The following is a 69,605-nucleotide window of genomic DNA, read 5'->3' as shown; positions in this document are numbered from 1 at the left end:
TTTTGCTCTCATTTGCTTCGTTTTGAGGTCTCATAAATCCTAAATGAAAATTACAAAGTAAAATAATTTCTATTTTACAAGAACATTTCTCATCATTTTATTTGCTCCAAGTTTGTTAATCGATAGAATTACCGTCGATAAAATTATCGTCTATCGTTATCGTTATTTCGATAATTCTATAGGTGATAATCTTATCGCCGATAACTCATTTTTAAAATCATTCTTAAATTTACTTAATCCATCAATATCATGTTAAATTTTCAATGCGTTCGCTTAGAATTTTTTTTTTGATAATGTACCAAGTTTTGATGTATAAATACAAAATTTTTCTCAAAATACCGTATTTTCTAGAAAATACTTAAATTTTTATAATTCGCAATATGGGTATCACAAAATTCGAAGTTTTGCATGCATTTTAACAGTTTTAGAGTTTTTTTTAATAAAATACTAAAATTTTCACAAAATACCGTATTTTCTCGAATATACTAAAATTTTTATAATTTACAATATGGGTATCAAACAATTCGAAATTTTGCATGCATTTTCACTGTTTTAGAGTTTTTTGAATTAAATACTAAAAAAATCTAAAGTTCCGTTTTTTTTTTCTAAAGTACTCAAATTTTCATAATTTACAGTATGTGTATGTGTGTTTTTCAACTGTTTTAGAGTTTTTTGAATGAAATATTTTTTTTTATAAAAAATTTAGTATTTTTGAGAAAATACGGTATTTTGTGAAAATTTGAGTATTTCATTCAAAAAATTCTAAAACAATGCATGCAAAATTTCAAATCGTTTGGTACCCATATTGCAAATTATTAAAATTTGGTATTTTTTGTAAATTTTACAATTTCATTCAAAAGACTCTAAAAAAGTGAAAATGCATGCAAAATTTCGAATCGTTTGATACCCTATTGCAAATCATAATTTTTTTACTATTTTCGAGAAATTCGGTATTTTGTGGAAATTTGAGTATTTCATTCAAAAAACTCTTAAACAGTGAAAATGCATGCAAAATTTCAAATCGTAATTGTTTTGCCTTTCTTACTATTTTAGTATTTATACTTTGAAAATTAGCATATTATCAAAAAAATGTTTGCTAAAGGAAGCATGAAAATTCAACATAATTTAGTTGGTTTTAATCAATTTTAGAAATATATTAAATATAAGTTATCGTCCGTTATCGTTGATTAAATAATCGCCGATAGAATTATCGTAGAAGGATAGATGAATGCTACTTTCCGTTAGTGTTTGCTTAAAATTTCGTCACAAATGGCAGCACTAATCAGACACAAAATATGGCTAGAAGAAAAAAAGAACTCAGCCGAAAATAGGAGCTTTGGTGTCGGACATTTTTCAGAAAATCCAGTTCCCATAAAAAAATTTGATCTGGACAACTGTGCATTGTTTGCTGATTTGATAGTTTCAGGATTCGGGACCAACTTATCACCTTTCTTTTGCAGCGCGGCGAGCTAAAATTGGTTCAGCCGTTCCAGAGATACGTTTTTTTCGAAATTATTTTTTTTTCTTTCGAAAAACGTAAACAAAATTATTTGGACCACACTATCTTTGATATACTCTAATTGCCAACAAAAACAAATTTGATCTGGTTATTTTGGCGAAGGTACTCTCATGCCAATTTTCCAGAGCACTTTTAATCTGGATCCTGCTGGTTTGACGTGAAATCGTTGATTTACCAATTCCAACTCCATTCTCACAGAAATCTAGAAAAGTCTATCGAGTGTTGATATCATGAGTTTGTTTGCCGTCCCGAGCAGACGGAAATAACTTGGGAATAACGTTTTTTGATATTTGAAAATACTAGGCCAATAACATTTTATGTTATTTATAACAGGATTTGTTATTCGTCGTTATGATCTTTTTGTTATTGGATTGTTATTGTAATAACAGACTAATAACATTTCTATTTATTCTTCGAACAAATCTTTGTTATTATTTTTTGTTATTTTAACAACTTATCCGATCATCCCAATAACAGTTGGAGGTATTCGTCCATAACAAAAAACGTTATTCCAAAGTTGTTTTGGCTTTCAACCAATATCAGACCAATAACAAACATTGTTATGATAACATAAACTGTTATTGAACTCTTATGCAAAAATGGATTTTGCAAGAATTTTCCATAACACTTTCTGTTATTTTAACAGTATTTGTTATTGAATTAGCATGAATTTAGTTATTACCGTCTGTTCGGGGTGGCAATAATATCAAAACTTTTCCCCCCTTACAATTTATTTTGCAGTCATCTGTTGCATCATGCTGCAGTCAATATTTAAACAAAAATATACGCACTACCAACCACAATCGACAGATTAGCTGATTACATGAGCCCGAACCCCCGAACCAAACCGTTCGCCCTCGGGTGCCAAAACAATAAATCACTGCCAGTTTACCACATCCGGAGCCATGTTTTCTTGCTGCTGCCACCACTCACAGGTTGCAATTTTCCTGCAAACTGCAATCAAACAGTTGCACCGGAGCTCATCCTCCTTCTTGATGCTCGAACCAACTTCACAAACAAGCTCGTGAATCTTCGTCTGACGTCTAAACTTGCTCATGGTCCCAAAGGAGATGATCAACATTTAAAACCCTTGTTCAAAGTATTAGAACTTTTCCAACCGAGTGTGTACACATAATTCTCGCTCGGATGCATCCGAACTCTCTGTGTGTGTAACAGTAAGTGTGGCTGGAAGCGGATTTGTCTTGGGAAACTTTTTGCTGGGATGAGGTTAAACTACCTAGTTTGAGTTTAGCAAAATCATTACTTGTAAGGTAAATAAAGTTAAAATATTTCAATAAAATAAAAAAAAATCATTTCAAAATAGTGCTCTTTATTTGAAATTTGATAACTTTGTCTTTTCAAAAATTCTAAAAATAACTTTGTTGTTGATAATCCCACAAATTACCCTTATGCAAAATACTCTCAAAGTGATTCGGATAGAACACGTTCAACAAGCAAAAGCGCAAATAAATTAGTGCAAAAATTGGCATGCATGTTTTCTCTAAAACGAACGTACAGGGCTAGTTCTGTTTGCTGAATTGGTCTCTTCAAGCATAACATGAGAAGGGAGAACGAAAGATTCAAACATTGTCCTTACATTGCTATCTAAAATTGCAACAATATTTAAAAAAAATAAAGAAAACTGTTGGCTGGTTTGTCATTTGAGAGACGAGAGATGAGAGATGAGAGATGAGAAATGAGAGATGAGAGATGAGAGATGAGAGATGAGAGATGAGAGATGAGAGATGAGAGATGAGAGATGAGAGATGAGAGATGAGAGATGAGAGATGAGAGATGAGAGATGAGAGATGAGAGATGAGAGATGAGAGATGAGAGATGAGAGATGAGAGATGAGAGATGAGAGATGAGAGATGAGAGATGAGAGATGAGAGATGAGAGATGAGAGATGAGAGATGAGAGATGAGAGATGAGAGATGAGAGATGAGAGATGAGAGATGAGAGATGAGAGATGAGAGATGAGAGATGAGAGATGAGAGATGAGAGATGAGAGATGAGAGATGAGAGATGAGAGATAAGAGATGAGAGATGAGAGATGAGAGATGAGAGATGAGAGATGAGAGATGAGAGATGAGAAATGAGAGATGAGAGATGAGAGATGAGAGATGAGAGATGAGAGATGAGAGATGAGAGATGAGAGATGAGAGATGAGAGATGAGAGATGAGAGATGAGAGATGAGAGATGAGAGATGAGAGATGAGAGATGAGAGATGAGAGATGAGAGATGAGAGATGAGAGATGAGAGATGAGAGATGAGAGATGAGAGATGAGAGATGAGAGATGAGAGATGAGAGATGAGAGATGAGAGATGAGAGATGAGAGATGAATCTAAATCAAAACAAAACCTTTATTCTGGTAATTTGCTGGATGAAATTTAAAACTAAACTGAACTCACTTTAAATCTCCAGAGCTTACACACTTCACTCCATGGTGACAATGCTCTCCAGACAAATCAACGTGACAAATTTCATCACAAGTCTCCCTAAACGTACACCGGATACCACAGATGCTGTTCGTTCCGGAATCAAGAGCCGTTGGACGAACTACAGTCACAGCGGTTCATGGGTTTGCACCTTCGCCCAACCAGGTGTAAATTTATTCACACCAGGTGTTTGTTGTTCTTCAACCGCAATTGGATGAATGGCCATCAGGATCACTGTTGCCGGCCAAGCAACGCACCGAACCTTCATGGGCCTTATCTCCTCTGAGGCATTCCCCCACACAACCGTTGGGACTGTTTGACTTGTCGGTCAGCCTCAGACTTGGTCAGCTCTAACCTCTAAACGGTGGGGTAGGACTCCATGTGTAAGGATGCGTTGCTACTTGTCTGCTAAACTGATGATGATGATGGTGATGGCTTCTGTGTGGTACCATACCCGAACGGACTCCACAGACTTGCAGGTGATGATGAGGACGATGAAAAGTTTAATTAAAAGGTGAGTTGTTAGCAGTTTATACTTTATAGCTTATCGCACCAGCCCAGGGAGTCCGGAACGTCCCACGGCAGTCAAACTCCGATTATCCGTACCCACCTACGGGCTATTTGACGGAAATGAACAAATTATGGTGCCAACGTTCGACATCCGTTGCTAAACACGATGGACGAAATGTGTTTGACTCCGTCCACGCTGGAGTTTTAGTAACAAAGTTGGACGGTACTTTTCGATTAGTCCCGTTCAAAAAAGTTCCTGTTAAATCTAGAGATATTCCCAAACCTCCCATTTTTCTCTCCCTCAAATTCTTCGCCCAACTATGATTTGATGCATTTTCAGTGTTTCCATTTCCCTCAGGTTTTCATTTTTGTTTTTTTTTCCGAAACCAGTTTCAATTTTGTTGTCACTTCCTTCTATTTTCACATCAACTCAATTGGAAGGACTTTTCATTCCCACCTCTCCAAAAGGGGGCTGCTCTGCAGTCTGGACAAGTCGCCCAATTCATCTCTCCACACATGTGTGATGTGCCCCAATCGTCGTCGTCCTACGGCACTGTTGACATCTGCCATTTAATTAAAAATTTATTTGCCGGAAATGAAATCGGACTGCAGGGAATTGGCACTTTCGGACATGGCCGTCGCGCCGTGGTGATTGTTGGCACACAGCTGGAAAATTAGAGATTGCTTCCCTAACGACATCCGCTATAGGTGGGTGGGTTTCAGGGACAGGGTGAAAATGGGAGTGAGAGTGGGACTGTGCACTGTTTTAAGGTGATGATTTATTGCAGAAAGGATTTTTTTAAAGGTTTAGATTAAAGTGTTTATTTCGATAGCCTTGTTGATTTTGATTACATTCAAATATCCTGATTTTTTTTTTTGGTATCTGGGTAATTCACCGTCCACTCACACGAAATCAGAAAAAGTTGCTCCGACACATTTTCGATTTGCGTGAAACTTTGTCCTAAAAGGAAAGTTTTGGCTCTGATCGCGAATCCGTGCTATTTTTGAACATTCGAAAAAAGACGAGTTTTTTTTATGATTTGCAGGCTGAAATGGTGATGGATTGTAAATTGGGTGTCAAATTGACTTTTATGTAAAATTGGACACCAGATTTAACGGCGTTCTCAAAATTCCGACAAAACTTAGTTTTCATGGAAAGAAATACAAACATAGTTTCAAAACTTCTGCCATTTTTCGTTACTCGACTTTAAAAAATGTTGGGAAATGTATTTTAATGGGAAATTTAATTTACTTTTCGAATCTGCAATAAAGGACCATCCATAAACCACGTGGACACTTTTTTTTGGCGTTTGTCTACGCTCCATACAAAAAAAAGATTTCTTTTGTATGGAAATTGTCCACAATGGGGGGGGGGGTGTTTAATATTTCCAAAAAAGTGTCCACATGGTTTATGGATGGTCCTTAAACCAGAAGGGTATTTTTTCATCCAGAGCAAAATTTTTCAATTTAAAATTTCGTGTTTTTTCTAATATTGCAGGGTTGTTTATTAAAGCAGACAGTTAAAAAAAATGGTTATATAAACATAAGAGCAATTCTCCGCAAAACCCAGAAATAGATTTTGCTTATATTTTTCGATTTGGCTCAAACTTTGTGGGGGCCGTCCCTATGACCAATGAAGTATTTTGTATCATTGGTTCACCCATAACAGTCTCTATACAATTTTGGCAGTGGTTCATACAAAAATGGTTCGTAAATATTAGAAAATCTGTAACTTTCCAAGAATTTTTTGATTGATTTGGAGTCTTCGGCAAAGTTTTAGGTATTGGTAAGGACTATTCAGAACAAAATAGGTGCACGGAAAAAATTGTGATTTTTAATTAACTTTTTTTTCGCACAATTTAAATTTCCCAACATCTATATTATTCTATCTATATTATTGCGGGACAAAAACCCGCATCTTTAAAGCCATTCAGAAGTTTAGACCAAAATGTTGCCGAAAGTTATGATTTTTTTAAATGTGATTTCCGTAAAAAAAAATGTAATTTTTTATGTTAACACAGAAAAATAGCCATTTATTTAAATTAATTGTTTTTATCAGCTAAACTCGATTTCAACCAGCTACAATTTTATTTAAAGCAGTGATTTCTGGAAAAAAACACGCTTTCAAAATCTATACGGTTTTCAAGGGTGAAATAATTCGTTTTAATCCCTTTTGACACATAAATCTTGATTTTAAAAATCTGAAAAGATTGTTTTCGAAAGGTTGTAAAAATTTCATACGAATACGTTCATACGTAATTTTGTCAGCTTCTATTTTATTTATTCAAGGATGGACAAAGGATAGAAAATATTAAAAAAACTAACTTAAACCACCTATGTGGTTGATGCCTTCCTCATTCTTTACCAACAATTGGCGATTCGATGGGATTGGACAAAATGTTTGTCTAGTTTTTCCTAAGAACAGCAATAAAAAAGTGCATAAATATCACTTAAGTGACCAAAACTTAAGGCAGGGTTGCCAGATTCTCAATGTTTTGGACTCGTTGAAGAGGTCTTTCGATTACCTAACCAACGGTGGGTCGGCTGATGGATCCGGACAAAGTTTAAATACATTTAAGGGAGATCCGGCTTAAAAAAAATCATAAATGTTACTTGAGATAAGGCTGCCAGATTCTCAATGTTTTAGATTCGTTGGAAAGGTTTTTCGATTACCTAACCAACGGTGGGTCGGATGATGGATCCGGACATAGTTTAAATACATTTAAAGGAGATCCAGTTTCGAAAAAGTGCATAAATATCACTTAAGTGGCCATAACTTAAGACAGGGTTGCCAGATTCTCAATGTGTTGGACTCGTTGAAGAGGTCTTTCGATTACCTAACCAACGATGTATAACATGATGGTATTTGAGTCGATTTCCGATCACTTATCTAACATCCGGATAAATACAAAAACACATTTTTGTACCTAACTTTTGAACTACTTATCAAAACTTTATAAAAATCAATAGGTACGTATGGTATCGAATGCAACTGGTTTGATCAAAATCGGTTCAGCCAGTGCTGAGAAAACTCAGTGAGAATTTTGGTGACATACACACACACATACACACTCACAGACATTTGTTCAGTTTCAGTCGATAGGTATACATGAAGGTGGGTCTACGAGCTTTCTGAGAAAAGTTCATTTTTAGGGCAGGATTATAGACTTACCTGTGTGTGTGTGTGTTTTTTTTTTTTTTTTTTTTTTACAAGGTCGGAATCTGCTATCAGACACCTGAGAATTCATTTCTCAGGTAGTGTGGGGTTGGGAAAACAAAAAAGAGTTTGCCCGACCCACTAAACCAGTCCTTGAACGCCGTGCCCTTTTCCCCCCGGGACCACCTTTCGGTATAACTTCGGGGGGAGGCGTTGCATTTTCTGCACTAGTCTACTTACAGGATCCATGCCGGGTGCTAGAACCATTTCCTGTTCTACATACATATGAGTCCATGCGAGAAAAATTGAATTTTTTTTTTTTTTTTTGAAATTAAATATGTCTTTATTGGACTTTCTTATAATAATTACATTTCATTTACATTCTAAGTGGTATGGCTAAATGCTCTTCATCTTTTTTGTATTTTTCGTTTTATTATTAACTGTTCACATTCATTTATTTGCTTCAAATTGTTTTACATTTTTGCATTAAATCGAATACATTTGGGTAAAAAAGAAAAAAATCACTTTAACAACTAATCCTAACTTAAAACTAAAAAATGTAAATTCATTGAAATATTCAAAATCATTAGAACGAGTAAACTACGAACTGTATTTTAAGATAAATCCTCCAAGCGTTCTTACTTGTTCTTGGCGAGTTTTGCAACCACGCAGTGTTGTTGTCATCTCGATGAAAATGTTCAGAAGTTCTTGTGGTGAAAACAGGTCACTACTGCCTTCACCCGTTGATGCTGGTTGGTTTTCCCTCGGTTGCTGACTGAAGCCTGGAGGTGTTGTATTCTCTACAACTTTTTGCCGCTGATTCAACGGCAATGGATGCAGATTTGGAACCACTCGAACAGATCCTGCTCCTGGTGACGCCAAAGCAGGAAAATCCACGTCCGTGTATGCTGGTGGTGTTTTGCGACGATTTGGTTGGTGCCTCGTCGTCGCTTGCTGCCGAATTTTTACAAACTCAGCACGTTTTGGGCAGCTTCGATTCTAGGTCGAATGGTCGCCGCCGCAATTGAAGCATTTCGCTTCGATGTTCTCGTTGATTGTTTCGCAATCTTGAGTTTTGTGCTCCCCTCCGCAGGTTGCACAACGACTCTTGATGAAACAGTTCCTTCCACCATGCCCAAACTGCAAGCAGTTCGAACATTGCGTCACGTCACGGTGCACTGGACGATAACGTTCCCAAGTCACGATGATGTTGAAAATTGCCCGAACTGCTTTCAGCTCAGACGGCGTTGTCGATCCTTTCTCGAGATGAACCAGGTACAGTTGATCACGATACTTGATGTCCTTGTTGTGTCTCGTCATCTTGAAGACTTCGATCACGTTTAACTTAAGAGTTTTGAGCTCTTCTTTCAGCACACTCACATCCATGTCATACAGGCCTCGGAGGACCTGTTTCATGGGTCGTTTACCTGGATCGTCATGGCTGTAGTATTCAATCTTTGTGTTGTTCAGGAAATCCCGAACGTAGTTGTAATCCTTTCTGGTAGGTAGCAGAATTTTGAGTCCATCAGCACACAAGCGAATGGAAGCTCGTAAAGCACCAGATTTGATAAATCCGGTCAGCCACTTTCGCACCGAATCCGATGACGATGTTTTCACAAAAATGGGTGGCAACTTTTCCCGTCGTTCAAATTCTTCCTTCTCGCTCACGTCCACAGGGAGGGTAGCGTACTGGTTTCCAGACGAATTTTGAGCGTCCTTGCTCAAACTGCCTGGCTTTGCAGGTAGCGCTTCGGCATTCTTTAGCTTCTTCAAATCTGCCGATCCTGCTGGTGAGGACCGCCTCTTTTTCTTGCCGTGAGGCATTTTTGCACTTTTTAAGCACTTTTTTGGTTTGTGAGGGACGCACGTCTGACTCGCTTCTCTGCTGATCGCAGACTCTGAGTCCATGCGAGGGTTTAACCGCGCCCAAGAATCGCGTTGCTTTTGATCGGTTAGTCATATGCAGCCCTCTCCTTGGACCATCGAGACGTGTACCGATTTGGTAGAGCCGACCATCATAACGTGCTCTCCTTCACAGCCACACTCGTGGGTTTTCGACTAGGCTTCTAGTCGTTCCTCCTCTGGTCGTCTCTCCATTTCCGCTGGAGAGCCGAAGTGATCTGCGTCACCGCTCCGACGACCGCATTCCACTTGGCGATGTCGCTGCACATTCTTCGCACCACATTATCCGGGCTGGTGTCTGCTCCGATAATGGCCAGCATTTCGCTTCGCGCTGCCTCGAAGCGAGGGCAGCTGAACACCACGTGCTCCGGTGTTTCCTCGCAATCGACGCAGTCCGGACAGAGAGGAGACTCTGCATGTCCGAACCTGTGCAGGTACTTCCTGAAGCAGCCATGGCCCGACAGGAACTGTGTGAGGTGGAAGGTGACCTCTCCATGCCTTCTGCTCACCCACGTGGATACGGACGGGATAAGCCGATGCGTCCATCTGCCTTTCTCCGTGGTGTCCCACTCACGTTGCCACCTTGCCAGCGATTCGGCTTTCGCAGCTTCCCGGATACCTCTCGTGCCTCTCCGGGTGTAGCGCACGGTGTCCTCCTCCAGTGTGATGCCGATGGGGATCATTCCGGCTATGACGCCAACTGCTTCCGACGAAATGGTCCTGTACGCGCTTGCAACCCGCATGGCCATCAGTCTCTGCGTTCTGTCGAGCAGCGCTCGATTTCGCTTCGTCCCCAACGCCGTCCACCATACCGGTCCGCCGTACCTAAGTATGGACGTCGCGACACTTGCCAAGAGGCGGCGCCTACTGCTCCTGGGTCCAGCGTTGTTCGGCATAATCCTCGACAGTGCCATGATCGCCTTAGCCGCCTTCTCACAGGCGTAATCGACGTGGCTGTTGAAGTTCAGCCGGTCATCCACCATCACCCCGAGGTACTTGAGCGCTCTCTTCGAGTGCACGACGTGTTCTCCAACGTGTATCTGGGCCTGCTGCACCTTTTTGTGGTTACTAACCAGTATCATCTCCGTCTTGTGGTGAGCGATCCGCAGCTTCACCTCGAGCATCCAGTTCTCGATCATTGCGATTGCCTCCATAGCCAGCACTTCGACCTCCTCGACATTTTCGCCGGTTACCGTCAGCACTATGTCGTCTGCAAAGCCAACAATCTCTACGCCGTTGGGTAGCCCCAGTGTCAACACTCCGTCATACATTCCGTTCCACAGTGCTGAACCCAGAATGGATCCCTGCGGAACTCCCGCGGTAACAACGACGGTTTTTTGTCCATCGGCAGTGTCGTAGACCAGTACGCGGTTCTCGAAGTAGCTCTTCAAGATCATGCACAAATAGTCAGGCACCTTCATTTTGTGCAGCGCTGCTGCTATGGCCGCCCAGCTCGCACTGTTGAACGCGTTCTTGACGTCAATCGTGACTATTGCGCAGCAGCGGTTCCCCCTGCGTTTTTTCCTCCGCGCTTCGTCGGCTTTCTCGACCACTTTCCGGATGGCGTCCACCGTGGATCTCCTTTACGGAAGCCGAACTGCCTCGCTGCTAAGCCATGCTCGCTCTCCGTGTACTTGGTCAGCCGGTTAAGGATGATCCGTTCCAGAAGCTTTCCGAGGGTGTCCAGCAAACATATAGGCCTATACGATGATGGGTCCCCCGGTGGTTTGCCTGGCTTTGGCAGCAACACGAGCTTTTGAACCTTCCACGGGTCGGGGAAGTGTCCTTCGTCCAGGCATTTCTGCAGGACTGTTCGAAACCTGTCCGGGAATGCTTGAACCGCCGATTTCAGGGCGAAATTCGGGATTCCATCCGGGCCGGGAGCTTTCTTCACCTTCAATCTCTTCGCTACTGCCACAAGTTCTTCGTTGGTGATCAGATGACCTTCAACGTTGCTACCCCCTTCGTCGTTGTACGGTGTAGGAGGCCATGCCGTTGGGTCATGTCTTGGGAAGAGCCCTTCCACAATGACCTTCAGCTTGTCGGGACACGTTTCAGCCACCATCGATGGGCCTCTGATCTTCGCCATCGCGACACGATATGCGCTCCCCCAAGGGTTTGCATCAGCGTCTTGGCATAACTCCTTGAAGCAGTTTGTCTTGCTGCATTTGATCGCTTTCTTGAGCGCGGCCTTTGCAGACCGGTACTCCTCTCTGCGCTCCTCTCTAGTTGCTTCGGATCTTGCTCTCTGGACTCGTCTTCTGGCGCTGAGGCAACTTGCCCGAAGGGTACCGAGTTCTTCATTCCACCAGTAAGCTGGACGACGACAGTTCCTTGGCTCCAGTCTCCGCGGCATGGTTGTGTCGCATGCTGTCACCAGTTGTGCTGTTAGCACGTCGGCACTCAAGTCTTGGGGACCATCACACCAATGGAGCGCTTCCACGAAGAGACCCTCGTCGAAGTACTGCAGCTTCCATTTCCTTCCGTAGGACCGGCTGCTCCTATCTGGTACAGGGGCTCGTCTCCCGATGCTGTACCGGATCGCTTGGTGATCGCTATGGGTATAGTCCTCACTCACCCTCCAGTTCATGTCGGCCGCCAGTCGCGGACTACAGAACGTAACGTCGATAATGGACTCACGACCGTCTTTGCGGAAGGTACTGCTGGTTCCGCGATTCGCCAGCCTAACGTCTAGCTTTGCCAGAGCTTTCATTAGGCTATGCCCCCTAGCATTGGTGCATCTGCTACCCCACTCGACCGCCCACGCGTTGAAGTCACCTCCGATAACGATCGGGCTTCGTCCGATCAGTTCGTCGGTCAGACAATCCAGCATCTGCTGAAACTGCTCCAAGGTCCATCTTGGGGGAGCATAGCAGCTACAGAAGAAGGTTCCGTTTACTTTGGCGATCACGAATCCTTCAAACGCCCTCGAGACCACTTCCTGTATGGGGTACCGCCCCATCACGTGTATCGCCGCCATTCTTGCTGTATCCGCGGCCCAGTTTCCGTTGTCGTGTGGAACTCGGTACGGTTCTGCAATAATTGCTACGTCACACCCCGTCTCCGCGGTCGACTGCCACAGCAGTTGCTGTGCAGTGTCGCAGTGATTGAGGTTCACCTGGGACACCTCCATTACTTTTGCCCGAGGCCAGCTTCCTGTACACCGGGCAATTAAAGCCACCCGTCGCATGGCTATTGCCATCGCCTTCTTTACAGAGCACGCACTTCGGCTTATTTTTGCAGTCTCTTGCCATGTGGCCTTCTCTACCACACCTTCTGCAACTGTTGGTTCGATCGGGACCGTCGCAATTTCTCGCCTGGTGGCCGAAACCCATACAGCGGAAACACCTCGTCATCTGCTGGGTCACTCGAGGAACAGGCCTCAGTGGGCACACCGACCACCCTACTTTGACCTTGCCGACTTCCAGCAGCTTAGACGCCGAAGGCGTCGATAGTCGGATCGACGCAATTTGCGTGCCGCCGTAGGCTTTCCTCAACCGGATTGCCATCGGTGTCGTACGGTCATCCAGAAGAACGATCAGCGCATCTTCTAGCTCTTCCTCCGTCGTGATCTCGTCCAGGTTCCTGCACTCAATCGTTGTCTCCGGCGATAGCGCCCTTACCTTCGACTCGCAGCCTACGGCTTTCTCGACGAGGGACTTAAAAGCTGAGCTCTTGACCGCGGGATCATTCTTCAGCTCAAAAAAGCATCGCTCCGGTCTGTGTGCGCCTGGTTTTAACCACGTTCTCGCCAAGCTCCTTGAGTTCCGGATCGGTTCGTACTTTCCGGAGGAGGTCTGCGTACGAAACACCTTCCTTCACCTCGACCACCAAAGCCTCGCCTTTGTTACGCTCCCTGCGAAACTTGGGATTTTGGGTGTCCTCGTTCAGCTTCCCTTTTTTCTTCCGCTTCTTTTTCTTGACCTTCTCCCATTTCTTCTCCTTCCCTGGGTCTGGTTCTGGCTCCTTCGCTGGGTCCGGACTGTCTCCATTCCCCTGCTTCTGCTTCTTTGCGTCCTCCTCCTCTCCAGGCGTTTCCCTGTCCCTTTTAGAGCCTGGGCCGGGCGGCGTTTTCGGTTCTTTCTCCCGTAGCGCTTCCTCCTCCAGTTTTGCGTTCAGCGTTTCTTCGGCTCTTTCAGCTCTGAGCTTCAGTGAATTCCGCGTCACCACCAGCGAGCTGTTTTCGCGCTCTGCGGCATTCATGGCTGCCTTGACTCCATTCACCATCTGCTTGATTCTGGTGTGGACGTTGTTTTTGTCCTTGATGAAATCAAAGAGTTCGTTAACCCTCCTTCTGACCTCCTGCAACGCGGTCCTTCCGAGCAGGACTCCGTCCTGAGGGGTACGCCACTCCGCCTGCTGTGTCGCCGCCGTTTGACTCGCCTCCTGCCATTTCGACGTTTGCGTCCTCTTCTACCTCCGTGTTTTCCGATGCTTGGGGCGCATCGGGACCCTTTTGTTGGTTTGTTTCACTTGTCTTCATTATGAATCCCACGAGTCGCTAGGGAAGTACGGTCCGCTGCGCCAGTGCCCTGCCGTGACGCAGTAAGGGCAAATTACGTGTGGGGTTCGCCCCTGTGCCCCACAGGCTCCGTTATCGACTGAGAATTTGTTGAACCCCCAGCCATGCATCCTCGACACGGGTCGCGTCACATCTTGGATTCGGGGTTTGGTGAGGTTTTGGGCTAAAACACTTATAGCGGCGTTCGATCGCTTGACAGAGGTGTTTACGGACCCATGTGGTTTTTTCGAAGAAATTAAACAGAGCCCTTGTTCAATTCCGCCACGTCCTAGACATCCTCCCGCTGCTGGTCCGGGGCGATGCAATGAATGTATGCAATCGCCGACAGCTATCCGCCTACTGCAACCCGCCCGGTAGCTGGCAGCTAAGCTCCGCAGGGACCCTCACCTGTCCCCACGGTTCACGGGTGTGTGTGTGTGTGTGTGTGTGTGTGTGTGTGTGTGTGTGTGTGTGTGTGTGTGTGTGTGTGTGTGTGTGTGTGTGTGTGTGTGTGTGTGTTTTTTTTACAAGGTCGGAATCTGCTATCAGACACCTGAGAATTCATTTCTCAGGTAGTGTGGGGTTGGGAAAACAAAAGAGTTTTCCCGACCCACTAAACCAGTCCTTGAACGCCGTGCCCTTTTCCCCCCGGGACCACCTTTCGGTATAACTTCGGGGGGAGGCGTTGCATTTTCTGCACTAGTCTACTTACAGGATCCATGCCGGGTGCTAGAACCATTTCCTGTTCTACATACATATGAGTCCATGCGAGGGTTTAACCGCGCCCAAGAATCGCGTTGCTTTTGATCGGTTAGTCATATGCAGCCCTCTCCTTGGACCATCGAGACGTGTACCGATTTGGTAGAGCCAACCGTCATAACGTGCTCTCCTTCACAGCCACACTCGTGGGTTCTCAACTCCTGTGACCATCGAGACGTGTACCGATTTGGTAGAGCCAACCGTCATAACGTGCTCTCCTTCACAGCCACACTCGTGGGTTTTCGACTAGGCTTCTAGTCGTTCCTCCTCTGGTCGTCTCTCCATTTCCGCTGGAGAGCCGAAGTGATCTGCGTCACCGCTCCGACGACCGCATTCCACTTGGCGATGTCGCTGCACATTCTTCGCACCACATTATCCGGGCTGGTGTCTGCTCCGATAATGGCCAGCATTTCGCTTCGCGCTGCCTCGAAGCGAGGGCAGCTGAACACCACGTGCTCCGGTGTTTCCTCGCAATCGACGCAGTCCGGACAGAGAGGAGACTCTGCATGTCCGAACCTGTGCAGGTACTTCCTGAAGCAGCCATGGCCCGACAGGAACTGTGTGAGGTGGAAGGTGACCTCTCCATGCCTTCTGCTCACCCACGTGGATACGGACGGGATAAGCCGATGCGTCCATCTGCCTTTCTCCGTGGTGTCCCACTCACGTTGCCACCTTGCCAGCGATTCGGCTTTCGCAGCTTCCCGGATACCTCTCGTGCCTCTCCGGGTGTAGCGCACGGTGTCCTCCTCCAGTGTGATGCCGATGGGGATCATTCCGGCTATAACGCCAACCGCTTCCGACGAAATGGTCCTGTACGCGCTTGCAACCCGCATGGCCATCAGTCTCTGCGTTCTGTCGAGCAGCGCTCGATTTCGCTTCGTCCCCAGCGCCGTCCACCATACCGGTCCGCCGTACCTAAGTATGGACGTCGCGACACTTGCCAAGAGGCGGCGCCTACTGCTCCTGGGTCCAGCGTTGTTCGGCATAATCCTCGACAGTGCCATGATCGCCTTAGCCGCCTTCTCGCAGGCGTAATGTGTGTGTGTGTGTGTGTGTGTGTGTGTGTGTGTGTGTGTGTGTGTGTGTGTGTGTGTGTGTGTGTGTGTGTGTGTGTGTGTGTGTGTGTGTGTGTGTGTGTGTGTGTGTGTGTGTGTGTGTGTGTGTGTGTGTGTGTGTGTGTGTGTGTGTGTGTGTGTGTGTGTGTGTGTGTGTGTGTGTGTGTGTGTGTGTGTGTGTGTGTGTGTGTGTGTGTGTGTGTGTGTGTGTGTGTGTGTGTGTGTGTGTGTGTGTGTGTGTGTGTGTGTGTGTGTGTGTGTGTGTGTGTGTGTGTGTGTGTGTGTGTGTGTGTGTGTGTGTGTGTGTGTGTGCGTGTGTGTGTGTGTGTGTGTGTGTGGTCCCTCGCGCAGCTTCCAATGACCCATTTCAGAATGGTCCTAGCTCCAAGCGGCCCAATTCCGAGGTCATTGGGCATTGTCTGGCCCCGCCTAAACATAGAACAAGAACCAGACGGATCCTCGAACTATCTTTAAACTTCCAATCCCATCAGGCAAAACAGGGATCAGCGCGTATATAGTGATAAATAAGTGGCATTTGGGTAAAAACACTTTTTCTTCCTCTTTTCCCCCGCGAAACAACGACGCAGGCCAAACACGATCGAAGCAGGCCTTGCCTCGCAAAGAGCAACGGCGAGACTCAGGCAAAAAGTATCTGAAAATTTTAACCTAAAAATGGCTTCAACTGTTAAACGATTTATCGATAAAATCACAATTGTAATTTTTGGTTCTAAATTAAATTTAAATGAACATGGCTTGGTGAAAACCTAATGTCCTTCATACTCTATAGCTCAAAAGTTTGCACTTAAAACATATAAAAATCGAAGGGTTTCCCCATAAATCGATCTGAAAATTACTTCTGAATTATAACAATTTGAAAAAATTGTTAATCTTGTACGAAAATTGATACTTTAAAACAACCGTAATAAAGTTTTGAACAAACGTTTGTTAGAAATTGATAAATATTTTATTTTGTGCAATCTTTGAACTCAGAAAATATGTTTTTAAACTAAATAGGTAAACACAATGAATCTGATCCTATATTAATTCGTTCACCAGAAACGCCTTTTCACATGGCATAAAGCAATCACTTTCTTTGTTGCCGTATTTATTTATTATTATATTTAATTCTTATTTAAAACTAACTACTTTCAAAAGAATTGATAAGTTTCTGTTAACAGGCAGAAAAAAAATGATTTTTTTTCAAAGGCAGACTGCTATTTATTTCAAATTTTATCATTTGTATGCGAAATGCATTGCTAACAGACTGGGTGTGTTTAAAGATCTTCCAAACAATCTTCAAAAAATATTTGATCTTAAACAGAGCATCATTTTAAAACCAAAAAATACCTTTCCACCACAAAGAATCAGTCCACCGCACAAGACAACAGCAGAAAATACACACTCACTCAAGATTATCCTCCACGTGAAAATTTCCCACGAGGCCAATAAAATATATTTTCAATATTTTCCATTTCCATCATCGTCACTTCGGTGCACATTATTTTGGAAAGGTTTCCTTCACACACAAACACCCACTCACTTCATCTTTGACCGGTTTATCCTTTCATCGACGTGGGTAGTTTTCCTTCCTTTTTTGCGGCAAATTTTTCTTACCTTTTTTCGTCGAGGTTGGGAAAATTTATTCCACCTCCGACTTGTTTTCGACTCGTGGAGGATTTTTTCGTCCTTTCTCGCCTTTATTTCCACTTCCAGATTCTTCCCCGAAGGCACCGGGGGAGATAAATCTTACAGCACAACACACAATAGCGTCGGGAAAATTTGCCACATCCTATGTTCGAAAGTGGGCAACATCAAGCACGAAAAAACGTGTGGAAAACATCATAAAAAACTGCACCACAGGGTTGGGGAGGCAAAGACGAAAAATCAACACTCCTGATCCCAGAAGACGAATTTTTGAACATGCTCCCCCCCACACACACACATGCTGGAGGAGCTGGAACCACCCACAGGACGAGCATAAAGTTATGTGTTCGCTCAGTGTGGGTGGGGGCTGGGCTGGTTCCTCCCAACGAGGCGATAAATGTTTTACAACTTCTTTTGGCGTTGCTACGAGCGAACGCCACGCCGGTTTTCATTTCGATGTCAATGCTTGGGAATCCGACGGGATGCAGCAGTAGCAGTAGCAGCAAAGATACCGGCGAAAGTCTGTTTCAATGTTGAAAACATGGAGAAGGATCCTTTTTGGATCAAATGTGGAGTAAGAGGAGTGTTGTATTTTTTAGTGTATTTTTTACAAAAAATGTTTGAAATGTTAGTTAAAATTACATGATAAAAAAACACTTTCCAAAATAAAAAAAATAAATTCTACCGTTCATTTCTTCAACATTTCTTTTGGTCAAACAAATCAATTATCTCAACTGATAAATCAACTAATCTTTTTAATCAAATGTTGTGACATTTTGGACAATTTTTGTGCTTCGACCAAGTTGACCCATGTTTTAGTATTCCTTTTTTAAAGTATTGTTATGTGCAGTTGACCATCAGTCTGCGACCAGCAGAGCAGCGAGTCAGACGTGCGTCCCTCACACACCAAAAAAGTGCTAAAAAGTGCAAAAATGCCTCACGGCAAGAAAAAAAGGCGGTCCTCACCAGCAGGATCCAGCAGCGCTACCTGCAAAGCCAGGCAGTTTGAGCAAGGACGCAAGGACCAGTTCGCTACCTTCCCTGTGGATGTGAGCGAGAAGGAAGAATTTGAACGACGGGAAAAGTTACCACCCATTTTTGTGAAAACATCGTCATTTGATTCGGTGCGAAGTGGCTGACCGGGTTTATCAAATCTGGTGCTTTACGAGCTTCCATTCGCTTGTGTGCTAATGGACTCAAGATTCTGCTACCTACCAGAAAGGATTACAACTACGTTCGGGATTTCCTGAACAACACAAAGATTGAATACTACAGCCATGACGATCCTGGTAAACGCCCCATGAAACAGGTCCTCCGTGGCCTGTACGACATGGATGTGAGTGTGCTGAAAGAAGAGCTCAAAACTCTTAAGTTGAACGTGATCGAAGTCTTCAAGATGACGAGACACAACAAGGACATCAAGTATCGTGATCAACTGTACCTGGTTCATCTCGAGAAAGGATCGACAACGCCGTCTGAGCTGAAAGCAGTTCGGGCAATTTTCAACATCATCGTGACTTGGGAACGTTATCGTCCAGTGCATCGTGACGTGACACAGTGTTCGAACTGCTTGCAGTTTGGGCATGGTGGAAGGAACTGTTTCATCAAGAGTCGTTGTGCAACCTGCGGAGGTGAGCACAAAACTCAAGCTTGCGAAACAATAAACGAGAACATCGAAGCGAAATGCTTCAATTGCGGCGGCGACCATTCGACCAAGAATCGAAGCTGCCCAAAACGTGCTGAGTTTGTAAAAATTCGGCAGCAAGCGACGACGAGGCACCAACCAAATCGTCGCAAAACATCACCAACTTTCACGGACGTAGATTTTCCTGCTTTGGCGTCACCAGGAGCAGGATCTGTTCGAGTGGTTCCAAATCTGCAGCCATTGCCGTTGAATCATCAAATTGTCTAAGAGACATTGAAGATTGGACCTCGGGTAAATAAAATAATATCATCATCAAATTGTCTAAGAGACATTGAAGATTGGACCTCGGGTTGCTGAGATAGAGCCGCTTTAAGAAAAAGAAACACGAAAATTGAAGTTTTCTAAGTCTCACCAAAACAACCCACCATTTTCTAATGACGATATCTCACCAACGAATTGTCCGATTTTCAATGTTAATACATGAAACATTCGTGAAATTTCCTTTTGAAAAAAATATTTTGAAATTTTTAAAATCAAGACTAGCATTTTAAATGGGCGTAATATTCAATGTTTGGCCCTTTTAAAATATAAGTCTCGATTTAAAGAATTTCAGAAGATTTTTTTCGAAAAGATCGGAAAATTTCACGAATGATTCATGTATTAACATTTAAAATCGGACCATACGTTGGTGAGGTATCGTCATTAGAAAATGGTGAGACTTAGAAAACTTCTTATAGCAAATTTTCTGAACTTTTCTAAAAAAATATGTTTAGAAATGGTCACTCATGGTCATTATTTTTAAAAATTGAAAAACTGCAAATATTTCGCTAAAATCAAACTTTCAGTGGCTATATCTTGAAAACGGAGCCCTTTATCAAAAAATCTGTTAAGTACTTTTTGATTGCAAATTCAATTTTGCATTAAAAAATAATGTCAAACTTGTTTTTGCATGAAACTAAAATAAATAACTCGGTGGCAGATTTTTTGACCATGATTCTCTATAGCTCAAAAGTTGCGAATTTTTGTTTCCTAAAACAAATCAAAAAATCTCGAAAATCAAAAAATACGTATTTTGGGAAATTGAGTTTTAGTGAAAAAAAAGTTGATTAAAAAATCAGCAAATTTTTTTTTTCCGTGTGCCTATTTTTTTCTCAAAAGTCTTCAACAATACCTACAACTTTGCCGAAGACACCAAATTGATCAGAAAATCCACTCAAAAGTTACAGCTGTTTGAATATTTACATACCATTTTTGTATGGACAGCTGCCAAAATTGTATGGAGACTTGAATGGGTGAACCAATGACGCAAAATAGCTTATTTGGTCATAGGGAAGCCCCACAAAGTTTGAGCCAAATCAAAAAGTACAAAAAATAAAAATGGTCGAAATCGGCCGATTTTGTAGAGAATTGCTCATATGGGAATCAAATAATCGGGTATCACTCATACATGTTGATAGTTACAGCATGTTATTTTGTTCAGCTTAGATCTTATAGGATTTTAGTTATATGGTAGAAGTGATCAGTTATCTATTGCATTTAAAATTAAATAAATTGCTTAAAATTTTCACAATTTTTTTTTTTGCAACTTTTGGTAACCAAACATGCCTAGGTCATCGCTGAAATGTTTAAGTTATCGCAGTTTTAGTGAAAAGAGTAGTTTTTTTCCGTTTTCGAAAAACCTGTCGTGATCGGGGACTTTCTTTCATGATAAAAACACAGATATTTTGCAATTAACAAACAACACTTCTTATGCCACACAAATTAACCAAAACACTGATTTGGCAATCTTCATTCTCTCTTTTGCCGGCCGCACGCATCTCGTTGTTTTCTCGCTCGTTATTCTCTCTCGCAGCTCGCTTGCGCGCTCTCGCACTCAACCCGCAATCTGTCAGCTAACAAGGCAATATTCCGATGCCTCTGTGCTCTCTTGTTCTTAGCTTGCTGGTTTTCCTATCTAGTTAGCATAAGAGAGCACAGAGGCATCGATTCATGAAGATGCGCACTTTTTGTTGCACTGTAAACTCTTATTTATGAATAATTCAATCTTATAATAAATGCTCATTTAATAATTTATTACTTATTCAATCCTGCAACCCATAGTCCCTACAAAACCCAGTTTTGATTTTCAAAAAATCGTATCTGGGAATATTGAAAACATATCTTTACCATTTTTTGATATGTTATGTAAAATTTTCCGACGAATCTGATAAAACTATTTTCAGACATAGGCTCTTTGGTCCCGAGACTTTCAAAAGAGCATTTTAAGTTTTACCTTTCCAAATGTTAGGCTAGATATTTGATACTTTTAACTATTTTTCCTTAACCCACCGGAGGTCGCGTACGTGTACTTTGTACACAGTTTGTAAGGGCACTTGTAAGAAAGGCGAAAACACGCGACTTCCCGAAGGTTAAAAGCTCATGATAGCTAAAATAAGTTGAAATGGAGTTTGATTTTTTGAAAAATGTATTATTTGCAAAAATCGACGAAAATTGCCATTTTTCGGACCACCCTGACACGGCATAGGTCACCCTAATGGCCAAACAAAAAAAAATACGGGTCTAATTATTTCTGCCAAGGAACCCCCAGAAACGTTTTGAGTCCGATCGGAGAACTTTTTTTTCGAATCATGCTGTTTTCGAGGGGAATTGCTGAATACATAAAAGTTAATCAGGAAATTGGAGCATTTTTTTTTTCGAAAATACGTAGATATAAAAAAAATCCGAACAATAGAAACTATTTTTGAAAAAAAATTATAATTTGAGTATTTTTTCCAAAAATACGTAGTATTGAGAAAATGTTGAGACCTATAGCTCAAGGAATATTGCATTTGTAAAACACATCAAATTGTTGCCCCATTCTTGTCGCTAACCAACACCCCCTATATTCAAGCTACCAGCTAGAAATTTATCTCTTCATAAGCCCAAATAGGTTTTATGATATGTAACGGGGAGCGGACGTGTGTAGAACAACACCACGATTCCCGATCCCTATCCCAGCATCCGACAAAGCGGAACATTAGCCTGATGGGGGATGAATTTTGATGAGCCCTGGTCGGGAGGAGATCTCTTTTGACTTTTGCTTCGGCATTCGTTCGACGGATTCGTTTGATGCAAATTGAAAGCCGGTGAGGGCGAAGGGTTGAGCGCAAAGCAACTGGTCATAAATGTTCTGGTGTGGAACCGGAAGAGTGATGAATATTCTAGTAGAGGAAGGGTTTAAGTAAGTGTTTGGGCAAGTGGTGAAATATTGACGGAACGTGTGGGAAAAGAGATTAGAGCGAAATTTTGTTAAAAGAAAGCTTGTTTATTGCTCCGAATATCACAGATCCTTAGACGCGACGGATTCCGGCCACGTATTCTCCCATAACCTTCAGGCCCATGGCCGTCTCGTACAGAACCTCTTCGAGCTGTGCCGCCGGCAGGTCGTAGATGTTCTGCGCTCCACCGCGAGTTTCCAGCACGAACGCGTACTGAACTCCCTGGGTGCCGGCCACGTAATCCGTAATGGTTCCAGTTTCCGCCTGAAGCAGCGCTCCTGCCGGTCCATAAGTGTACAGATATCCGTTCTGGGCGATCATTTCCCGGGCAACCATTTCAGCGACCGCGCGGTGGGCGTCAACGTTGGCCGGACTACGCAGTCCGTTGTAGGAGAACGGATACAGCACCATCTTCTCGGCGGCCTGGATGCTCAGGTACAGCTTCAGGTTGGCACTGTTGCGTTCGATGACGCTACGGAGAGCTTGGGTTTCCGGCTCCGAGAAGGCAGCAGTTCCGGCGTAGTTGTCGGCACAGGGCTGTTGAGAAAAGAGGTTAGGTTAGTTCTAAGCAGTCATCATTTCGCACTGTACACTTACGTCACTAGCTCCAGTAGATGACCATTGGTAGCCAAAGTTACGGTTCAGATCAACGCCAAAGCATCCGTTACCGACGGCACGTCGGGACTTGACCCACATACGGGTGGTGGTGTGCGAAAACGCGTAACCATCGGGATTAGCCACCGGAATGACGAGGAAGTTGATTTCATCCAAAATATCGGTGAAGTGATCAGGATGCTCGATGAACTCGTGGATCACAAACATCGCCACCATGGTTGAGGTCCATTCGCGGGCCCGCAGACCTCCATCGATGATCACCATAGGACGATTGGCCTGATTCCCATAAGAAATGCGAATCGCATTAATCGCACGACCCTCAGCAGAAGTTCCGATCGTCCTGGATCTCCGCCAGGTCCCAGAAGTGTACCCAGTCGATGGTGTGTTTCGGGTTGGGTTTGGCAACGACCAGCGTGGCCAGGCAGAGCACAAGCGCCAAGTAACGCATTTTGACTGTTATTAAGTTGATCACTTCTCACCGTTAACTGATGCCGGTTCGCAACGAGGGCCACCGTTTTTATACCCCACCCCCGAAAAACGGCCCACATCGCCGTAATCTTAATCATAAATTGAACCCAGCAACATTGAAGGCGATATCAGCTTCCAACGGTTTGATAGCAGCACAGTGGTAAACGGTAAATCTGATAACGGAGCGCTAAATTCGTTACCTCAACACTGCTCACTTATCAACGGGAGAACCCAAAGGCAGCTGCTAGCGTTGCTGTGATGATTACGTGAATCCGTTAAATTGAGCAAATGCACTGACCGGCCGCGCTTATCGCAATATCGGACCATGCTTGACGCGTGAATTGATGTGGATTTAATTGGCATGTTTCCAGAAGTTTGTTTCTGGTGGGTGCTCGTGGTTGGAACGTGTTGGATTTTCTACCTTTGGTTGGTTAAAATTCAACTGCTTTAGTGACATTGTTTTATTTTGAAAGCAAATACATTTTCATATTGAATCAGCTTTTTGATGGTTTTGATTTGAAATTAATTTTTTTTTCATGTCAATCGTCAGTCATTCGTTACATAATTTGATCATCCTGATTTCAAATGTAGTGTTTTGGATTCTCTTTTTTTGTAATATTCTAAAAATGAAAAATCTGATCAATTTAAAAATATGCTAAACAGGTATCAAGAAAATCAATTATAATTTGTTTTCGGACATTTTTAAAACACTCTAGTCGAAGTTGACAGGAAGGCAAACACATAAAAATTGCAGTTCCAAGACGTTAATTAAATTTGTATTCTTTGTACACAGCGAAAAGCAACTTTGCTGACTAGGAAACATATGTGATTTAATAAATTCTTTGAGTTATGTGCTATTCTTTACAAAATAGGCCGATTTGTGCATTCTTTATATGGGTAATACTCTACCAACTCACACGAAATCGGGAAAAGTTGCCCCGACCCCTCTTCGATTTGCGTGAAACTTTGTCCTAAGGGGTAACTTTTGTCCCTGATCACGAATCCGAGGTCCGTTTTTTGATATCTCGTGACGGAGGGGCGGTACGACCCCTTCAAGTTTTGAACATGCAAAAAAAAGAGGTGTGTTTCAATAATTTGCAGCCTGAAACGGTGATGAGATAGAAATTTGGTGTCAAAGGGACTTTTATGTAAAATTAGACGTCCAATTTGATGGCGTACTCAGCATTCCGAAAAAAACGTATTTTTCATCGAAAAAAACGATAAAAAAGTTTGAAAAATTCTCCCATTTTCCGTTACTCGACTGTAAAAAATTTTGGAACATGTCATTTGATGAGAAATTTAATTTACTTTTCGATTCTACATTGACCCAGAAGGGTCATTTTTTCATTTAGAACAAAATTTTTCATTTTAAAATTTCGTGTTTTTTCTAACTTTGCAGGGTTATTTTTTTAGAGTGTAACAATGTTTTATAAAGTTGTAGAGCAGACAATTACAAAAATTTTGATATATAGACATAAGGGGCTTATAAACATCACGAGTTATCGCGATTTTACGAAAAAAAGTTTTGAAAAAGTTACTGAAAAAGTTTCTCTTTGTTTCGTCGTCCGTGTCTGTCGCGGGTGACCATGAACGGCTAACATCTATAGGTCATCGCTGAAATTTTTAAGTTATCGCAGTTTTAGTGAAAAAAGTTGATTTTTTGCCGATTTCGTCATTTTCCGTTTTTCAATAAATTATATCTCCAAAACGTACGGTTCGACATCGCCAATTTTTTGAAATGTTAAGTGAAATTTTCCAAGGAATCCGATAAAAATATTTTCAGACATAGGCTCTTTGGTCCAGACACGGTCAAAACGCCATTTTAAGTTATCATGCGACTTTTTCAAATGGTAAGCTAGATTTTTGAAACTTCTTACTATTTTTCCCAAATAGCCAAACTCGTCACCTTTCTAAAATCGGATGAAATGGCGCGGAGAAATGAATTTTCGAAAAAAGAGGTTTTTGCGAAAAATGACGAAATGGAACTGCTGTATTACAAATCATGAAAATTTGAGTACTTTAAAAAAATACGGTATTTTGTGAAAATTTTAGGATTTCATTCAAAAACTCTAAAACAGTGAAAATGCATGCAAAATTTCGAATCGTTTGATACCCATATTGCGAATTATGAAAATTTTAGTTTTTCTAGAAAATACGGTATTTTGTGAAAATTTAAGTATTTTGTGAAAATTTGAGTATTTCATTTAAAAACCTCTAATACAGTTAACAAACATGCTTAATTTCAAATCGTTTGATACCCATAAAAAACTCTAAAACAGTTAAAATACATGCAAAATTTCGAATCTTTTGATACCCATATTGCGAATTATAAAAATTTGAGTACCATCAAAAAAAAATCGGTATTTTTTATTTATTTTTTTGTATTTATACTTCGAAACTAAACATATTATCAAAAAAATATTTACTAAGAGGAAGTTTGAATATTCAACATAATTTGGTTATGCTGATAATTTTATCGATTAACAACCTTGAAAAACATCTTTTTTTAGCATGTTCAAAAATGAAAGGGGTCGTATCGCCCCTCCGTCACGAGATATCAAATAACGGACGTCGTAATCAGGGACAAAAGTTACCCCTTAGGACAAAGTTTCACGCAAATCGAAAAGGAGTCGGGGCATCTGTTGTGTGAGTCGGCGGAGAATTACCCACATCTAAATTATAGATTTTTTCGCAATTAAAAAAAACTTTTAAAAAAATAAATTTTCAATTTTTTAATCAAGACTAACATTTAAAAAGGGCAAAACACTCAATATTAAAAGTTTTCTCAGATAAATGTTTATTTTTTTTAGAAATAACTAGCGGTTCACCAAATTGCGTCTGGAAAAGGTTACCATATTTTTTTGGAGTTTGAAGAAATGTACGATTTATTTTCGATTTTGTTTGGGAAAAAGCAAGTGGAGCCTTTAATTTCTTGAAATTTTTTAATATGCTTTTAATATCAAATAAAAAATATTGTGTTTTTTTCTGAACTACTTAACTGCTCAACATTTGAAAAATCTCAAGTTTCGTGCATCTGTCTCTTCGATGAAAAGTTTGAATTATACTTTCAATAAATATTATAATCTATGTATTACTTTTCACTTCAAGCCTCTCTCCTCGGCCGAGCAAACAAATCACTTAAGTACGAAATAGGGATGCAAATAGAAATAAATTTTTATCACCCCGTAATTGTTTTCTATCATGCAGCGCGCCGAGTAGCTACATCTTTTTTCCATTTCCCGCCAGGGACTTGGCCACTAGCACCAGTAAAAGTTTTTCCCTTCCTCCCATCGATGCTTTTCCAAGTTGCCTCCGGAAAATGGTTCGACTTTTGTCTATGCTCTTTTGTCCCTGCTGGATGCTCTTTTCTTTTCTCTATTTTTTGTTTCATTTGTTTCCTGCACAGTTGTCAATTCCAGCCCGAGTTTCTCCCACCCCTTTCCAGTCCAAACATTGTTCAGCTTTATTATATAGGCTTAGGAAACTTTCTCCTTTTGTGGCAAAAACCAACGACGGCCTGGCAATGAGTACGAATCTGTTTGCTCTCGTCGAACACAGGCAAATGAAGAGTCAGAGAGGTACTTTTATGCATGGGCAGGGAAAGTAATAGAGTCGATAATGCTCAATATTGAATTTAACGATAAATTTTAATCAATTATTCAACCGCAGAGCATGGCGTGTGCCGGCGAAGGAAAACTTTGCTTCTCTTTCTCAGAGTTGTCCGAAGGGCTAAGTGATTGAAGATCACTCCAAGTACATAATCTATCAGGGATAGGCTAACCCACAGCGAAAACTTTTTCCCCCCTTGATAGATTCTGTCATTAATATTTATGAGACAATCGAAAGTTTTCCCTTCGATGCAAATAGTTTCTTGTGACAGGTTCTTGTGGGCACTTCCTGACAGTGCCGTGTCGTGTCCACCGATTTGTTGGACAGATGGAAAGATTGCGTTCTAGATTGAGTTATTGGTGTTCTTTTTTTGTGACAAGTTTTCTCGGTTGACAAAGTGACAAACTTGAATAAGATTTACGCAAAAGTTTATTTTAAGTTTATGTTTCACAAAATTTCAACTCTCATGACATTATTCGACAATTTAATTACATATTTTTACAATATACTTTAAGGTGATTTATATTATTAAGAAAACTCGAAATCTTGATTTGAAAAGCAATCTAAAACAATTTAAATTACAAATCTGACTATTTACCTAAAGTACCAAGCCATGCCAACAAGAGAGCTTAGCGGAAGGGTTCATTATACCTACTTAAAAATAACATCGCACCACGAATGAACCCCTCCAAGAAACCCCTAATTGGCGATAATAAAACGACGCAACGACAAAACGGCTTTTCCAACCCCACCACGTGAAAGACCTTTATTAAACAGTTCATGCCATGGTCGTGAAACGGTGATAACAGGCATTGGTGTAATGGTGCAGAATGAAAAAAAAACCGGCCTCCCCTCACAACCCTTAACAACGTCCACCAACTGACCGCATGAAAACATGAATAAAAAAAAACCTCACTCATAACAAGTGTTAAAAATGGCACCCCGCCGTAACGACCGGAAATTGGGGTGGAGGGGGAGGTTCGTGGTGCTATGCCGTTGGCGTGAACGGGCTACGGTTCAGGCCGTTGGACTATTAAATCGCCATTAGCGTACATTCATCATCCACCAGGGAAGCTTTACCATACGCACACCGCGCCGTACGACTGGTTGAAGGTGCTCTCTACCGGTACTTTTGTAAACTAAACGATAGATTTTATCGGTTGTTTATAGGGGTTACATACATGTAAATCGACAAAAAAGTCAGAGGTTGATGTGAGCACACACTTAATTTTATTTAAAATCTGTTTTAAGGGTATTAAAATATACATTTTCATCTATTATCAAAACAAATTTGAAGACATTTGGTTGTATCATTGCCGAGATATAGCTATTTAAAGTTAGCAGTTTCAAAAAACGGGTGCCACGATATCTCAACACTGCCTTGACCAAATCTGCTCAAAATTTCGGTGAAGACTCGTTAAACCAGTCCTGTGTGCATGACGAAGGTCGATTTTCAAAAATCTTATTTTAAAAAAAGATAAAAATATTTTTGTGTTTTCCATATAGAAAATCGTCAGTTTTTGATTTTTGTATTTTTTTTAAGCAAAATTTCAAAATCGGGCTTCATCATGCACATTGGATATGTCTTGGGAGTCTTCACCCCGAATTTCAGCCAATTTGGTCCATCCCATCTCGAGATATCGTGGCACCCGTAAATCAGCTTGGTGTTTCGAGAAAAACACTCAGAAAAGTTGACAGTCCGCTTTGCGCACGGCAATATGTTGAGCTTAAAATCGTCTCTAACTCAGTTTAATCATGGAATATCTTCATGAATGTTTCAGGAGTGATTGAAAATCATCTTTTTAGTGGACTTAATAAATTTTCTGTAATATGAAATATTGTGATTTTCTACCTGTATGTAACCCCTTAAAGTAATACTAGGGGAACAGCATCTAATTCCAGTGTGCCTCTAACGTTGCCATATCAGCACTTTGACATTCAATTACAGCTCATTAAAAGCGTTTTCAACTAAAATCGAGTGCTAAATAGATCAATACGAAGTGAGCAAGCAAGTTTCTATCAAAAGTTTTGCAAAATTAGCTGTTTAAATAGTGAAAATCAGCAAATTGGATGGAGTGAGGAGCGAGTGCTTAACCTGCCAAACATACGAGAATGTACACAATGTGAATTCCTGTAATCATCTTTTAAAATTTATGAAATTGAGAACCACGATCAGGTCCATCATTTATATGATGCATCTAAAACAATCAAAAATATGTTAAATTATCTCAATCTTTTGCCAAATGATGGTCAATTATTTTTTATATATTTAAAAAAACGGCTTAGCAATTCAAAATTTATTCATAAAAATCATGTTCTGTGTAAACAATTCTAGTGATTTTACTCTTGTGTTTGTTTGAGATCAAAATGATACCATAAACCGGGGTGATATTGATAGCCGGGGTTACATTGGTAGGTTGAAGGTTGAAGAAATGAAAACTAATAACAATAAGACTGATTCAAATTTTATTTAAAGTTTTTGTCTCCCCCCTCTTCAAAGTTAGCCTGAAAAATCTGGGGGCAAAAAAAAATTTTTTTTTCAAAAAACTTCAAAATTGCTGCTATGGAAATTAGAGTGCAATCAGCTGAAATCAATTTAAAATGCATACCCCTGCGTTTAGAATCGATTTTAGCATGTTTGAGTTGATTTAAAAATCTTTTGAATTTTTGAAAATTTCGATGTTTATTATCGCAAATAGATTTTATTCGCAAAAATTTTTTTTTTTTCATCAAATCTTACCTTTTTGTTTTGAAAACAAATGATTGCAAAGTGTAGAATGCATTTTAGAACGCTTTTTCCATGGAAATGTTGTAATTATGGCTTGTTATTCCAATATTTATATTTTTTTAATAAAAAAATATTTTCACAAAATATTTAAATACAATCCTCCACATTTGAATTTTTGAATATTTGCCTTTTAGAAATTGAAGATGTAGAAATGCTGATTCAGAATTTTTAGAAAAAAAATCAAAAACATCAGATAATTTCACAAATGTTTTGTTATTCTTTTATCCGCTATATCCCAGCAACCAGAGGTCAAATCTTCATTGTTTCTAAGACGAAATTTTAGGAAATTTTCTGAAATTTTCGAAAAAAAATTATATTCAGAGTTGGTTAATCATAGGCACTATTGAAAAAAATAAAAAATAGCTGCATTTTTTATCAAAATCAAACATAAAACAGTCACATTTCTCTGAAGTATTTTTTGATTGAAAATTTGATATAGTATAACTTGGCATGAACAATTATGCCCGTACTTCTCTTTGATTTTAAAAGTTAAAAAATATTAAAAGATCCGGAAATAGCAAAACAAAACAAACAAAATAATAAAAATCAACAATTAAATTGCTGAGTACTTCTTATTTTTGAAAAGTCCTCATGCTGAAGAGAGCAAATCGATCGGAAAATTAATTCAAAAGTTAAAGAGCCGCGGTTCTTTTTGAAACTCCGTTCTTTTGAAAGAACCGCTTCAAGATGGATTGATTTTGAAAACTTGTGTCTATTTTTATGTTTATAATATAATTCATAGAATTTCCAACAAATCACGGTGTATTTTTTCAAGTGCTTTAGGATAGAAAAAACGACGGGTTAAAGAGGGGCTATTTTCTCAAAATATTTTCTCCAAATCAGCATTTGTTCAATTTTGACAGAAATAAACGCAATTTTGTAAAATTAAGAGCAATTTTCTCTAAAATTCTAGATTTAAGTTTGGGTGACATTCAATTATTCGAACGTTTAGATTTGAATAGTAATCATGGCACAGAAACAGCCAAGACTAGTGGTTTTCAAGCGCATTTTCTCATACAAGTCTAATAAAAAACTAAAATAAATCACACCATTCTTGAAAATGGCCTATTTATCAAAACTTTGAAAAAGAGTGAAAGAGCCGTTTAAAAGATCCGCTCTTTTTAACAAGAGAACGAAAATGAGCGGCTCCTTAAAAAACGGTTTTGCCCACCTCTAAAAGATACAGGTTTTCGAATGTTTACGTACCATTTTCGAATGGACAGCTGCAAAAAATTGTATGGAGACTTGTGTGGGTGAACCAATGACATAAAATGGCTTCTTTGATCATAAGGAAGGCCCCCAAAAAATGTCGTGCCCGATGTCGTAGAGAATTACTCTAGTTTTATTCATAGTTTAGAGCTAAAGAAAAAAAATTGTACTTATTTTTAAAACCTAGCCAAAAATGGGACAAAATGCTGAAAAAAAATTTAATACTTTTTGAGTTAATGATGCAGTTGAGTTCAAAATCGTGTGCTCTTTCAGAAAAGCCCAAAAACAGTACTTTGTTCTAGAAATCAGAAGGAAATCAAGTTTTTTCTCGAAATCTTAACACGTAGCCTTATGTGTAGGACAAAATTGCCTTGCGTTTTTCTCAGCTTGCAGTATTTGCGATTATTTTCTGATTTTTGGCTGAATATGATAAATGTGATCAGTAAGCAAATTCACCTGAGTATGAATTTCAAAAAAAAAATTAGTTACAAAATTAAAATTTGCAATCGCAAAAAGTGAAATGTTTCGAAAAAATTTCAGTTTTTTACAATTTCAAAAACATTTTTGAATGCATTCGCAAATTTTACGAAAATTTCCAACATTTTTTTGTTTTTAGATTTGTTGACCAGAAATGTGAATTTCAATATGAAAAATAATCATTCGTGACATTTTCTGCTCTATCCTATGAAATTTATTTAGAAACTCAAAAATATAATTTATGATATGGTAATGTCCAAATTAGCGTATTAAGCCCTAGCAAACAGTTATTCATGATTCTATAATTTTAAAAAATATACAGAAAACAGCAGAAAATTTCAAAAAAGTTTTATTTCTCAACATTGAAAATCAAACCAATAGTTTCCGCAAAATCGTGAGTTGAAAGATGAGCACTAATTGCAGTCCAACCAGCATGGTAAAAAAATATTGAAAATTGTCTCAGCTTTTCAAAATTATGTTTTGCAGGGCTGCTTTCCTTTATGAAGCATTTTGAAATGAAATAAAAAACTGATTTTTTTAATCACCTTGCATGTAAAAATGGTTTATGATAAACAAGCTCTTCTCGGCAAACTTCGTCCGGCCCTTTTTTGGTTCCCTGACGTTTCTTGCTTGTTTGCTAATTCAGCCTCCTGTGATCAAATTTTGATTTTACGCATATTTTCCCATACAATCTGTAGATTTTCCGGAATCGGTTCCAGAGTGGCCGAAGTTGTCACTTTTTGGCGTAAGAACCTTCCTTGGACTTATACGAACCCAACGCAACAAAGAGCACCTCGATCCGACGCTCCGTATTGAACTGATTCGCGTTCGAACAAAACCATCCAAATTTTTTATATAGGGGAACTATACCCTTTCTCAGCCTATTTCTATTATCGGCCTATCAGCACTTTGATCATGAATTACAGCTTTAATAAAGTGTTTTCGATTGTTCCTAAGTAATAAATAGCTCAAATAAAAGTGAGCAAGCAACTCTCCATTGTAGGTGTGCCTGAAAATGCTGATTAAATAGCAAAAAACTGCAAAAGTGATGAGAATTGGTCGAACGGCTTAGACTTTTTAATTCAAGCATTTTACAAGATTTCTAACGAGCAGCTTACAAATAAAAAAGTTTTTTCATATAAGATCTACAACTATTTTTTTGAAAATATTGTTCATTAGAATATTCAAAAAAATGCTTTATTCCACAAAATTCGCCAAAAAAGCTATTTTTTTTTTGTGAAAATTATTTCAATTACTCAACGATATTAAACAACGATGAAAAAATTGCATTTTTAATATTTTAAATAAAAATTATGTGTTTTTTATCAAATTGATTAGTTAAAGAATATATATATTTCTGGAGCAACATTTGAAAAGGGCGCATAAGCATTTTGACAGCTAGAACTGTTTTGCAAATTCCGAGACAAATGATAACTATTTAACAAAACCTGCAACGTTAAAAGGTAGCTGGGAAGGCCAGCTCTTGTTTAACACATCGAGTTTTGTGAAAAATTTACCTGTTGGCTCGGAATTTGCGAAACAGTTCTAGCTGTCAAAATGCTTATGCGCCCTTTTCAAATGTTGCTCCAGATTTGTTCACCATTTTGCAATGCATTATTTTTTTCTTGAATTATCAATAAATGAAAAAAATGCTTTTAGTGAAGTTTTGCATGAACTTTATTAAAATACTGATTTTTTTTCTATTGAAATTGAGGAAAGCAAAAAAACCCTTTCTTGCACTTATTTTAATGATTTTAGTTAAATATGATGATTTAGAGTTTCAGGACGTGCTTTGTTTTGGAAGTATCTTATTGAGAGTGTACCTCTTGCATTTCATCGATGGACTTGCCCGTGGGGGTGTCTGTATCTAATCCTAGCGAGAGATGACAATTGGCTTGTAAAATGATAACGGAAAACGGTAACCAAAATAACATTATTATACAACCTTATCTAGTTGAAACCTGTCGTGTCACCAGATAGTCAATCGAGCTAAAAGGTCTCTTTGCCCAGCCTCCCGAACGAAAGTTGTTCAGTTTAGGGGATACTATACACGGGTGAAGATGAAGTTGTGGCTACCGATTTTAGGATGTTTCTTTGCAGGTTTAGCTGCAACCAATGGAGCTGATTTCAATGGGTATTTTTTCAAGCTTTTATTTTGATAAAGTTCATTTTTGACAATGATAATTTAGATTCCAGCTCTACCTAGTCAGCGTGGAAACTCGCGAGCAGCTGGAGAAGATCCACGAGCTGACGCGTAACGATGCTTACGACTTTTGGGACGTTCCCAGACTGAACCGGAAAGCTCGCGTGATGGTTAACCGGCGGGACGAGGGCAAGTTTGAAGGATTTCTGGAGCAACACGAGTTCGATTTTGATATCGCGGCTGAAAATGTGCAACAGTGAGTAGATTTTCAGTTGCAGAGAATTTAAATTTAAAATGCATTCTTTGTTAGATTGTTGAACAACGAGAAGAGCAAGAATGAGGAACATCTCAAAAAGGTACGCCGTAATGCTGGACCTAAGTCGACCATCGATTTTGATCATTACTGGTCGTTGGAAGAGGTGTACGACTTTGTAGAAGAAGTAGCAGCCAAGAGTGACATGGTAACGGCGTTCGATATTGGAACTACCCACGAGGGAAGACCACTGAAGGCGCTGACACTGTCTAAGAACGGATACATCAATATGGAGCGTCCGGTGGTGTTCATGGATGCCGGTATCCATGCTCGGTAAGGTTTTGATAAACAGAATATGATTGAACAATTCTTAAATCATTTTTTTCAACAGTGAATGGGCCACCATTATGACCATCATGCATCTGCTGCACGAGTTCACCGAACATCCGGAACTGTACGCCGAGCAGCTGGACAACACCGACTTCGTGATCATCCCGGTGCTCAACCCGGACGGTTACGTGTTTGCCCACCAGGAGAACCGTCTTTGGCGCAAGAACCGTGCCCAGTACAACATGCTGTGCGCCGGCGTTGACCTGAACCGTAACTTCCCGGCCATGTGGCGCTTCACGAGCAATGCCTGCACGAGCTCCTACGCCGGCCCCTTCGCCACATCGGAACCGGAAACGCGTGCCATGATGAGCCTGATGGATCAGTACAAGGCCGCGATGGTGATGTACGTGGCGGTGCACACCAGCGGAGAAATGGTCCTGTGGCCCTGGGGATACGAAGCGACCTACGTGGACAACTGGGAGGAACATGACGAGTTGGGAAAGCAAGCTGCTGCTGCCATTGTGGCCGTGGGTGGACCCGAGTGGACCGTTGGCAATTCGGTTGAGGTGCTGAACTATGAGGCTTCGGGAGCGACCGACGATTACGCGTACACCGTGGGAGCTCGGTTGGCTTATACAATTGAGCTAAAGGGCGCTGGAACGACCGGGTTCGAGATCGCTGCCGAAGAGATCAGCAAGTGCAACCGGGAAACTATGGAGCTGTACAAAGTCTTCTTTAAATATGCTGGAGGACTGGCTTTGCCGAATAAGGATCAATAATGAATTCTTTTTTAATGTACTAACTAACTAACATTGTTTGAAATAAAATGAGTTTTATTGAATTTTCTTTATTTTTAGTTCATTTAATTGTAATTGTAATTTTATTTGGCAACGATATCCTGTTAGTCAGACTTTTTATCAGGTTAAGGAGGTGTACAAACCGGAAATTTAAATTAGGACAAGTAAAATTGAATAGTTACAAATCGTGTACACACAAAAATTAATTAATTAGCTTTCATGAAATTTAATTATTTTTAACTTGCAAAAGGTTGCATTCTATCATAGTTCAGCCAAATCTGATTCTGTATGAATTGACAGATAAAGAAAGTGAGGTTTTTACTAAATGGAGGTTTCTTTCATAAAATAAAAGACTTTTTATTTAGGAACTAATCCAGTGTTAAACATTTTTTCACATACACCATTCAATTCTTCACAACCGGCACCGTCAACGATCCCGCATGCTTCCCGAACACCTTGTACACCTCCATCGTTTCGCGCGAAACTTTACCAATCTGATCGGCCGGCAGATCGAATCCCTCGTACCCTCCCCCGGTCAGTTCAATCGTAAAGGCCAACCGTGCCCCCGTAGCGTACGCGTAATCATCGGTCGCTCCCGACGCCCGGTAGTTCAGCACTTCAACCGAGTTGCCAACCTCCCACTCCGGTCCACCAACAGCCACGATCGCTTGCTGGGCCAGCTTGCCGAGCTGGTCGTGCTCCTCCCAGTTGTCGCAGTACTTGTCGTATTCGTAGCCCCAAGGCCACAGTATCATATCGCCGTGGGTGTGCACCGCCACGTACATCGCCATCGCCGACTTGTACCGATCCATCAGACCCATCATGGCCACTGTTTCCTTTTCCGAGCTGTGCTCCGGCCCCGCGTAAGAGTTGGTACAAGCGTTGCTGGTGAAGCGCCACATGGCCGGGAAGTTGCGGTTCAAGTCGACGCCGGCGCACAGCAGGTTGTTCTGGACGCGGTTCTTGCGCCACAGCCGGTTCTTCTCGTGGGTGTAGACGTACCCGTCCGGGTTGAGCACCGGGATTATGACGTAGTCGGTGTTGTCCAGCTGGTCCGGGTACTGCTCCGAGTGCTCGACGAACTCGTGGATCATGTACAGCACCGACATGATGCCGGCCCATTCGCTGTGTTGTAGAAAAAAGAGAGTTAATTCTTGAGGGAATTTTTAACGAATGGTTTTTTCACGGCTTAGGTCAAATTATTTTGGCCAAGGAACCCCCAGACAAATTTTGAGCCCGATCGGAGAACTTTTTTTCTAATCATGCTGTTTTCGTGAGGAATTGCTGTATAAACGATGCTCATTAGGATGTAACAAAAAGGACTTTTTGGCGGGCATTCAGGGGTTTGTTCCGGTGGGCATACTGAGCCTAAATCCCAAATATGAGCTTGATTGGGCGTAACAGGAGCTGGCGCTCCGCCCTTCAATTTTAAATGGGATTTAACCCGTAAAAAAAGATTTTTTCAAAAATGTAACTTTTTGAGGCATTTTGGCCACCAATACGTATATATAACATTGAAGTTTGGAGCATCCTGGAGCTCGGTACAGTCCTTCAAAGTTTGGCATTTTTTAGAAAAATCGGCCCCGGCAAAAAAGATATGCGTCGCACCTCGCGACGCCCGAGACGCCATTTGATTTTGCTGGGACCGATTTTTCGAAAAAATGCCAAACTTTGAAGGTCTGTACCGAGCTCCAGGATGCTCCAAACTTCAATGTTATATATACCAAAAGATGCGCAAGGATCTGGCCTACACGCCAGTGATGTTTTTGGTAAACGCATTGGTGGCCAAAACGCCTCAAAAAGTGACATTTTTGAAAAAATCTTTTTTTACGGGTTAAATCCCATTTAAAATTGAAGGGCGGAGCGCCAGCTCCTGTTACGCCCAATCAAGCTCATATTTGGGATTTAGGCTCAGTATGCCCACCGGAACAAACCCCTGAATGCCCGCCAAAAAGTCATTTTTGTTACATCCTAATGCTCATGCAACTTATGTATGTTATTTAACTGTTACTGGTTGAATCAATCATTCTAATGTTGATTTGTGGCTGGCTTGAAACAACACAATGATTTTGCTTGTTTGGCGACCGTACTTTTTGGGGCTGAACTGAACGTCAAAAAGTTCGCCACGTGCTTCAGAATTTCAACTAATCAGAAGGTAGGTCGAAAATAGGTACATTGAAGGGCAATGTGTGTGTGTGTGTGTGTGTGTGTGTGTGTGTGTGTGTGTGTGTGTGTGTGTGTGTGTGTGTGTGTGTGTGTGTGTGTGTGTGTGTGTGTGTGTGTGTGTGTGTGTGTGTGTGTGTGTGTGTGTGTGTGTGTGTGTGTGTGTGTGTGTGTGTGTGTGTGTGTGTGTGTGTGCAATAGAAGGGCAATAGACCCAAAATAGGAACAAAACATGTTTTTCGGGTTTATATAGTGATATAAGGTATTTTTATTTAAAAAAAATCCACCTTTAGGTGGTTGGTGCCTTCCTCGCATATTTTTATCAAAATATCTGAGATCCGGCCTCAAAAAAAGTTTATTAAAAACACTAAAGTACTTATAACTTTTGATAGGGTTGTCAGATCATAAATATTTTGGGCTTGTTGGGTAGGTTTTTTGATTACCTATCCAACGATGGGTCGCATGATAGATCCGGACAACTTTTTCATCAAAATATTTGAGATCCGGCCTCAAAAAAGTGCATAAGTAACACATAATTGCTCATAACTTTTGATAGGGTTGTCAGATCTCCAATCTTTTGAACGCGTTGGAAAGGTCTTTCAAATACCTTTATAACAATATAAAGCATGACGGGTTTTCTTACAAAACCACCCTTTTTATAATATTTCAAACTCTAGCCAAATCGTTTTTTTAGCATAACTTTTGAAGTACTTCTCTAAACTTCATAATATTAACTAGGGTCTTGAGGGACCCCAAGACGAATCGAATGAGGCCAAAACGGTCCAAATCGGTCCAGCCAGTCCGGAGATAATCGTGTGCATATTTTTCGGTGCACGGACTCACATCCAGACACACGCACAGACATTTGTTCAGAATTTGATTCTGAGTCGATAGGTATACTACGAGGTCGAATAAAGAAGTCAATTTTCGAGTGATTTTATAGCCCTTCCTCATTGAGGTGAGGAAGGCAAAAATCATTATGTACGAGCATTAAAAACTCAACTTATTCAAAATACATATAATTATAGTGCGCTCTGCTAAGTAGATCCAAAATAGAAAAAAATGCTCTACTCATTTTAAATCATGAAAAGTTGGACAGGTATTAAAACATGTTTTGCATGCAAAAAGTGTTTTTTTTTTTCAAAAAAAAATGAGCAGGTCATTAATTTCCATTAAAAAAAACTCTTTTCCATAAAAATAATTTAGAAATTTTAAAATCCAACCCAACATTTAAAATTTTCCAAAATTAGTGCTTTCCCTTTCAAAGAGAAAATTCAAAATATCAAACTTATTTTTATTAAAAAGAAAAGAAAATTTCACAAAAGTTTCATTACGTTAACTGTCTTTCTTAATCGATCCAATAATTTCAATATAGTTGCAATATAGTTGAAAAATGCAGGCTGATTAAATGAAAAACTCATTTTCACAAAATTTTAATTGTAAAAGGCTGTACCTCAGCAACCAATAGTTAGAACAACAAAAAATTGAAAAATTGGAATTGAAATTTTCAAAAAATCATTATTGATTCAAAAAATTATACAGTATGTAAAAAAAGTATTTACACCCCTTGGGCACTATGCAAATATTGTGATAAAACATGTAAACAATTTAAAGTTTGGCAAAAACCTAGTACTAACTACTTTTTCAGAAACTCATGCCGAACATTTTGCTACAAAATGCTCATGAAAAGATGATTTCTATAAAAAGTTATATAACAAATACTATTACGAAAATAATAAAAGGTGCAAAAAAAGTTTATACACCTTTCGAAAAATTAACATAAATAATGTTATTTGTTGACAAATCACCATAAATCCAGTCTCCCAACTCCAAATAGGCATCCTTGACTGATTAAAAAAATAATTTGGATTGAATATAAAGTTTACTAACTACTTAGTATAAAAGTTTATATAACTCTGGAAATTCTATATAAAACTTATCTAAACTTAATTGTGCAAACTTTTAATTCAACTAAATGTAAATATAATACCAAAGAATTGCTAAATAAACATTTTGGAGTGGGATAACACCGTTTTGGGGGTATTTGTATCGCTAGAATAGAATTTTCGTTGAACTTTTGTACCAACCCGGAATTACGTCGTCGAAAAATCCACCGGCATCCGAACCGGTCCACAATCCACAAATTAACCTAAAGGGCATAAAATTTCCGATCTTGTGATATCCATACATGTAGGTTTTCTATAAAACCCACGTTCTTAAATACCTAGGCAAAAACATTGTTATGGTTTCGTTTGAGCAATCTGCCAAAAATGTATGGAGTTTCGTAATTTTTGTTCTCGTGGATCAAACTTACTTTTTGTCTAGGTATTCAAAGACATGGGTTTTATAGAAAACCTAGATGTCTGGGTATCAACTTAGATTATTTTCCTGTTTTTAAACACTTGCATGGCAATATCTTAGCAACTAAGGGTCGTATCAACAAAGTTCAAAAATGAAAATTATAGAGAATTTTCTCAGCTTTTCAAAAATATTTTTTTTCAAAAGTGGGCAAACATGCGCACGAATTTCAAAAAATGAAAAACTGCGACTATTTTCAAAAACGTCACCTAAAAATGGATTTAACTTGAAAACGGTGCACTTTATCAAAAATGTAACTAAAGTACTTTTTTATTGCAAATTTGATTTTACATCGAAAAATGAAGTTGAACAATTTTTGCGACCAATATTCCGATTTTTTGAAAAAATCAGTATTGTTTAAAAATGTCATAACTCGGTCAAAGATTTATTGCACAACCTGGAAATTTCTGAAAAGTTGGCATTTGATGTTTTTGCAAATCAAGTTTAAGTGACAAAAAGTTAAATAAAAAATCACCAAAATTTTTTAAGCGTGTATCATTTTTTTAGTGTAGTCCATATTCATACCAACAACTTTGCAGAAGACACCAAAACGATCAAAAAATTCCTTTAAAAGATACAGATTTTTGAATTTTCATACATCATTTTTGTATAGACAGCTGCTAAATTTGTAAGGATAATTTTATGGAAAACTAATTATGCAAAATGGCTTCTTTGGGCATACTGAAGGCACCAAAAAAGTCGCCGAATTAAGAATACAAAAATTAAAATTAAGAAAAAAGACCGATTTCGTAGAGAACTGCTCCTTAACTGATTCGACAAAGTTGCCGAAATTGGCATAGTTGCTTAATTTTTAAACTTTAGAGTATCTCGGAGTATTTAAAAAACAAAATTTCGTTGTCACCTTAATTTACATGCTCGTTTTATATTACTCGTCCGCAAAATTTTATGGAGTCTTCTATGGAAAAACTAATGATTCAACATAGCTACTTTTGACATAAGGAAAGCATGAATAAAGTTTCATTCAAATAATTAAAAAAAGAAAAGTTGATTTGTAAAAACGTAGAGATTTACCCAAAAACTAATATTATTCGCGCACCACCAAACCGAAGTGCGCATCTCTTCTGTTGCGCGAAAAATCTATTGCGCCGTACAAAAATTGAGTGGTTTGTCGTAAGCGTTTACATGAGCCTGTGGCGCAACAGGCTTTGACAGGTTGCGCTCGTATTTTGATTTTTGTCTTCCTTTCCAATAACTCAGATGATAATAATTCTAAATCTTTTATGTCACCCCTTTCTTGTTAAGCCTGATCTACAATGGCAAATCGCAGAATGTTGCGTCTGTCACTTTTAACCCTGTTAACTTTGTTACATTTGGATCAACTTGATGATTATTTTCGCAAGAGTTTGCGTAAGCTTGATTGTAGATGAGGCTTTAGGGGTGGGGAATGCCACATAAATGAATGAGTAAGTTTTTTTTAAAGGAAATAGCGATTTGACTAATATTTAAAAAAAAAATGAATTGAAGAAAGAAGTGAAATTGACAGATAATTATATTTCCTGTCACCCAATTGGCCACTTACTCACCGCATTCAATCACCCCCACTTGCATTCAAATTATTTACTCACCGAGCGTGAATTCCCGCGTCCATAAACACCACCGGCCGATCCATGCCGACTTCCCCGTTCCGGGAAATGGTCATCGCCTTGATCGGCCTGCCCTCGTGGGTCGTCCCGATGTCGAACGCCGTTACCATCTCACTGGTCGCTGCCAGCTCTTCGACGTACGCGTAAATTTCATCCAGCGTCCAGTAGTGGTCAAAGTCAACCGTAGCTTTGGCATCACGCTTCGCCCGCCGGTGATGCTCTTCGTTCTTTTTCCGCTCCTTGTTGAGGATTCTGCGAAGGGGAGATGTTTGTTATTTTGGTGTAACTTGAGTGATGATTAACGTTAAACGCACTGCTGCACATTTTCGACAATCGGATCAAAGTCGATGTCATGCTCTTCGAGGAACTTTTCAAACATCATCTCATCAATATGGTTGACCATCACTCGAGCCTTCCGGTTTACGCGGGGAACATCCCAAAAGTCGTAGTCGCCATTCTGGACGAGTTCTTGAATCTGGTTCAACTGGTCGCGATTATCCACGTGAACTACGTAGAGCTGGAATCTGTATGGGAAATAATTAACTTTAGATCTTTGATGAGGTGATCTTATCAGATTTCCTACTGAGTGAACTCGACTCCACTGGTTCCAGCTAGAAGTGCAAACAAGCACCCAACTAGCAACGGTAGACACAACTTCATGATCGCGTTCTCCGAACGTCTTCCTGAGACTGAAAAATAGCACCGTTTAGTGACGAGTTGTACGCAACGATCAATGCTATCAGTGTCCCCCCTCTCGTACACCAACGTTCTAGCCTGAACCCCAGATAAGACCGTATTAAAAGCCAAACTCGGAGATTGTTATTTGAGTGATTACTTTTATTGACCAATCGCTGTCAGATAAGAACCATGAAGACCAGACTAATCAATACTTTTTCGCACAATGTTTGTCCACAAAGATTACGGCCGGCGCGGCTTCACCGGTTGTTCTCCGGCAAACTTCCCAAAAACTTTGAACATTTCAAACGCATCCCTGGTAACGTTCTGCATTTCGGGCACGGAAAGCACGAACCCATCTCCGTCCGTTCCGCAGGACAACTCCAACGTGTACGCGTACTTGATGCCAAAACTTCCGTAGATAAAATCATCACTCCCGTTGGCCGGATACAGCAGGAACGAAGCGCCTCCGACGCTGTAATCCGGTCCACCCGCCGTCTTGACGGCGTCCGCCGCAAGATCCCCCAGCGATTGCAGCTCGGCCGCGTTCGGGGCTTGCACGTAATCGTACCCGTACGGGTACAGGATGTAATCGCCGCACGTGTGGACGGCAAGGTACAGTTTCGTGGCGCGGGCGTACGTAGCCATCAGCAGCATGAGGGCGCGCGTTTCCGGCTCGGAACCGGGCGTGGAGCCGGCGTACCCGTTGGTGCACTCCTGGAAGGAAATGAGTTCAATAGAATCTACCGAATACTTGAGTTTTTAGGAAAAATATTTATTTGGGTCGGTTTGGGAGCGGCCGTGGCTGACTGGTTACGGTGTTCGCTTTGTAAGCGAATGGTTCTGGGTTCGATTCCCATCTGCTCCCAACGAGAAAGTTGAACGAAAAATCAAAGTCGCTCGAGGCGGGGTTCGATCCTCCGTCCTTTGGATTGATAAGCAAAAATGCTAACCACTAGGCCATAACGACTTGGTGAGAGTTGACTGGAATTAGGAATACTGTTGTGGCGCTATAACCACGGCAAATAGTGTCCAGGGCATTCGTGGAAATACAATGTCCCGTCCCAGAGGGTCCAGGAGTACCAAACCTTCTTAGCATGGTGCTCCCAACGAATACAACCAAAATCTCGGAGCGTATGGTGGTGTGTCCCCACGCTTCTTCCTCCCCTGTCGATTCAGAATTGTGTTGTTGTTCGAACACTCAGTGCTCAAACTCAACCAACGAGTCATCTCTGCGATACGGCTTTACGCAGTAGGCCTGGCCGCTTTAACGCTTGTGATGTTTCAATGCAATCTAATGCAATGGCGCACTACAAATGTTAATAAATGACAAGAAGAGTGCTAGGCGTCATCTAACCTAAGGCACTCTCCAGGATCCCTTCGAAAGATTGGCTGCGCTAGGGTCTGATTAGATTAGATTAGATTAAAAAATATTTTTTTGGGTCGGTTTGTACTGCCTTTTAAACTGATTTCGAGATAATTATTTATCTGTTTTTGTCTTAAAATTTTAATTTCTTAAAATATCCAGCAACTTAATGAAGATATTTTCAACTGTGTTGCCTAAAAAACTCCGGTTAAACTTCAAACTTTGGAGCGTTAGGTACGGTATGTCCACGCATCTTTCCTCCCCTGTAGATTCTGTGAAATGTGATCCGTTCACAGAATCCTCTCTGCGGTAAACGTTACGCAGTAGCTGGCCGATTTAAATCTTGTAATGCATTTTCGGGTGTTCTCGAACGTACTGCAACTGATACTATTGACAAGAAAAGTTTCTAGTAATTGGAATTGGGTAATTTTCCGCCATCTCACACAGCAGTTGTCCCTGATCACGAATCCAAGATCCGTTTTTTTGATATCTCGAGACGGAGGGGCGGTACGACCCCTTTAATTTTTGATTATGCGAAAAAAAGAGGTGTTTTTCAATAATTTGCAGCCTGAAACGGTGATGAGATAGAAATTTGGTGTCAAAGGGACTTTTATGTAAAATTGTACGCCCGATTTGATGGCGTACTCAGAATTCCGAAAAAACGTATTTTTCATCGAAAAAACAATAAAAAAGTTTTAAAAACTCTCCCATTTTCCGTTACTCGACTGTAAGTTTTTTTGGGACATGTCATTTTAAGGGAAATTTAATGTTCTTTTGAATCTACAAGGGTAATTTTTTCAGTTAGAACTAAGTTTTTCATTTTAAAATTTCGTGTTTTTTCTAACTTTGCAGGGTTATTTTTTAGAGTGTAACAATGTTCTGCAAAATTGTAGAGCAGACAACCACAAAAATTTTGATTTATAAAAATAAGGGGTTAGCTTAGAAACATCACGAGTTATCACGATTTTACGATTTTTTTTTTTTTGGAAAAGTTACTTTTTGCGTTTCTCTTTGTTTCGTTGTCCGTGTCAGTCGCGGGTGACGATGAACGGCCATGATCGACGACGACCAACTTTTTCAAAACTTTTTTTCGTAAAATTGCGATGACTCGTGATGTGTATAAACAAACCCCTTATGTATATGTATCAAAAATTTTGTAATTGTCTGCTCTACAACTTTGTAGAACATTATTACACTCGAAAAAATAACCCTGCAAAGTTAGAAAAAACACGACATTTTAAAATAAAAAATTTTGTTCTAAATGAAAAAATGACCCATCTGGGTCAAGGTAGATTCGAAAAGAACATTAAATTTCCCTTAAAATGACATGTTCCAAAAAAATTACAGTCGAGTAACGGAAAATGGCAGAGTTTTTAAAAAAATTTTAGTGTTTTTTTTCGATGTAAAATACGTTTTTTTCGGAATCCTGAGTACGCCATCAAATCAGGCACCCAATTTTACATAAAAGCCCCTCCGTCACGAGATATCAAAAAATGGACCTCGGATTCGTGATCAGGGACAAAAGTTACCCCTTAAGACAAAGTTTCACGCAAATCGAAGAGGGGTCGGGGCAACTGCTGTGTGAGTTGGTGGAGAATTTCCCAATTGGAATTGGAATTGGAATTGGAATTGGAATTGGAATTGGAATTGGAATTGGAATTGGAATTGGAATTGGAATTGGAATTGGAATTGGAATTGGAATTGGAATTGGAATTGGAATTGGAATTGGAATTGGAATTGGAATTGGAATTGGAATTGGAATTGGAATTGGAATTGGAATTGGAATTGGAATTGGAATTGGAATTGGAATTGGAATTGGAATTGGAATTGGAATTGGAATTGGAATTGGAATTGGAATTGGAATTGGAATTGGAATTGGAATTGGAATTGGAATTGGAATTGGAATTGGGATTGGAATTGGAGTTGGAGTTGGAATTGGAATTGGAATTGGAATTGGAATTGGAGTTGGAGTTGGAATTGGAATTGGAATTGGAATTGGAATTGGAATTGGAATTTTAATTTTAATTTTAATTTTAATTTTAATTTTAATTTTAATTTTAATTTTAATTTTAATTTTAATTTTATATTGTGTAAATTTACCACTTTTTTTGTTGTTATGTCACTTTTTCCGTCTAAATCCAAGTAATATTACATCATAAAAGAGGTAATTTTGAACCTTCAAATTTTACATCCTCCAAATTTACACATTTTTGGCTGTGAACTCACCCCACTCGTATACTTCCACTGAAACGGAAAGTTCCTGTTCAGATCCACTCCCTGGCACAGCGTGTTGACTCGTGCCCGGTTCTTCCGCCACATCCGATCCCGCTCGTGCGAGTACACGTACCCGTCCGGGTTCGCCACCGGCATGATCACCCAGTCCGTCTTCTCCAACAATTGCTCACTTTCGGTGGAATTCTCCACCAGCTGATGAATCAGATACAGCACGGCCATCGGACTGCCCCACTCGCGGGCATGAATACCTCCGTCGATCAGCACGACCGGTCGAAGCGAGTTCACAACAGAGTTCTTGGAAATCGTTATCACCCGCAGCGGACGACCCTCGGTGCTTTGGCCGTAGCTCTTCGTACGCACCATGTCTGGATAGGTTCGCTCCAAATTGTCCAGATAGGCGTATACTTCTTCCAGCGTCCAAAAGTGGTCGAACGAAAAGGACCACTTGTCCGCAGTTGCTCGTTTGCTACGCAAATGTTCACGCTGTCCGTGCTGTTCACGGTCGATTATTTGCTGAACATTCTCGTTCGACAGCTGATGTGTTATGTTGTACTGCTGCAAGAACTTCCTGAACGAGTCGTCAGCTGTTGGACTGACCATGACCGGCGTACTCTTACGTAGATTTGGTGCACTCCAAAAGTCCAGCTCAAAATCATCTTGCACTTCTTGAAACATACTCAGCTGATCCATGGAAGTTGGTGCAACATCGTAGAGTTTGTAACTAAAAACAAAACAAAAGTCATTCAAGTGACTCACCCCTAACATAAACATCAAACTTCACATACTTCCTGTACGAAACTTCCCCACCGCAAACTAGTCCGACAGCCGAGATCACAAAAACAGCTGCTCCGAAAACGCGTCTCATTCTGAACCAAACGAAGGACTTCGCTCAACTGATCGTCAGAGCGCTGAGCGAGCGAAGATTCTCACTAATTTAATTGTCGAACAACGTGTCGGGCCGGGACACTTCAACCGGTTTATTGGACCGTTTATTGAGTGGTGTGGCGATAAAGGGGAATGGTTAAATTTGCCTTTGATGATAAAAAAGTGAGGTGTTTCGGTTTCGATATGATCGGATTGGGAGGTGTCACAGATCGAAAGACAATTAAATTTGTGTTTCATGCATATTCTTAAGGGGTAACATATAAGTAAAATAATTGAATATCTTTATTACTCCATAAATAATCACTAGAATAGTTCTTTGTATTCTGCATCGTAAAAAATATATTACTTTCTGGTCATACGACAAAAAACGGAAAAAGATCGAGGTCTTCGACTAAGTTTCAGGTTCTTTCAGCAAAAAATACTCGTAAAACTGGGCAGCAATTTCCCGAGAAAAGTTCATCCGTCAAAGCAAAAAACAAAAAGTGTTGTCAATGGGAATCGAACCTTTAACAGCCTAACTCAATGACTTAACTGCCTCGGTCACCACAACTTGGTGGTCAGAAGTCAATACATGACGCTTGTCGGAGATTTACTGTTTCAATTAAGGGGTTTACATACTTGTAGAAAACCCAAAATTTCATAATTCAGAAAATTCACTCAATTCACTAAAAAGATGATTTTCAATCACTCCTGAAAGTATCATGAAATATTTCGTGACTGAACTGAGTAAAAGACGATCTAGCTGAGTAAAAGACGAAGCGCAAAGCGACCTGTCAAACTTTGTGAACGATTTTCTCTAAACACCGAGTTGATTTACGACCACGACATCTCGAGATGGGATGGACCAAATTGGCTGAAATTTGGGGTGAAGACTCTCAAGACATATCCCGTGTGCATAACGAAGCCCGATTTTGAAGTTTTGCTTATTTAAAAAATACAAAAATCAAAAGCTGACTATTTTTTTATGAAAAACGCAAAAAAAAACACAGAACCGGTTTAACGAGTCTCCACCAAAATTTTAAGCCAATTTGGTTTTTTTTTTAAACTGCTAACTTAAAATAGCTATGTATCGGCAATGGTAAATCCAAATTTGTTTATATTTATTTTGTTAATAGATGAAAATTTATATTTTAATGCCCTACAAAAAGATTTGAAAAAAAAATTAAATGTGTGCGCATACCAACCTTTGACATTTTTGACAATTTACATGTATGCAACCCCTTCACGAATGACCACATTTGTTTTGATAGTATGAGTTGGTAGCATTACTCTGAAGAGTTTAGCATTGAGCTCTCAATAAAGTTCGGTGGAACTATTTTCTCGGCTCTGTATTCCATTGCCATTTTTTTAAATAATTGACCGCAAAATTGTATGGGGACTTGTATGGAAAAGCTAATGATGCAAAGTGGCTTTTTTCATGGTAAATAAATATACAAATAAGAAAAACTAAAATTAAAGCTTGATTTTTCAAATATTTTAACAAAATCATCATTATAGTTAAGAGGAATGCCAAATTAACTTCAAGTTTTTGTTCTCTCTCTTTTCAATTTTTTTCCCAAAAATCAAGGTGCGAAAAAAAAATTATGACCACAATTGAAATGTTTATTTTAAGAAAAAATTTAAACTATCTATTTTAAACCTAATAAAACTTATCGTACTTTTAACCAAATAGAACCTTTTTGATCTTTTAACAATGTTTAAATTTAGAGCAGTAAAAGACGTCGAAGTTTTGCATAACATATTTTCATACATTGCATGATATTTTGCTTATTTTTGAGCGTACCATAACTGTAACGAATTATGTTTCGTGACAAGTTTTGTGATGTTTTTTGTTTCAAATTTCAACTTCAACGTCTATTACTGATCTGTGTTCAAAAATTGCAAAATTTGTTAAGAGTTTAAAGTTAATTGTTAAAATGCTTACGGCCAATGTGAATATTTTTTTAAGTTTATGTCCTTTGACTCTGACTCGTATAAATTAAATTTAAATAAACGCCGTGGTTTCAACATTTCAATGAAAAAAGTGTTTCAAAATGCATTTTATAACAGTCTTGTTGTTATTAAATGAATCAGTTTTCGAAATACAGTCCAGACTAGATTATCCGAAAGCCTCGGAAAAATCACTTTGAATAATCACGAACAAAAAATATCTTTTGCATATTTTTAATGGAAGTGCTCTATTTTTGAGCTTTAAGTATGACCCCTAAACTACTCAAAAGTTATTTATAATTTTAAAATTCAAGATGGAAGCCAAAATTGTGGTGATGAACTATTGAAAAATTGCATTTGGTAATTTTTAAGGCAAACAACCATTCAAACTTAAGTGAAATGGGGTCGCAGAATTCGAAGTTGACATTAAAAGAAAGGCTGATACAACTTTTATTTTAAGTTTTTTTCTCAAAAAACTTTAAAATGCTAAGGGCAAATCACTTCTGATACTGAGGTGTGTATGGAGTGTGTATGTAGTCAGTATCATACTCGATATCGTGCGTATGGTATGGACTTCAGTATTAATCATTATTAAGAAGATTTATTTCAGTGTGGAAAGATTTGACATTTCTCAACGTCAAACTCTGATGCTGTTTTTTATTGTTAGGTTCAGTTTGCTTTGCTGGTTGCTGGAGCGTATTCGGGACACGGCTGGCCAGAAGGGAACCGGCAAGTGGACGGCGATCGCTGCTCTGCACCACGGAGTTCCGGTCACAGTGATCGGCGAGGCCGTATTCTCGCGTTGCCTGTCCCTCTAAAGGAGGAACGTACCAAGGCTAGCAAGCAACTCGCCGGCCCGCCCCCAAGTTTAACGTTGCCGGCCGTAAGGCGTTCCTCGCGCACATCCGCAACGCCCTGACCTGTGCCAACATCGTCTCGTACGCCCAGGGCTTCATGCTGCTGCGCAAGGCCGCCAACGAGTACAAATGGAACCTGAACTTCGATGGAATCGCGTTGATGTGGCATGGAGGTTGCATCATCTGCAGTGTCTTCCTCGGAAACATTCGGAACGCGTTCGTGCGCAATCCGGCGATGTCGCATCTGCTGCTGGACAACTTCTTCAAGAACGAAATCGTGGAGAACCAGCAGTCGTGGCGTGAGGTCGTTAGCCGGGCGTCCCAGTGTCTTCTTCGATGGCTATCGCTCGGAGCGACTGTCCGCGAATCTGCTGCAGGCCCAGCGGGACTACATTGTGGCGCACACATACGAGCTGGTTGGCAAAGAGGTCAAGTTTTTGCACACCAACTGGACCGGCAAGGGCTTCAACGTTTCCGCTGGTACTGTGTGACGAGCACGATGCCGCTGGTTAATTCCTCTACATTCCATTAAACAGAGGACACCGTCTCCATCAGTCGTTATTTCTTGTTGCCCATTCGGTTAGATTTCGAAATTGTTTTCTTCTTTTTTGTAATAAAAGTGGATGTTTAGGATTTTGTCTACATTTTGTCAAGTACCTACTGATTAAATTCCTGAATATTATTTTGGCTGGGGAACGGCAATGCTATCGGCGAGTTGCAAAATGCTGTTGCACAGTTCGTCGAAGCATCCAAATACGCAGAACTGTAGCCAGATTCTTGACCTGAAAGACGGTTCATTTGAGTTGGTTCCCAAGACGGAGTTGTCGTGGCGAGGCAATTCGTCGTACCGGAAGGCCACTTTAAAGAGGTGTCTGAGTTGCTTAAACATAAAAGAAGATCGTCGAGCTGAATCAAGAACGGGATCAGGTTTTGGAGATCCTCGCCAAACACGATGAAAAGTTTGAGGCGCTCCAGCCCTTGCTCGAACAAAAAGAGCAATTCCAAACCAAACTTTTTGACCTGAAAAAAGTCGTTGACAACTCCTAATCCGCACTCATGTTTGTCGAATGTTTGTCGCTCACAACTTGCCAACTAAGGAAAAGCGCAAACTCGACTTCCCCCAACTCCAGTAAGTCCTCACCGCCAGCCACAACAAACTCAATGAAAATATCGCCGAACAAAAGAACCTCCGCAACCATAGAGAAAGATCCTGAACGCCCTGATACGAAGGAAAAACGAAAGTAGAATCCTCCTTTATCATGGTCGAGACCAAGCTTCCCTGCACCGTGCGGTATTTTGGTTCATCGTACCAGCGCACCACGACACTCTCGGTTCGCCGCGTCGGTTTTGTGTCTGGCACTCACCCATGGCATGAACCCGGTATATGAGCCAAGGTGCTTCACTCGTTACGAGCCGAGGTACGTGCCGTGGTACGCGCTGGCGGTACAAAACGAGTTTAATACCACGACACGTACCACGGCACGCTGGGTTCATGCCATGGGTGAGTGCCAGACACAAAACCGATGGGGCGAGCCGAGAGTGTCGTGGTGCGCTGGTACGATGTACCAAGATACCAATACAAAAATGGGTTCAGGCACGTACCGAAGCTAGAAAACCAAACCCGCGGTGTTCGTTGGCACTGGCGCATGGGAAGCTTGGTCGAGACGGTGAACGATGCGCAGACAATTTTCCCGGATCTTTGCGCTTGGATTAGGATTCCTTCCATTTATCCGTTTGAATTAATAAAAATATAATCATTTGGCCGATGGAAGTCAAATAATCACTGCTCGGTTCCGTCCTAAAATGCGGATGAACTGCCAACAGAATTAGCAACAAATCCTTTTTCAAAATCTTTAATTTTTCATATTGCCGAATTCGTCGCTAACATTTCAAAAAGCGTCATAAACATAGGCTTTGCGTGAGACATAGCGCTTATTGAAATGTTAGCGACGAATTAACTTGTCTTGTGTCTAGCCTTGTTTACTATTTTGATCGATTTTGACAACTACACTGATATAAATCGTGTCCAAAAGTTGCGCATAATACGCCAGTATCAGGCCAGTATTATGCGCGTATGGCATTGTTGGAATTCGAGCGAGAAGAAGGAAAGCATTTCTCGCTCGCGAACGAGGGAGAGAACTTGTAGTACTTTTCTCTTCTCGCTCGCGCTCGCATTTTCGTTCGCGTTCTCGCTCTCGCCGCGAGCGCTCGCGAGCGCCTCGTGCTAGACGTTCGTCCCAAGCTAGCAATTTGTGTATCAGGCGTATGAATACGAACCAGGCGATGGTATAGAAGTGTAACTTCAATCGCTGTGTTGTTTTTTGTTCGTTTCTAACACGTTCAACTTCTCGCGAACGGGCAATTCTGGCTCGCGAGAAAGCCCGTTCGCGAGCGGAGGAGAGCACGGGCAATAGGTGAGTTTCTCTCGGCAGCTCGAGACTCGCGGCGAGAACTCGAGAGAGAGAAAATTTTCTCGCGAGAGCCTCGATAATACCAACACTGGCGTATGGTACGCGCGCCATACGCGGTATGTGGTATACTCGAAGTGCTTAACCCTTAGTTAAAATGTCAATGAAAATGTAAGTGCAATTAGCTGAAGTCAATTGAAAATGCATGCCCCTGCGTTTGGAATCATTTTAAAGCATGTTTGGGTTAATTCAAGAACAATACACTCAAACCCCGATGGTTTGACACCAACTGTTGTCAAACGAACTTTACACGGAGTTCACACACACTACCAAAAGTTTGTTTTGTTAGTGTGCGTGAGCGCCGTGTAAAAAGTGACAGTTCGTCACTTTTTCGTTTGATTTTGACCAACCAACGAGAAACAAACTAAAAAAGTGTCAAACGAAAAAGTGACCAATCACCGGGGGGGAGGGGGGGGGTGGGGTTGAGTGTACAATACAATTTTTTCGCATTTTTTTTTTGTTTTTGTCAGAACTTACATTTTTGAAAACTAATGATTGCAAAACAACTAATCTAGTGTAAAATGCATTTTAATACCGTTTTTTCGTTACAATGTTGAGAATTTGAGTTGTAATTTCATTTTTTTTTTCTTTTTTTTTTTGCACCTTTTTTCTATTTTGTACATGCAAATTACTCGCATATGCATTTGGAAGGTGTTAAGCTCTGCCGAGCCTCCGGTGACCCATTTCAACGCTGGCTAGCCGATCGCGAGGTACTTCAGCTTTTATCGACAAGCTCAACATCTGGTTTTTTAAGTGCAAGAATGGAAAAGTGCTGAGTCATCGTCTAAAAAATGGACGGCGTCCTATTTCGCCCAGCAAAATGAAGTCGATAAAGTAGTCGGTTTCGATGTGAAAAAGTGGAAAACGTGGTCTAAAAATAGCGACGCCATCCCCCTATCGGATTCAAACGTTATTTAGAACTTCCGAACCCTTGTCAAATGGACAAGGACCCAGCGCATATATATTTTGATATTAACAGTATACCTAATTATTGCCGATTCAAAGAAAATTGGCTATCTCGCCGGCGACGGGGCATCTTGTTCTTCTCCGCGCCAGCCTAAAAACTAATGTTTTCGAAACAAAACATCAAAGATTTCGAGTAGCTGTGATGAAAAACTGTTGATTTTCAGGCAGTTAGGCAGATTTCATGAAGTTTTTCGTTGCCGTTTTGCAAACGCTAGAGGTTTTCATGCAGATTTTTGTTGACGAAATATTTTTTGGTTTGATTTTCGAGCTGCGCGGAGAAGAAACCGACGGAGCCTTTGGACACGTTTCATTTATTCGGCAATACAGTCATAGCTCGCCAAACCGTGATGGCGTAGTGGTTAGCATTTTTGCTTACCAATCCAAAGGACGGGGGATCGAACCCCGACTCGAGCGTCGCTGGCAGGCAGTTGGACTAACAATCCAAAGGTCGTCAGTTCGAATCCCGGGGTGGATGGAAGCTAAGGTGTAAAAAGGGGGTTTGCAATTGCCTCAACAATCAAGCCTTCGGACACCTAGTTTCAAGTAGGAATCTCGCAATCGAGAACGCCAAGGCAGTGCTGTAGAGCGAATAATTTGTTTTTTTTTCTTTTTTGAGTGTTTAGTTTTGGCTGTCGATGCGAAAAGTCCAACGGCTGATATCCCATTCCCCTATGAAATTGCCTTTGAGAAGATTCGGTGACGAACACTAAAACGCGTTTTCTCGGAATTCTTGATTTGGCATAATGGCCCAGTTTTCAATTTGACCACAACATATGTACTACTGAATGCAGTCACCCAAAATGCTGACGAAATTTCCTCAACTGATAAGAAATCGACAAGGTGTTCCTGAGATTAAACACGCGAAGCCGTCTGGGAATTCACGATTGTTGTGTACGTCATTGATTTTACCGTTCTTATACGATGGAATGATTTTGTCCGTTTGAAATATCTCAAAGTTAAATTTAGATTTTCACGCGTTTAATAATTTTTTTCCAAATTTGGTTGAACTTTTGAATTATCAAAGATGTTTATAATTATATCCTACAGGGTTGACAAAACAATTTCTGCCAGAAAAACCATTCACTATAAATTATCTAAAGCTTACAACGGCCCATCGGCGAGATTACAAAAGTCTATAAAAATTGGTCAAATCGTACGAACAGAAGCCATTGTGTTGCTCGTGATTGATTGAGCTGAACGTCGGGATGAGGAGCTTTTTGGTGGCCTTTGCGGCGATTGCCCTGGTGGCCCTCGCCAGCGCTGAACAGGTTTCTTATAGAGAGTAATTTGATGAAAAAAGTGGTAAATTTTGTGATTTTTGAGTTTCACAATTGTGTGTGTTCATTTCCAGCTATAAAGTGTACAAAATTGATGTCGCAAGTCGTGACCAGCTTGAACTTCTTGGACATTGGCGTGAAGTTGACGGGGTTGACTTCTGGGACAATGCTGGACGAAGAATTATGATCCAACCAGCACTTCAGGAGAAGTTTGAGGCTTTCCTGAACGTCAACAAAATCGCCAACGAGCTGATCATTCCCGATGTTGAAGCGTAAGTAGACTCGTTGAAGTCTAGCTTTTCTTGTGTGAAAAGAAGATTTGCATTGGTTCCAGAACAATTGAAGCCGAACGTCGGTACGACTTGCAGTACCGTCGTACCAAGGGAGCTACTTCCGGCCGAGCAACGGTTGACTTTGACCACTTTTGGTCTACGGAGGAAATCTATCAGTACCTGGATGAGCTGGCCGCTGAGTTCCCCAACCTGGTGAAGGTTGAAACCGTTGGTCAAACGCACGAAGGTCGCGACATCAAGTCCGTTACAATCTCCACCACGAACGGACAGGTAAGCGGAACGAAGCCCGTGATCTTCATTGATGCTGGAGTTCATGCGCGGTAAGATTTCATGAAATAATGTTCATTAAGATGTCTTATTTATTGAACTTGTCCAAATTGTCTCCACCTCAGTGAATGGGCCGCCATCATGTCCACAGTCTACCTGATCCACGAGCTGGTCGAACACAGCGACCTTTACGCCAACATGCTCCAAAAGGACTGGGTCATCGTTCCTGTTGGCAACCCTGACGGATACGAGTTCTCCCGCACTAGCAACCGCATGTGGCGCAAGAACCGCTTCCCAGTGACGATTCTCTGCTCCGGTGCCGACCTGAACCGCAACTTCAACTACATGTGGGCCGCGAGCAGCAATGTAAGATGATTTGATAACTTTTTTTCAACATTTAGTGATAACCTCTCTATTTCAGGCTTGTTCCGACACCTACCCGGGAGCATCGCCCGAGTCGGAACTGGAAACCCAAGCCATCGTCGGCCTGATGAAGCGTTACGCTGCCAACCTGGAACTGTACCTGGCGGTGCACACGTACGGCGATATGATCCTGTACCCGTTCGGTTACGCGTGGCCCTTCATCCCGGTCTCGAACGCGGCCGAACACATTGCCATGGGCGAACGGGCCCGTGCCGCCGTGTTGGCCGTTGGTGGTCCCGATTACGTTGTCGGTAATAGCGCAGAGATTTTGTACACGGCGAACGGAGCTAGCGATGATTATGCTCTCGGAGAGGGCGGATTCAAGTACGGATTTACGCTGGAGCTGACCGGTGGTGGTAGGCAAGGATTTGATCTGCCTGCAGAGGAATTGTCGCGGGTTGCGAGTCAGACGTTTGAGATCTTCCGGTCGATGGCTGGAGATGTTTGAGGAAATACAGGAGTAATTTTACAACATAATACATTGAATTTGTATTATTCATCTATATCTTCGAAATTCTCGTGAAACTTATAAACATTTTTTAAGAGTCTGGGTAATACAAAATCTCCGTGAGTTGATTTTTGGGTTCCAGTATTAAAATTATTGTTTTCTTAGGCTATGTGAGACTCATTAATAGTTTGAAAATTGAATAAATTTTCCATTTCAAAACAGATTTTCATACTTTACTCTGCAAAGCTCTAAGCAATTCACTGTGACTTAGGTACTAGGCTTAGTGATTTTTAGGGCGTCCAATTTTCCCGGGTTTTGAATTTCCCGGGAAACGGGAAAAATATTTTTTGAATCCCGGGAATTCCCGGGATCCCGGGAAATTTTTGCAGCAGTCATAAAATCTATGTTTTCATTATATTTGTTACGTTTTTCTAGCTTAAATCATAGAATTAGCTCAAAACTGTTAATGGTGATAAGCTACACTTCAATCTGAACATGGACAGCAGTCTTTAGATAGTTTAAAACACAATTTAAAAATGTGTTCTTTGATGTGCTTTGGAATTTAATTGAACCAGAATTTTGAATATATTTCTTTTATTTTTTTATTTATATAATATAACTACAAAAGCTTATACAATTTCATTGAAAGTGTCTAAAACAACAAGAAATAAAATTATACCAGACAATGTAACACTTTGGATAAGTTTCGAATTTTATGTTTTATATTTAAAAACATATTTAAAAACATATTTTGAAAATTATCTTTAAGTCACTACCAACCAACTACCAACTGGGGATAATCAGGACTGCAGTCTGAATAGGTACAGGAGATTTTAGAGCAATAAATTTGGAAATTTGTGTACTAATTGTTTTGATCTGTTCCTGTTGTAATCAAAATCAATCAAAACAATCAGAACATTATTCAAAAACAAATTAGCTTAAACAGCTGTCTTAATTCGTTACTTTTTCCTGATTTGCTCCAGATGCCGGTTTATGATGAAAAGTTAAATAATTTTGAAATATTATGCTTTTTCAAGTTTAAAGTCATAAATAAACGTGAATATAATAATAAGTCTTTTTTTTAAATAAATAAAATTTAGTAGAAAATATCTAAGGCGTAAAGCATTTTGCGGATCTGTAAACAAAAAATTTAACAATTTTCCCTGCCAAATTAATGCTGTCATATGCCGAATAAAAATTTTAATGCTTTAAAATGCTTATCGATTACTAATTTCCACAACCAAATCTGAATTTCTAGACCAAAATTTGATATGTTTTTAATTTCGGGAATTCCCGGGACAAAATATGAAAAATCCCGGGATTCGGGAATTCCCGGTTTTGGAAAAATCCCGAGATTTTTGTCCCGGGAATTCCCGGGATGGACGCACTAGTGATTTTTCACGCTCAAAAATTGCAAATTTCACGGGAAACATAATTTTGAAGTACGATATTTCACGGAGCATGAAATATGTTGAAATAGCCTTGAGAATGACATGAAAAAAGTACAGATTGTAAATGTTTTCTGCACTTTGTTTTATACTATTCATCAATCGAATTTCAATTACCCTCATCCTCATCAATTTTGACCGTTAAAATATGGAATATAGAAAATCTTTTTTTTTATTTGATCTTTAGTCATGTGAGATTGAAAAATTGTTGAATCAGATGATAAAAATGAGTTCTTTACAATCAATGATCCTTATTGAAAGTTGCAAAACAGACTTTTATCATGCAATGTTCCTTATAAAAATATGGGCATGATCATGCTTATATTAAAATATATTTTTTTCAATATATTCGCTTTAAAAGTCAAAACGTTACATATAAAAATAAGCCTCAGTTGTAACTATTTTGCATTTTAAAGTTAATTTAATTTAATTTATAAACAAGAGTCAACACTCCAGTCAAATTGCGTAGTGCATCCTGAAATTAAAAAAAAATCTTTGTACCCTTATTATAAGTATTAATCTCCCGAGCCGAACCAGCGTCTATGGCTGAAAGGCTCGTTAATAAAGACAACTTACTAACTAAGTATTAATCTCCGCTTCGAAAATACCGGTATAAAAGGATCAGGAGTTGAAAAGTAAACAGTGAGCAATTCTCTACCAAACCGGAAATGGATTTTATTTGAATTTTTTATTGGGCTCAAACTTTGTGGGGGCCTTCCCTATTACCAAATAAGCTATTCTGTGTCATTGGTTCACCCATACAAGTCTCCATACAATTTTGGCAGCTGTCCATACAAAAATGGTACGTACATATTCAAACAGCTGTAACTTTTGAGTGAATTTTCTGATCAATTTGGTGTCTTCGGCAAAATTGTAGGTATTGTTGAGTATTATTGAGAAAAAGATAGGTACACGGAAAAAAATAGCAGATTTTTAAATCAAAATTTTTTTTACAAAAACTCATTTTCCCAAATTATGTATTTTTTATTTGTGAGATTTTTTGATATGTTTTAGGGGACAAAAATCCGCAACTTTTGAGCCATAGAGAAACATGGTCAAAAATTCTGCCGCCGAGCTATGATTTTTTTAAATAGTGATTTTTGGAAAAAAAATAATCGAAGTTTCATGCAAAAACAAGTTTGACATTATTTTTTACTGCAAAATTGAATTTGCAATCGAAAAGTACTTTACAGATTTTTTGATAGAGGGCTCCATTTTCAAGATATAGCCACCGAAAGTTTAATTTTAGCGAAATATTTGCAGTTTTTCAATTTTAAAAAATAGTGACCATGAGTGACCATTTCTAAAAATATTTTTTTTGAAAAGTTCAGAAAATTTGCTATAAAATTGTCTAAGAGACATTAAAGATTGGACCTCTGATTGCTGAGAAAGAGCCGCTTTAAGAAAAAAGAAACACGAAAATTGAAGTTTTCTAAGTCTCACCAAAACAACCCACCACTTTCTAATGACGATTTCTCAGCAACTAATGGTCCGATTTTCAATGTTAATGCATGAAACATTTGTAAAATTTTCCTATCTTTTCGAAAAAAATATTTTGAAATTTTTTAAATCAAGACTAGCATTTTAAATGGGCGTAATATTCAATGATTGGCCCTTTTAAAATGTTAGTTTTGATTTAAAAATTTTCAAAATATTTTTTTTGTAAAGATCGGAAAATTTCACAAATGTTTCATGTATTAAAATCGGACCATTAGTTGCTGAGATATCGTCATTAGAATGTGGTGGGCTGTTTAGGTGAGACTTAGAAAACTTCAATTTTCGTGTTTCTTTTTCTTTAAGCCGCTGTATCTCAATCCAATCTCAATGTCTTTTAGACAATTTTATAGCAAATTTTCTGAACTTTAAAAAAAAAAATTTGAAATGGTCACTCATGGTAACTATTTTTAAAAATGGAAAAACTGCAAATATTTCGCTAAAATCAAACTTTCGGTGGCTATATCTTGAAAATGGAGCCCTTTATCAAAAAATCTGTAAATTACTTTTCGATTGCAAATTCAATTTTGCATTAAAAAATAATGTCAAACTTGTTTTTGCATGAAACTTAGATTTTTCCAAAAATCACTATTTTTTCAAAAAATCATAGCTCGGCGGCAGATTTTTGACCATGTTTCTCTATGGCTCAAAAGTTGCGGATTTTTGTCCCCTAAAACATATCAAAAAATCTCGAAAATCAAAAATACGTATTATGGGAAATTGAGTTTTAGTGAAAAAAAGTTGATATAAAAATTTGCAATTTTTTCCGTGAACCTATTTTTTTCTCAAAGTCCTCAACATTACCTATAACTTTGCCGAAGACACCAAATTGATTATAAAATTCCCTCAAAAGTTACAGCTGTTTGAATATGTACATACCATTTTTGTATGGACAGCAGCCAAAATTGTATGGAGACTTGTATGGGTGAACCAATGACACAAAATAGCTTATTTGGTCATAGGAAAGGCCCCCACAAAGTTTGAGTCGAATCAAAAAATACAAAAAATAAAAATGGTCGAAATCGGCCGATTTCGTAGAGAGTTGCTCACCTCGATCCGACGCTCCGTATTGAACTGATTCGCGTTCAAACAAAACCGTCGGTTTTTTTATAATTAGATAAAACTCCTTTAAAATGAAAAATTGTGTTTTTTAGAAATTAATTTGAAGTACCAATTGTTTTTTTTAAATCAGCCATAATCTCCGAGCATAATTTTTGTGTAGTGATGAAAAAGCATTTGAGACATTTATGCGACCAGGAGCAGTAACAAGGGTTTTTACGGTTTTTGTTAAATGTTTAAGGACTGAAGTCATTTTTTTAGGGATCTGTGAAAGTATTGGTAGGTAAATAATAGGTGAGCATTGAAAGCTGTAATTTGGCCCAAAATCGACATGCGACAAAGTAGCAAGGTAACGACAAAAATGTGCACAAATACTGAAGGAATGTTAAATTAGGGCGAAGTTTTGAAGCGTTTAAAGTTAATTACTTACTACCAAATTAATTTAAACTTTTAACAAAGCAAAAAAAAATTTATTGGTAAATTCAGTAAGGAAAAAAAACTTTATCAAATTAAAGCTTGTTTCCAAAGATTTTTCAAAATCCTGAAGCTGGATCCCTCAACCCTGCCCTAGGCAACTGCTGAATGCTTTGACCCAAAATTCCCTCACAATTTATTCGCCTGATAAGGATCGAGACTATGTTTGTAGTAAGATAAGTGAAGTCTGGGAAACCCTCGATTTTACTGTTCTTATATGACTTACGTCTTTGAAATAATGAAATCCTAACTTTTTAAGAATACATTATCTTATAATTAAACATTAAACAACACAATCAAATTTAACAAAAATAAAATTCTCAAATCTAGAAAATGCCTGCAGGGTCAGTAAATCACCTCTCAGGAAAATCATTCACCATAAATTATCTTAGGCACGCTAAAATCAGCATTCGAGATTACCCATGTCTATAAAAATTGGACAAATCTTACGAACAAAAGCCATTCTGTTGCTCGTGATTTAAAGCTGAACATCGGAATGAAGCTTCTTCTTGCAGTCCTTGCCCTAGTGGCTCTCGTCAGTGCAGAACAAGTGTTTTATAGAGAGTAATGTGAAGAGAAACGTTACAAATTGAGTGATTTTTCTTAGTGTTAATATTGTGTTCTCATTTACAGCTACAAAGTGTACAAAATTGATGTCGCAAATCGTGGTCAGCATGAGCTTCTGGGACAATGGCGGGAAGTGGATGGAGTTGATTTCTGGGACAACGTCGGACGAAGAATTATGATTCATCCAGCGCTTCAGGAAAAGTTTGAGGCTTTTCTGACCGTCAACAAAATTGCCAACGAGCTGATCATTCCCGATGTTGAAGCGTAAGTGACATTAGAGAGCATTTTTCACTGAAATTGAGGGTTTCTACATGGCTAACACGTTCCTTGCAGAACAATTGAAGCCGAACGTCAGTACGACCTGCAGTACCGTCGTACCAAGGGAGCAACTTCTGACCGGGCAACGGTTGACTTTGACCACTTTTGGTCTACGGAGGAAATCTATCAGTACCTGGATGGGCTGGCCGCTGCGTTCCCAAATCTGGTGAAGGTTGAAACCGTTGGTCAAACGCACGAAGGTCGCGACATCAAGTCCGTTACCATCTCCACCACGAACGGGCAGGTCAGCGGAACGAAGCCCGTGATCTTCATCGACGCTGGAGTTCATGCGCGGTAAGATATCATGAAAAGATGTCTTATTTATTGAATTGGTTCAGATTTTCTCTACTTCAGTGAATGGGCCGCCATCATGTCAACAGTCTACCTGATCCACGAGCTGATTGAACATAACGACCTTTACGCCGACATGCTCCAGAAGGATTGGGTGATCATTCCGATTGGCAACCCTGACGGATACGAGTTCTCCCGCACAAACAATCGCATGTGGCGCAAGAACCGCGTCCCGGCGTCGATTTTGTGCACCGGAGTCGACATTAACCGCAACTTTAACTACAGATGGGCTTCGGGCATTATCGTAAGTATCTTTTACGGCAACACGATTGAATTTCAATTGAACAAAAGCCGCTTTTTCCAGACCTGTTCTGAATCCTTCCCTGGTCCAAACCCCGAGTCGGAACTCGAAACGCAAGCCATTGTCGGCCTGATGAAACGATACGCAGGCAACCTGGAGCTATACCTGGCGGTGCACACCTTCGGTGACATGATCCTGTACCCGTTCGGTTACACGTTGCCTTTCGTCCCGGTTTCGAATGCCGCCGAACACATTGCCATGGGCGAACGGGCCCGGGCCGCTGTGTTGGCCGTTGGAGGACCCGATTACATTGTCGGTAATAGCGCCGAGATTTTGTACACGGCGAACGGAGTTAGTGACGATTATGCGGTTGGGGAGGCCGGATTTAAGTACGGATTTACGCTGGAGCTGACCGGAGGTGGTAACCAAGGGTTTGACCTGCCGGCCTCGGAAATGTTCCGGGTTGCGAGTGAGACGTTCGAAATCTTCCGATCGATGGCTGGAGATATTTGATGTTGACAACACAATAAATACACTCACAAGGAAGCAATCCAGCAGAATGTGCTACCTGGTTTGCTACTTTGAATGATATCTTTTCGGTCAAAATATGAATGCCCTCTTAATCTAATCTAATCTAATCGAACACAAGCGCAGCCAGTCCGAAGAAAGCATCCTGGAAGAACTTGTAGTTAGATTACGCCCCAAGTTCTTTCTTGTCAATATTAATAATTGCATAACATCTGAGTTACCCCGAAAATGTATAGCAAAAATTAAAGCGGCCAGGCCTACTGCGTTGCATTAACCGCAGAGACAGATTCTGTAAACGGACCACATTTCACAGAATCAACAGGGGAGGAAGGATGCGTGGACATACCGTACCAAACGCTCCGAATAAGTTGGGTGTGGTGTGTTAGTGTAAATTGGCAATTATTTATATTTTTAGGGTGGAAGTGGAAATGGGGAAATTGGGGTTGGAGAAATTGGGATTGGGGAATGGGAAAGTGAGAAAGGGGTAGGGGGGTATTGCATTTATAATATTATATTATAATAAAGGGGAATATAGTAAAATAGCAAAAAATTATGGAAAGCTCTCACCAAGGAACAGCAAATCTTCAAAAGACACAGCCAGGTGGGGTCCCGATCGGCAGACCCCAGATTCTTGACAAAAACAGGCCGATCAGATGAAGTGGAAGTGTACCTTAGCACCGAATATCTCCACTCCAAACAAATATATCCGGATGCTTTGCTGGTGTTGAATCTGTAGAAGAATCTTTTTAAAAAGATAATGAAAACTTTTTGCATACAACAGAAAGTTGTTCGGGGTACATTTGAACAATAAATAATAATAATATAAGAGCACTGTGTCACCAATAAAAAATACAAATATCACCGAATTTCACATCATAATTTCACATCCAGACTCTTTCACAGTCTCTTGAAACAGCATCCTCCGTAAATGGATTTGATGTTCATTTATCCGCATTGACATCCATGATCAGTTCCGCTCTGGGAACGGCTCCAGCTAGGTCAAGCCCTTCCACTTACTTCCTGATTCTTGGCAGATTCGAACTATTTAATGAATTTTCCTCGAAATTCACTTTCAACGACAACAACAATCAGAATTCCCTTTCAACACAAAAAAAAACCTTCTTAAACGAAACAATTTTCAACGGCTCAATACTTTTTCCATTTTCATAAAATAATTTTATTAAAAGGAAAAAAATATGGCAAAAATGACGCGGAGTGAAAAAGTTTTTCAACCGTCAGCACCGGTTACTACGATCGATCCGGTCAAAATATGAATGCCCTCTTAATAATTATGTCCTTACTATTCCTTTCACTACTATACAAATATTTTGCTTCCTTATCCGCGACACCGTGATGAATTTAAACGAACGCACTTTGTCACAAGATCCTCGTAAGAACACCGAATGGAGACCGATTTAGTTCCAGCTAGTGACTGACAATAAACTTGCACTAGCAAAGAAATTACCTACAAGGTTAATTCAGCGCACGTTCCCACAACTATTTTATCTCTAATAAAACCGTTGCAATGAGTTGTTTTGACTGGCTGGACGTATTCCTTCGCATGCTCTCCTTGTTGCTGAGCATTTTTCAATAATAAAACTATTGCAAAAAAGTAAATCACAATGCTTAAGAATACCACGTGCTTGCTATCAATTTCAACCGGCGATTCACGCGACCTGGTGTCATTTTCCAACTCAACGTGGAACTTTCTATGAAGAGCTTGCACGCAACTGGGGCTGCCCTTCCATGCAACTTGTATGCTTGCATTCGATTGATTCAAAAACTGCGCGCCAAAGTAGTATTCTCAACCCCATTAGTTATCCAAACATGATTCTAATTTATTCCGCCGGTGTTTGATCCATCAGAGCTTAAAAATATTTACAACAAAACAAAAATAGTTTACGGTTCCGCCGGCGTTATCAGTATGATGGGAGGGTTTGCGAGTCCGCACGCAAGTTCTTTGTCACAACCCGGCAGAGTTATGAAACAACAAACACACACACACTCTCGATATGGAGAGTCACTCACGACGTGATTGCTGTTTCATGGCACGATCACGCTGCCATTCACATGTCCATACGTATCGGGTGCCGGTTTCAGTACAAGTCGGTGATTTGTTGGGATCGTGTGCTGTCGTGCCACTAAAGCGCATTGCATTTCTAAGGGTTAAGGCTGGTACAAATTTTATTTAAAGTTTTTGTCTCCCCCCCTTCAAAGTTGGCCCGAAAAATCTGAGGGCAAAAATATTTTTTTCAAAAGACTTCAAAATTTTAATGAAATTTGAAGTGAAATCAGCTGAAATCAATTTAAAATGCAGTCTCCTGCGTTTAGAATCATTTTTAGCATGCTTGAGTTGATTTCAAAATCTTTTGAATTTTTGGGAATTGTCGATGTTTAGTATCGCAATATATTTATTTTTTTGCTAAAATTTTTGTTTTCGTCAAATCTTTTATTTTTTTTTTGAAAACTAATGATTGCAAAACAGCTGAACTAGTGTAAAATGCATTTTAGAACATTGTTTCCATGCAAATGTTTAAACTATGGCTTGTTATTTCAATATTTATTTATTTATTTATTTATTTTTGCAGAAGTCAGTAAAAAATCTATCGGGTTTATGGAAAATCGAGAACCTGCTGTATTTGATTGACTTTTGAAATTTTTAATAGAATGGTAAATTTTATTATTTTTTTTTAAATACGGTCCAGACTCGATTATCCGAAGGCCTCTGAAATTTTTTTTTTTCGTTGTCTAATTTTTGATTGTCGAGCTTAAGTATAACCCCTAAACTACACTTAAGTGATTTAAAATTGTTAGATCCAAGATGGTGGCCAATATGGCGGTAACGAAATATTGAAGAAATGCATTTTAATATTTAATAGGCAATCAACTATTCAAATTTGACTAAAATGGGGTCGCAGAACTCGAATTTGATGTATAAAACAAGAAATAAAAATTTAACGAAAAAAAACTTGCGTGAGTTGATTATCCGAAGTCCCATACAAACCTTTGGATAATCGAACTTCGGATAATAACTTCGGATAATCGAGTCTGGACTGTATAGTTCAAATAAACCCGAAATCATTAACCTTTTGCCATGAATTTCAATAGTTTTTGGAATACTGAGCACATGGTAATTTTTGTTCTTTGTCCTTATTCATTACAAATATTTTCATAACATTTTTGTACACTTCAGACTCGGTTATCCGAAGGCCTTGGCCTTATTTCACTTCGGATAATTGGAACTTTGCAAGCTAAAAACAGAAACAATATTAGGTGATTTTTTAAAGACAGGAATCCTTAAAAATGATAAGCACAGAAGAATATTTAATTTGAACTTTTCACCGAAAAAAGCTAGTATAATGTTAAAGCAAACACTCAAATAATTTCCAAAAATATTTATTGTTAAATTGCTTCATAGATTATTATAATTAAAAAAAAATATGTTCCCAAATAAAAAAGGTATCCAATCTCGTAAACTGCAAACATTTTTTTTGCGAATATATATTCGTTATTTAATTGCGCAACTTGTGGTATCGTAAACCAGGGTGAAATTGATCGTAGTTCATTTTTTTTCAATGAATATTGCAATGGTAAGACTTGTTTAAAGATTTAAATTTTTAAAACATGTACTGGTGATAGGCCCGCAATATCCAATTAATTTTATTTTTTTATTTTTTCAAAAAAAGTTACATAAAAAAAAGTCATTTAAAAAACCGAGATGACTTTGAAAGTCACTGTGTCTCTTACCAATTTCTGCCAATAAGTTTGCAAATTGAAATGATAACATCAAATTAACCCTTAGTAATGTAATTTATAAGGTTTCATTAACAAAGTTTATAAAACTTTCCATAAAATGTTTATAAATTTAAAGTTAAGCAAAAAAAATAAGTTCTAAGTTTGATCAAAATTCATTAGAAATTGATTCTTTCATAAAAAAAACAATTATTACCAAAACCAATTATGCAGCATGATTCGAACAAATTTCCATTTCACTAAGAAACTTGTTCTACTGAAAATAAGGCTGTTGCAAATTTGTTTCAAAGTTTTGCTCAAATTATCAAGCAATCACAGTTTTAGTAAAAAAAAATCCGTTTTCGGCTTTTCTCGTTTTGCCTAATCATAAGTATTTTTTATCTGGATCCTGCTGGTTTGACGTGGAATTATGCATTGTTGCAGCCTTGTAATCTTTAAAAAAATATTGTTGGGACGGTAGAAGAAATAAAAGTGTCGTGAAAAAATATGTCCGAATATTTATTGATAGCCTGCAAATTATCAATAGTAGCATAACTATAATAATGTTTCTAGCATTTTGCAATACTTTTAGTTTCAAAATTATAAAAAAAACATGCTGGCAATTAGAATTTTTTTTTGCTCTATCGATACAATTTGTAACAGTCGAAAGGAAACTTCTATTTAAAAATAACGAGGTTATTAAAAAACAACCAAAATTATGTTTTATATCCTTACAAGTCCAGTATGTGCTTTTAGAAAAATGAGCACACGAAAAACTTTTTTTTCTATTTTTAAATTAGGCTGGTACAAATATTTTCAAAAGTTTTTGTCACCCCCCCCTTCAAAATTGGCCCGAAAAATCAGGGGGCAAAAAAAAAATTTTTACAATAAAGTTCAAAATTTCAATGAAAATTCAAGTGCAACCAGCTGAAATCAAATTAAAATACATTCTCCTGCGTTTAAAATCATTTTAGCATGTTTGGGTTTATTAAAAAATCTTAAGATTTTTTTAAATTTTTCGATGCAAAATCTTTTTTTTCGATAAAATTTTTGTTTTTGTCAGATCTTAGATTTTTTGAAAACTAATGATTGCAAAACAACTGAACTAGTGTAAAATGCATTTTAAAACACTTTTTTCATTTAAATGTGAAGACTATGGCTTGTTATTTAAATTTTTATATATTTTTATTTTTTTGCCCCCCCCCTTGACCTCGGCCAGGGCCGAGGGACAAAAACTTTTTTAAATATTTGCATCGGCCTTAATTTTATATAAGAAAAATCCCAAAATCCGTATAGAAATCAATGACACAATGGCTAATAGATCGAACATTTTAATAATTTATTCGTTGTTATATAGGTCCAATCATCAATCGCAGCTGCATTACAATTAGAAATGTTAATAATAACATGACTTGTTAATTTGTAAGAAGCCAAAAAGTGTCGAAATTTCGCTAATTCTCATTTCGAATCTGTAATAATATTTAAGTTTGGGTTTGGTTTTGATATCATACGAGACATATTTCGAAAAAAGTGAAAAATTTCGTCACGTCTTATAAAAAGGTACGGACAAACATTTTGCCGACGAGCTACAATATTTTCGAAAATATGTTTTTTTACAAAAATATTTACAATCGCAAAGTACTTTACAGGAATTTAGATTGTTTTTGACTCAAAGTTTGATTTATAATTAAAAAAAATATTTGGTTATTTAAATAGTGTCCCTGAGTGTCCATTCATGAAATTGTATTATTTTTAAACTTCAGAAAATTTCTTATAAAGAAGTCTAAGAAACATTGAAGATTTGACAACTGATTGTTTAGATGCAGCAGATGAAATAAAGAGACACAGGAACATTGAAATTTTTTAAGACTCACCCAAAAAGCCCAATGTGGAACATTTGTGATTTTCTTATCTTTTTGAAAAATATTGTTGAAATTTCAAATTCAAGACTAACATTTAGAAGAGCGTAGACCACAGAGTATTTTTAGTAAAAAAGCTTCATAAAAATTAAGAAGAGAAAGAACCATGAAACCTTATTTTGAAATGTGACAAGACAGCACAACGGCAACGAATGTGTCACCGGTCGCCGCTCAAATATTTACGCCGTGAACGAATCTGCATAAACTCGATCGTCACATCGCATATAGTTTCCAGCTCAGCCCTCCTCACAATTTGGACAGGTTTCGAAGCTCATCCGCGTGCGCGATCGGCCTAGTCTGAAATTGACCGCCCGCGACAACGGTTACAAAATGATTCCGCATTTATTGCTAATAGTGCTGCACGTTATCAGCCTCGGAACGATCTCCAGTGCTTGCACGAGGTATAGACTCGCGACTAGCAGCGATATCCGCTAGAAATTCTGGCATACATGCCATGTATGCATGTGCTATCAGCTGTTTTTAATGGTTTACACCTTGAAAAATCCGGGCCGACGTTTTTACAGTGACAGTGATAACTCAGTGTTTCGTTCCAGGGCAGTGCTGTACAGTGTCACGCCGAGTTCCGACGAGCAGGTCGGTTATCTGCGGATGCTGGAGAAGACGAACGAGGCGATGGACTTTTGGGTGCTCACGAGTTGGACCGGTGAGATGCGTGACCTCGCGATGACTAAGTCTGAATAACGGGAAATGCTAATTATGTTGAAGATGGTTTTATTGGTCACTTTCAACCCGACTAAAGTTTAAAATTTGTTTATTCTCTTTAATTTTTAAACATTTTTTTTTTTTTGCTTTCCAAAAATAAATATGCGACTCTAAAATTAAAAAAAATATGAAGAAGGTAGAGGAAAGAGAATTATCATTTAAATGAAAAAACTCAAGTGAACACAAATGAAAGTTTATCAGTGATATGCAGTTTATATAATTTTTAATTCCTATTTAGTAAGTTTAACTATTTTTCTCTCACATAATCTGATTACACACTAGGCGAGGAAGCGCACGTGCTCGTACCGGCAGGTGAGGATGCTCGATTCAAATCAGATCTAAAGCAACGTGGAATAAAACCAACCGTTCGCAACTCTAACATTACAACCTGCGGTAATAGCAACAACAACAGCAGCAACACACGATCTGAACGAAACGCTGCTTATAGCTCAAAACCTGGAACGCTAGATTTCACCAGCCGATATTTGAACCATGCGGATATCAACAGGTTCATTGATTATTTGGGCAAGAAATATCCAGATTTAGTCACGGTGACTACCATCGGTCACTCGTACGAGAGACGACCCATGCGAACGGTCACAATCTCTTCCGGGAAGCCCTCCAAAACAATGATCATCGACGCCGGAATCCACGGCCGGGAGTGGATCGCCCCAGCCACCGCCCTGTACCTCATGAGTCAACTGGTTCAGAACTCCAACCGACACGGAGAACTACTCGCAAACATCACCTGGATCATCCTCCCACTGGTCAACCCCGACGGCTACGAGTTCTCCCTTAACTCAAACAAATTCTGGCGCAAAACGCGTCGCCCCGCAAAACGCTGCGTCGGAACCGACGCCAACCGTAACTTCAGCTTCCACTGGGGCGAAAAGGGCGCCTCCCGCCAGGAATGCTCCCAAACCTTCGCCGGTCCGAAACCCTTCTCCGAACCGGAAACCCAAGCCCTCCGAAATCTCCTCCTCTCCAAAGGCAACATAACCTCCTTCTACCTAACCCTCCACTCCTACGGCCGCTTCTTGCTCTACCCGTGGGGCCACAAGAAGGACCTCCCCCGTAAGTGGCGCCTCCTGGACGCCGTAGCCCGGGCCGGAGCCGTGGCCATGAAGCGGAACCACAACGTCAGCTACCGCGTCGGAGGGGCGGCCAAACTGCTGTACGAGGCGTCCGGTGGAAGCGATGACTACGCGTTGGCCGTTGCCCGGATTCCCGTCTCGATCACGATGGAACTTCCCGCCGGCGGCAGTGGTGAGAGCGGGTTTCACCCACCGGAATCGCAGATAAGCCGGCTCGTCGAGGAAGCATTCACCGGCATTCGGGCGATGGCACTCAAGATGGTGCAGATGGACGTTTGAGCAAGTGCTTCTTATCGAATAAAGTGTTGTGTGTGATAAAGGGTTTTTACTGAAAGCTTGCTGGTTTGTACTTATTTACTGGTTTG

General features: G+C 39.8%; 7 protein-coding genes and 1 pseudogene across 7 annotated transcripts in view; 5 read left to right on the top strand and 3 right to left on the bottom strand.

The window, feature by feature from the left end:
- Positions 1–22,440: 22,440 nt before the first annotated feature.
- On the bottom strand, positions 22,441–23,799 carry LOC6043142 (carboxypeptidase B). The gene is made up of 3 exons (XM_038261206.1): positions 23,771–23,799; positions 22,987–23,344; positions 22,441–22,926 (listed from the first exon to the last, which is right to left on the bottom strand). The coding sequence occupies exons 1-3, from the start codon at positions 23,797–23,799 to the stop codon at positions 22,462–22,464; spliced, it is 852 nt and encodes a 283-aa protein (XP_038117134.1). The 3' UTR covers positions 22,441–22,461.
- Positions 23,800–28,015: 4,216 nt separating this feature from the next.
- Positions 28,016–35,060, top strand: LOC6043141 (carboxypeptidase B). The gene is made up of 4 exons (XM_038261205.1): positions 28,016–28,059; positions 33,745–33,954; positions 34,009–34,284; positions 34,343–35,060. Exons 1-4 carry the CDS (start codon positions 28,016–28,018, stop codon positions 35,058–35,060), a joined length of 1,248 nt encoding a protein of 415 aa, XP_038117133.1.
- A 403-nt stretch (positions 35,061–35,463) lies between these two features.
- LOC6043140 (carboxypeptidase B) lies at positions 35,464–41,964 on the bottom strand. The gene is made up of 4 exons (XM_001856134.2): positions 41,787–41,964; positions 41,518–41,727; positions 41,186–41,455; positions 35,464–36,203 (listed from the first exon to the last, which is right to left on the bottom strand). The coding sequence occupies exons 1-4, from the start codon at positions 41,861–41,863 to the stop codon at positions 35,483–35,485; spliced, it is 1,278 nt and encodes a 425-aa protein (XP_001856180.2). The 5' UTR covers positions 41,864–41,964; the 3' UTR covers positions 35,464–35,482.
- Positions 41,965–42,015: 51 nt separating this feature from the next.
- Positions 42,016–46,372, bottom strand: LOC6043139 (carboxypeptidase B). The gene is made up of 3 exons (XM_001856127.2): positions 46,265–46,372; positions 45,471–46,200; positions 42,016–42,595 (listed from the first exon to the last, which is right to left on the bottom strand). The coding sequence occupies exons 1-3, from the start codon at positions 46,342–46,344 to the stop codon at positions 42,122–42,124; spliced, it is 1,284 nt and encodes a 427-aa protein (XP_001856173.2). The 5' UTR covers positions 46,345–46,372; the 3' UTR covers positions 42,016–42,121.
- A 2,546-nt stretch (positions 46,373–48,918) lies between these two features.
- On the top strand, positions 48,919–49,794 carry LOC119770352 (annotated as a pseudogene).
- Positions 49,795–53,684: 3,890 nt separating this feature from the next.
- On the top strand, positions 53,685–55,305 carry LOC6043138 (carboxypeptidase B). The gene is made up of 5 exons (XM_001856123.2): positions 53,685–53,866; positions 53,936–54,133; positions 54,196–54,474; positions 54,547–54,787; positions 54,843–55,305. Exons 1-5 carry the CDS (start codon positions 53,790–53,792, stop codon positions 55,290–55,292), a joined length of 1,245 nt encoding a protein of 414 aa, XP_001856169.2. The 5' UTR covers positions 53,685–53,789; the 3' UTR covers positions 55,293–55,305.
- Positions 55,306–60,263: 4,958 nt separating this feature from the next.
- Positions 60,264–61,758, top strand: LOC6043137 (carboxypeptidase B). The gene is made up of 5 exons (XM_001856118.2): positions 60,264–60,331; positions 60,401–60,598; positions 60,668–60,946; positions 61,007–61,247; positions 61,308–61,758. The coding sequence occupies exons 1-5, from the start codon at positions 60,264–60,266 to the stop codon at positions 61,755–61,757; spliced, it is 1,236 nt and encodes a 411-aa protein (XP_001856164.2). The 3' UTR covers position 61,758.
- A 5,915-nt stretch (positions 61,759–67,673) lies between these two features.
- Positions 67,674–69,605, top strand: part of LOC6043136 (carboxypeptidase B) — a 2,015-nt gene continuing 83 nt past the window's right edge. The window contains exons 1-3 of the mRNA XM_001856114.2: positions 67,674–67,824; positions 67,978–68,087; positions 68,429–69,605. The exon at positions 68,429–69,605 is cut by the window's right edge and continues 83 nt beyond it. Coding sequence (XP_001856160.2) covers positions 67,754–67,824; positions 67,978–68,087; positions 68,429–69,519 — 1,272 coding nt within the window. The 5' untranslated portion in view covers positions 67,674–67,753 and the 3' untranslated portion in view covers positions 69,520–69,605. The remainder of the gene's footprint in view (positions 67,825–67,977; positions 68,088–68,428) is intronic.

The sequence above is a fragment of the Culex quinquefasciatus genome, chromosome 3, assembly GCF_015732765.1.
Source record: "Culex quinquefasciatus strain JHB chromosome 3, VPISU_Cqui_1.0_pri_paternal, whole genome shotgun sequence".
In the NCBI taxonomy this organism is placed as follows: Eukaryota; Metazoa; Arthropoda; class Insecta; order Diptera; family Culicidae; genus Culex; species Culex quinquefasciatus.
This window is presented reverse-complemented; position numbering and strand designations above follow the sequence as displayed.

What these genes read in the sequence shown, in the direction of transcription:
- LOC6043142 (XM_038261206.1), bottom strand. Translation starts at nt 23,799, where the DNA reads ATGGTCCGATATTGCGATAAGCGCGGCCG. An exon ending in TATTGCGATAAGCGCGGCCG is followed by an intron (nt 23,345 to 23,770) that starts GTCAGTGCATTT and finishes GCGGAGATCCAG; the next exon opens with GACGATCGGAACTTCTGCTG. An exon ending in CATCTACTGGAGCTAGTGAC is followed by an intron (nt 22,927 to 22,986) that starts GTAAGTGTACAG and finishes TTTTCTCAACAG; the next exon opens with CCCTGTGCCGACAACTACGC.
- LOC6043141 (XM_038261205.1), top strand. Translation starts at nt 28,016, where the DNA reads ATGGCACCCCGCCGTAACGACCGGAAATTGGGGTGGAGGGGGAG. An exon ending in AAATTGGGGTGGAGGGGGAG is followed by an intron (nt 28,060 to 33,744) that starts GTTCGTGGTGCT and finishes ATGATAATTTAG; the next exon opens with ATTCCAGCTCTACCTAGTCA. An exon ending in GCGGCTGAAAATGTGCAACA is followed by an intron (nt 33,955 to 34,008) that starts GTGAGTAGATTT and finishes ATTCTTTGTTAG; the next exon opens with ATTGTTGAACAACGAGAAGA.
- LOC6043140 (XM_001856134.2), bottom strand. Translation starts at nt 41,863, where the DNA reads ATGAAGTTGTGTCTACCGTTGCTAGTTGGGTGCTTGTTTGCACTTCTA. An exon ending in ATTGTCGAAAATGTGCAGCA is followed by an intron (nt 41,456 to 41,517) that starts GTGCGTTTAACG and finishes TCCCCTTCGCAG; the next exon opens with AATCCTCAACAAGGAGCGGA. An exon ending in GACGCGGGAATTCACGCTCG is followed by an intron (nt 36,204 to 41,185) that starts GTGAGTAAATAA and finishes TCTACAACACAG; the next exon opens with CGAATGGGCCGGCATCATGT.
- LOC6043139 (XM_001856127.2), bottom strand. Translation starts at nt 46,344, where the DNA reads ATGAGACGCGTTTTCGGAGCAGCTGTTTTTGTGATCTCGGCTGTCGGA. An exon ending in GGGGAAGTTTCGTACAGGAA is followed by an intron (nt 46,201 to 46,264) that starts GTATGTGAAGTT and finishes TTTTGTTTTTAG; the next exon opens with TTACAAACTCTACGATGTTG. An exon ending in AGTGGAAGTATACGAGTGGG is followed by an intron (nt 42,596 to 45,470) that starts GTGAGTTCACAG and finishes ATTTCCTTCCAG; the next exon opens with GAGTGCACCAACGGGTACGC.
- LOC6043138 (XM_001856123.2), top strand. Translation starts at nt 53,790, where the DNA reads ATGAGGAGCTTTTTGGTGGCCTTTGCGGCGATTGCCCTGGTGGCCCTC. An exon ending in ATCATTCCCGATGTTGAAGC is followed by an intron (nt 54,134 to 54,195) that starts GTAAGTAGACTC and finishes CATTGGTTCCAG; the next exon opens with AACAATTGAAGCCGAACGTC. An exon ending in TGTGGGCCGCGAGCAGCAAT is followed by an intron (nt 54,788 to 54,842) that starts GTAAGATGATTT and finishes TCTCTATTTCAG; the next exon opens with GCTTGTTCCGACACCTACCC.
- LOC6043137 (XM_001856118.2), top strand. Translation starts at nt 60,264, where the DNA reads ATGAAGCTTCTTCTTGCAGTCCTTGCCCTAGTGGCTCTCGTCAGTGCA. An exon ending in GACGCTGGAGTTCATGCGCG is followed by an intron (nt 60,947 to 61,006) that starts GTAAGATATCAT and finishes TCTCTACTTCAG; the next exon opens with TGAATGGGCCGCCATCATGT. An exon ending in GATGGGCTTCGGGCATTATC is followed by an intron (nt 61,248 to 61,307) that starts GTAAGTATCTTT and finishes CGCTTTTTCCAG; the next exon opens with ACCTGTTCTGAATCCTTCCC.